A 60,948-nucleotide genomic window follows, 5' to 3' on the forward strand; every position below is an offset into this window, starting at 1 on the left:
TATAGATAGATAGAGAGAGATGATAGATGATAGAGAGATGATAGATAGATGATAGATATAGATAGATGATAGATAGATGGTAGATAGATGATAGATATAGATAGATAGATGATAGATAGATAGATGATAGTTATATATATATAGATGATAGATAGATGATAGATAGATAGATGATAGAGAGAGATGATAGATGATAGATAGACGATAGATAGATAGATAGATAGATAGGTGATAGATAGATGATAGATAGAGATGATAGATGATAGAGAGATGATAGATGATAGATAGATGATAGATAGATAAATAGATAGACAGATAGATAGATGATAGATAGATAAATAGATAAATAGACAGACAGATAGATGATAGATAGATAGATGATAGATAGATGATAGATACAGAGATGATAGATACAGAGATGACAGATAGATGGAGTGGTAACAATAGTATCAGCCTCAGTAGATTGCAATAAGGATTTAAAAGATGACATACCCCAAGGGGGTCTAATATGGCCATTTGTTGTTAGTGGCGCCGTGTGGTACCCTTGCAGTGGTGTTGAAAGAAGCTCTTTCTCACTAGCAGTTTGGGTCAGTGGATAGAGCATCAGCCTGGGGACTGAAGGGTCCCGAGTTTGATTCTGGCCAAGGGCACATGCCCCAGTTGCAGGCTCGATCCCCAGCAGGGGTTGTGCAGGAGACAGCCAATCAATGGTTCTCTCTCATCACGGCTGTTTCTCTCTCTCTCTCTCTCTCTCTCTCTCTCTCTCTCTCTCTCTCTCTTCCTCTCTGAAATCAATTTAAAAAAAAATCTATCACCCTGACTGGTTTGGCTCAGTGGATAGAGCGTTGGCCTTTGGACTGGGAGGTCCCAGGTTCAATTCCGGTCAAGAGCATGTACCTTGGTTGCGGGCACATCCTCAGTAAAGGTGTGCAGGAGGCAGCTGGTCGATGTTTCTCTTTCATCAATGTTTCTAACTCTCTGTCTCTCTCCCTTCCTCTCTGTAAAAAATCAATTAAAAATATTTTTTAAAAAATCTATCTATCCTACCTAATAAAAGGGTAATATGCAAATAACCATCACTCTGCTATGCCCACGATTGGGCCGGCATGAGGCTGGGAGGCGGGACTCGGGGTGGCCTATCCGGCCGTTGAGGGGCGCGGGGGACGGGCCTATTCGGTTGTTGAGAGGCGCAAGGGGCTTTTGGCCGGGTGCACGAGCGGACACCCAGCTCCCCAGCTATCGAAAGTCGAGTTTGATTGGATTCTTATTACTCAAGTTACTAAGAATATTACCAGTGGCTTCCGGTATGCCGCTGGTAATATTCTTAGTAACTTGGGTAATAAGAATCCAAAAAGGTGATCTAGGGTTTTTCCACCACACTTATGGAGAAAAAAACGAAGGTCCGCTGCTGGAGGGCTAAGAAATGTCATACCCTGCCCTAGCCAGTTTGACTCAGTGGATAGAGCCTCAGCCTGCAGACAGCAGGGTCTGGGTTCGATTCTGATCAAAGGCATGTACCTAGGTTGCAGGCTCCTCCCTGGCCATGGCCCAGATCAGGGCTCATGCAGGAGGCAACCAATCTGTTTCTCTCTGTCTTTCCCTTTCTCTTCCACATTCTCTAAAAGTCAATGGAAACATACCCTCAGGTGAGGATAAAAAATAAATAAAGAAATCCATCCTACCTAATAATAGACAAATATGCAAATTGACCATACCTCCGACACACCCACAAGCCACGCCCACCATCCAATCAGAGAGAGCATGCAAATTAACCCAAACCAAGATGGCTACAGCCACAGAGAGCAAGGTTTCCTAGGTAACAGAGGAAGCCAAGCTTTCCGCCTGCCCTTGCCAGGCCTAAGCCTCCACTCAAGCTACAAAGTTTCAATTATAGAAGGTAAACAAATTCAAACAAATGGCGGCAGAATGGAGCTTGAGAGAGCAGGCCAGGGTTGCCGCCGGCAACAGAGGAAGCAAAGCTTTCCGCAAACCCTGGCCAGGCCCACCCACTTAAGGCAACAAAGTTTCAATTATAACCCCAACAGAAATGGCTGCAGGCCTGGAGGGAGCCCCAGGCTTAGCTCCGCTCCAGGCTACAAAGTTTCAATTGTAGAAGGAAAATAAATTCCAGATACCAGGGCCTCCACTTGGGTTGCCAGGGGGCGTGGCCGGCCTGCAAACCACCACAGGCCCCTCACTCAGGCCACCGCACGCCCCAAGGGAACCCCCACCTGATCCGGGACACCCTTCAGGGCAAACCAGCTGGCCCCCACCCCTGTACCAGGCCTCTATCCTATCTAATAAAAGAGAAATATACAGATTGGTCATCACTGCAACACACAATATAGCTTCCCCCATGTGGTCAAAGATCCTGCCCCCATGTGGACACAAGATGGCCACCACAAGATGGCCAGCAGGAGAGGGCAGTTGGGAGGCACCCAGCCTGCAAGGGAGGGCAGTTGAGAAGGACAAGGCCTGCAAGGGAGGGCAGTTGGAGGTGATCAACCCTGCAGTTAGGGGTGACCAGGCCGGCAGAGGAGGGAAGTTGGGGGCAAACAGGCTGGCAGGCAGAAGCGGTTAGGGGCAATCAGGAAGGCAGGCAGGCAAACAGTTGGGAGCCAGCAGTCCTGGATTGTGAGAGGGATCAGGCCTAAACGGGCAGTCGGACATCCCTTGAGGGGTCCCATATTGGAGAGGGTACAGGCTGGGCTGAGGGACAACCCCCCTCCGTGCACAAATTTCGTGCACCGGGCCTCTACTATCTTATGAAAGACACATCTTGAAAATGCCTGAAGAAAGTTGTCATTTTTTCTTGGTGAAGGGACTGGAGTCCATGTTGATGAAAACACCTTGGTGGCTGTGGTGACTAGCAGTGGCTGCAGCAGTGGGGTGATGGGGCTGGTGCCTTCCCCTGACCAGCCCGGTTGCCTCCCACAAGGGAGGCCAGACTGCGGCTTAGGTACGCTCCCTGTGGGGCTCAGGCCTAAGGCGTCAGTAGGACATCCCCTGAGGGCTCCCAGTATGTGAGAGCGGGCATGTTGGGCTGAGGGACCCCCGACCCCCAGTGCACAGATTTCGTGCACCAGGCCCCTAGTCTATCCATAAAGAAAGAGGCTCTTTTTCATAGAGAACAAGGCTGTGGCCCGATCTAATACTTCATGGGATAATATACGTCTACTTTTATTTCTAGAGTTCTTTTCCTCTTGGGTGATCCCCAAGGGAACAGGCCAGCCTCATACTGAAACAGCAGATGGCAGCAAGGGCGAGGGTGGTGAATATGGAGAGTAAGAAATGGGAGGGTTTGGGCTTCAGGTCATAAGGAGCTGACAGTTTGCCCAGGACCCAACTCTCCTAACAAAAGAAATCTCCACTTAGAAACGTTGTTGCAGGCTTGTACTGTTTGTAGTGAATTATTCCTGGTTTATGGAGTGTTATGGAACTCTGAATTTGTGAGGTTTGTTTTTAAAGAGTCTAGGGAAAACACAGGGAATTATATCACTTCTCTTATGGGCTATACTAGAGGCCTGGTGCACGAAATTCGTGCTCGGGAGCGGGGGGGGGGGTGTTCCTCAGCCCAGCCTGCACCCTCTCACAATCCGCGACCCCTTGGGGGATGTCTAACTGCCAGTTTAGGCCCAATCCCGCAATCCGGGACCACTGGCTCCTAACCGCTCGCTTGCCTGCCTGATCACCCCTAACCACTTGCCTGCCTGCCTGATCACCCCTAACTGCCTCTGCCTTGGCCTCCGCCACTGCTGCGGCTTTGTCTGGAAGGATGTCCAGAATGACATTCAGAAGGTCGTTTGGCTGTCTGGTCTAATTAGCATATTACATTTTTATTATTATGGATAAGTCTAGGTCTATTTTTATTAGCATATGGGAAAATCCACAGACTTCATACTTCTTAAAGAAGGTAAGCGGGCTAAGGAATGGAGCCTATGACTCATTGAAGGAGCTTGAAAAGTCTCTGATCTGGGTCTGAGACTTTGTACAGGTCTTTATTAATGACCTTAAAAAAAATTTTTTTTTATTGACTTCAGAGAGGAAGGGAGAGGGAGAGAGGGATAGAAACATCAATGATGAGAGAGAATCATGGATCGGCTGCCTCCTGCACACCCCACACTGGGGATCGAGCCTGCAACCCGGGCACGTGCCCTGACTGGGGAAATGAACCGTGACCTCCTGGTTTATAGGTTGATGTTCAACCACTGAGCCACGCCAGCCGGGCTGTTAATGACCATTTTTAAATATATTTTATTGATTTTTTAGAGAGAGGAAAGGAGAGGGATAGAGAGTTAGAAACATCGATGAGAGAGAAACATCTATCAGCTGCCTCCTGCACACTCCCCACTGGGGATGTGCCTGCAACCAAGGTACATGCCCTTGACCGGAATCGAACCCGGGACCCTTGAGTCCGCAGGCCGACGCTCTATCCACTGAGCCAAACCGGTCAGGGCAAATGACCATTTTTACAGACAAAAGTGTTGAGGTTATGTGATTTCCTAGGGTCACATGAAAAATAACAGGAATGCCCCTAGAATTTGGGTTTCCTGCCTCCTAATGCAAATGCTCACCCTGTGTTTGATGATCAAGAAGACTCGTGGGCTGGAAGGTCTGCATGGCTGACCTAGGGTTTGAGGACTGAGAGGCTTGGGGAAGGCCCGCGGGCACCTGGGAAAGCCCTCGTTCCTGCCCATGGCTCTCCGCAGGCAGCGCGGCCTGATGCTGCTGGTCGAGGAGGGCTGGGCCGCAGCGCCATGTGCAGAAAGGCATCATTTTGGAGGGCTTGCTGGGTGGAAACTTGCCATGTGGTACGTTGGGGATGGAATCATCTCTCAGGCACATTCGTGTGGATTAAACTCGAAAACCGATGCAACGCCCCCCCCCCCCAACACTCAAACCTACTAATTTATACTGAGATGCTTATCCCCCCATCAACACATTCCCGCCCCCAGGATGGGTGTGGTGAGCTTGGGATGAGGGACCTGGCCGCGTGGGAAGACGGTAATGGATGAGGATGACGCAATGGCTGCTCCCATCATCCTCATCCACACGGGGAACTTGCAAAGCAGAGCAGTTCTGTCTCCGGCGGTGAAGGAGATTCGCCAGATCAGCTCCCGCCTCTCCTGCTCCAGAGCCACCCAGCTCCTCCCGCCGCCCGGAGCTGTGGTCACTGAGTGCGCTCTTCCTGCAGCCAATCGGCAGCTGCGTCTTGGCTTGGGACCTGCCTTTTTATTTTTATTTTTTATTTTTTTTAAAATTTCTTTATTGATTAAGGTGTCACATATTTGTCCTCATCCCCCCATTCCCATCCCACACCCCTCCCCACGGATTCCCCCACCCCCTCGTTGTCCTTAACCATTGGTTAGGCTCGTATGCATGCACACAAGTCCTTTGGTTGATCTCTTCCCCCTACCCCCACCTTCCCCTCCCCTCCCTCTGAGGCCCGATAGTCCGATCGATGCCTCCTTGTTTCTGGGTCTGTTCTTGTTCATCAGTCTATGTTGTTCATCATTTCCCCTAGATGAGTGAGATCATGTGTTACTAGAAATATACTTATAAGAACCGAATGTGAGACGAGCAATAATAGTTATGCTGACAGGCAAATGAATCAGTCTGTAGTGAGTTTCTTTCTGGACCAACAGTTCTTTTGAGACCCAATTTCAATGTCCACCAGTTCCTTATGTGTACATGTCAGCACTGACTTTTCAGTTCTGGATGGTGGACCAATGGTGGTAATGCAGGTCCGACTCCCTCTGGTTTGGTCTTGGCCGGACCCAGGACCCAGCATCACCTGGGCCCCGGGGCGCGTGGCCTCACCCGGACCCAGGTGTGCGCGGCCTCACCCGGACCCGGGATCCAGCCTCACCCGGACCCAGGGGCGCGCGGCCTCACCCGGATCCAGGGGCGCTCGGCCTCCCCTGGACCCGGGGGCATGCAGCCTCACCTGGGCCCGGGACCCAGCCTCATCCGGACCCAGGGGCGCGTGGCCTCTCCCAGACCCAGGGGCGCGGCCTCACCCGGACCCAGGACGGGACCTGCCTTTTTAAAGTGACTTTCCATCTCTTTGCTCTAATCCATTATATTCATGCTTTTTAAAAAGTGTGATTCTCAGACAGCAATTTTTCCTTATTTCCAGCATTTTTTATGGCAATTTTATGATCAACCCATGTACTGCCTATTATGTCATAAAGGCCTGACTTAATTTTTTTTTTCTTGAAACATTCTTAAACAGGCATGCCAAAATATACAATGTGCTCCTGAGCCTGGTGTCCACACAGATACAAGTTCTACCACGTGTGCGGCAGGTTACCCGGTGCCTGATGAACACGCCTGTGTGGGCCCCGCCGCTGACAGCACAACCACACAGACCTTCCGGCCCAGTCAGGCAGGTGCTCAGGGCTGAGTCCCCCCGCAGACTCACTCCCTGACTAATCGTGGCCAGCACATTGCAGAGTGGTGAGAATTACCTGCGAACCTGTCCCCTGTGAAAGCACAAACAGTGCATGTAGGTAACCGGCACCTTTCAGAATGGTCAGCTGGTGCTGGAAAGCAGCAAGTGGGCTCCGCGGTCACCTAGAGTCTGGGTTGTAGAGTGGCCTCTCCCTGAAGGGGGACTAGCCTGCTCCACCTTCACCAACACCAGCCGCAGCCCAGGGAGTCCCCGCCTCAGGCAGGGCAGGGCGGGGCGGGGGGGGGGGGGGGGGCTCCTTGGCTGAAGGAAAAAGCGGGGGAGGAGAGCTGCTCCCCGCCCCCCTGTCATATCTAACACTTTTTCCAAAGGCGCAGAGAAAGCTAATGGACTTCAACCTGCAGTCTCTCTGGTGGAGGCTCACTAGCTGTTTCCTGTTGACCCGGTCAGTTTGGAAGCAGGGGCGAGAGGGGCACCTGCAGGCTCTCTGCGGCTCCCCTGGCCCTGGCCCAGGCCCAGGCCGACCCGTGAGGATCTGTGCCTCAGTTCAGGGCAGAGCCCGGCGGAGTGTGACACGGACACACACTGGGGTGGCTGCAGCAGGCCGTCTCGGCCTTCGCCGGGCAGGGAGGCTCTGATTTGCAGGCTGGCTGGTCGCTCGGCTCCCCTCTTTCATAAGCTGCTCTTCCTCATTCTCAGGCCGCGGGCAGCTGTGCAAAAGCAAAACAGCGGCTCCCTGCGGCCAGCGGAGAGGGGGCCCTGTGGTCCGCTAACTCCTTCTTTAGGCAAAACAGCGGCTCCCTGCGGCCTCTCTGCTGACACCTTTAGGCCCACACATGTCCATGTACACACACACACACACACACATTGTGGCTACTATAAGGTATTTATATTTTAAGTCTTCAAAGCTTGCTCATGGTACCGGGCAATTTTTTCATGTATTTCATAGAAACCATAGTTTAAATGTTTTATAGTCACAAAATAAGAAGGCTTTATAATTTCAACACAAATATACGAAAGCACATTGGCATGATTTGTGGAGCGAGAAAGCAGCCATTCGTGACACCAAACCCACATCCACCAGGGACAACAATGAAGAGGGTTTGAAAATACACTTAAAGCAAGATGAAGGATTTCCTTCCTCAGTGATCTGACTCAGACCTGCCATCAGGGGATCCTGCTGAGTTGGAATATATATTTTTAAAAATCCATATATTCCTTTAAGTGGCTTTAACTATGGTATTTATTTTAGAGATCAGGGAAGCAGTTGTGTATAGGCACAACAGGAGCACACAGGCGGCTGCCTGGGTTTATGGGAAATGGAGGCACGGGTGGGGGATAAAGTGAAGTCACAGCTTTCCTAAGACAGTGCAGGGCACACCGGGTTAGGAGGGCGCTGCAGGGAGAGGAACTTGGGCAACTCGGAAGCTCGCCAGCGCAGCCAGGAGAGGTCCAAACGAGGCCGCAGAGCAGCCTTCCTCAGGGCAGCTTTCCCTGAGCGCCCCTTCACCCTCACCCACCCCACTTCAGCGGGTCTCCTCGGTCTAGTTCCCCTAACGACATGCATTCCTTCTAGCCCCCAGCAGGCCGCACTGCGTATTCATTCTGTGGCTGCTTGGAAGGTCTGCCTCCCCACTAGACGGGCAGCTGTGTGAGGCTGACTGCTGGGTTTATGTACTCTCCATTCCATCTAGTCGGATGGCTAGTGTGTACTCAGTAAGTCGTTACTGACTATGTGAAAGTGGTATTTCTTTGACTTTCTGCTGTTACTCTTGACAGAAACGGTAGCAGGTGTGAGTCTGCCATCGGAGCTACGCTGTGGGCTCAGAAGCTCCTGCGCAGGGGAGATACTGTGGCTGACAGAGGGACACGAAGGAGCCAGCTGGCCAGCGTTCTGTGCGCCAGAGGAGGGAGACTTTCCCACTAACCGGACAGGCATTCCTGACAAAGACAGGGCTTGAGTTTGCTGCTTGATTTTGTGATTTAGGTTTGAAAGTTTCATAGTTTTGTATTTTAGATTCCTTTCCTCCACTCCCATCCTCATTCCCTTAGTTCAAGACTCAGGAAAGGGTCTGGGAATAGATACATTATGAGGAGGGGGTAACCATTAGGGGCTCCAAGGGAATGTTCTATGGAAAAGAAACTCTGCAGAGACCACAGTCACATCAGGACTACCCTGATAACCTTGGCTGATGTTTTCACAGTTTATGTATGAAGCTTTCACATCCTCTGAGTCTCACAGACATATTGTATGTAAAGTAAGCAGCTCAGAATCATGGCAAATTAACATTTTTTGAGAGCTCATTCTCTGTTGAGGCACTACACTGAGCCCTTTATATTTAGAATATATTATTTAATCCTCACCACATCTCCATGATTATTATTCCCAATTTACGGATGAGGAGACTGAGACCTAGAGGTCAAGTTTGCGACAAATTGCATAACCAAGAAGCTTAGAGTCCGGCATCAAACCCAGGCAGTCTGTCTCCCCAGCTCAGAGGATAAACCGCTATGCTAATGAATAGCACTGGGGCATCTCCAATAGATACAGTGTTGCTACTATGGGTCTTCCAACCGCTGGTTCAATTCTGTTACTTTTTGTTGCCACTTTTAAAAACTAGATTACAGTTTCACTCTAGTTTAGAATTTATCAATCAGAGGCTATGGTGATGTAATTGTATATGATTAAAATTACATCAATCAAGTCTAGATAAGAATCCTCTACATTTACTAATTTAAAAATTGTTGAATACGTTTACTGATTTCCTTTTTTAGAGGTAGCCATTGCTTAATAACCATTGGACACATCTATTGAATATACTGAGGAAAACTTGCTCCTTTGTCTGGTACTCCACAACATTGTTAAGAAGCATAAAAACCTAGGTCAATGAAAACATGATTACATGAGTTCTTTTTAGATTGTTAATTCTCAGGGAGAGGACAATGACCAACAGTGCCTGGCATTTTTTTTTTTTTTTTTTTGTCTCTAGAGGTCCAAGTCTCTCTCCCTAGGGGTTCTCTTTACACTCTACTTTGTATTTGAAAAGAAAACATGAAAATGCCATAATTTGTAGCTGATAAGAACAATTACAACAAAATCTCCCTTGCCTAGAACTCTAGATGGAAAAGTGATCCAGTCAAGAGTTTGGGCCTGTGCAGTGCTGTGACTCAAGCGAGGCAGAGCTCAGCACAGAGGGCGTCATTGAGTCTTTTGAATATCACTGCCTGCACGCCAAAGCCGCATGGGGAAGGATATTGGCTCACCTTTGTTTGTGTGTGTTGTATGTGCCCCCTCCCCGCTCCATGCTGGATAATGAAGGTTTTACCATGCAGGAGTGGCATTCTAGTTCTAGTAGATGAAGGAAGGGGGCGGTTCCGGAGGGCAATCACAACTTCTGCTTAGCACGTTTACTTTGCTGCCTCCTTCCTCTTCACTTGTCATCCCGGAGGCTCTCTGAAGAGAGCCAGCGAGACTTCTCAGATGGAGCGAAAGACCACGGGCTGGGATATCAAGCGCTATGAAAAGGTCTGCTATTGAATTTGCTCGTTTGATCACACTGTGCTTTGGTTTCTTCTTGTGCTCGCTAAGTGTAAATTCACGTGTTTGAGTGTTTGTGATTATTACAGAGTATTATAACGGGTGAGCGGTTAATCCTCCAGGCCCGCTGCTCAGGTATAAAGTGAAAATCTGCTCCTTTGGAGATGCTAGGCTGTGGCAGCTGACGTCCAATCCTTCAGACGACAGCAGCCATCTGGTTGCTTCTTGTTCATGTGCCACGTCTCAGTCTCTGAGCTGCAGTTCATCAGGCTTATAGTTGGGGGACATACCTATTTGTCTCCTTTGTTTTCAGAAATGAAATATGTCATTTTATATACTCTTGCAATTTTGGCCCTCCCTGCAACCCACCTCCTTTAAAGGTTTTTGTTTTGTTTGGGGCACAAAGTTGCTTTATCTGACACTAATCCCAAGAGACAGGAGGGAGAAGTGACATGGTAAACAAACTGACTTATTTGGACTTCATACTATAGTTCCTTTTTAACATTTTTTTGATTTCAAAGAGAGAGGGAAAGATTTAAACATCAATGATGAGAATCATAGATCAGCTGCCTTCTGCATGCCCCCTTCTGGGGATCAAGCCTGCAACCTGGGCATGTGCCCTTGACCAGAATTGAACCTGGGACCCTTCAGTCCGCAGGCCAATGCTTTATCCCAGTGGTCGGCAAACTCATTAGTCAACAGAGCCAAATATCAACAGTACAACGATTGAAATTTCTTTTGAGAGCCAAATTTTTAAACTTAAACTATATAGGTAGGTACCTTGTTATTAACTTAATTCGGGTCCTCCTAAGCTGGCCTTTGCTAAAAACTCAAGGGGCCAAAGAGCCGCATGTGGCTCGCGAGCCGCAGTTTGCCGACCACTGCTCTATCCACTGGGCCAAACTGGCTAGGGCCACTATAGTTCCTTTTTGATGATTTGGGCTAGGACCACTAGAGGTTTGAGCTAGATTTAGTAAGATGCAGGTCTTTGGGGCTTGGCAGGAAGCACTCAGGGAGTGCACGGGAAAGAGAACCCAAAGCACCTTCCCCTTCCTGCCCCACCCCGGGACCTTTGGCAACAAGATGCCCGTTAGCGAAAGGTGCCAACCCGAGATTCTTAGAAGCGAACAAAAATGTTTGTGGGTAAAGAACAACTTTGTTTCATAAGTAACAGCCTTTGAAGTGCAACATTGGAGTTAACAGAAAGGCTGATTTCTTTTGAACTAGGATAAAATGCATGTACATTATTTCCAGTGAGGTTAAATTAAAAGCATTTTCTAAACAAATCTAGGAATGTGTTCAAGTGAGGGACTCCATGAACTGCCTTACCCCTTAGTTGCAGCTTGCTTGAACATAGTTGCAGCAGGAACTTCAGACACAGGAACACAGCGTAACCCTTCGTAACCCTCAGTTTTGAAACGTTGCTAGGGCTCCCGGAGATATAAATGACCAAAGAAACATCCGGGTAATGCTGCTCCCAGAGCTCAGTGCTCTGTAAGAGAGTTGTGCCATCTTCCTTCTGTTGGTTGCAGCCCCGGACTCTCATTTGGGGTTTTCATTCTTTTTACAATTTTTTCTATTACTGCATTTCTCCTTTTATTGAGATACAATTCACATTCTATTCCCATACTTTTAAAGTGTACCTTTCAGTGTTTGTGTTTTTTTTTACATTAAACATGTTTGACTTTTTAAAATTAAAATGACATTTTTTCAATTAGTTGACATTCAATATTATATTAGTTTTAGATATATAGCATAGACATCTATATAACTTATAAAGTGATCCCCTGATAATTCAATATTGTAATAATGTTATTACAATATTATTGACTATATTCCCTATGCTGTACTTTAAATCCCTATTTTGTAACTGCTGATTTGACTTAATCCTTTCACCGTTTTCCCCAGCTCCCCATCCCTCTTTCATCTGGCTACCAACAATTTGTTCTCTGTATCTATGAGTTTGTTTCTGTTTTGTTTGTTCATTTATTTTGTTTTTATATTTCTTCCTCCGCCCCCCCCCCCCGTATTTAAGCCCTCCAATGGCTTTTTTTCTTTATTTTTTTTTACAATATACAAAATAAATCTATTACCAGATTGTAGATACAAAATAATTAGCCATTTACATGCAATAAACATTATTTCAAGAAAAATGATTTGAAAGGTTACATGCAATAAACATTAATATTTCAAGAAAAGCGATTTTAAATATAATGTTACATGCAATAGACATTAATATTTCAAGAAAAATGATTTTAAATATAATAATGTTACATGGAATAAACATTAATATTTCAAGAAGAGATTTTAAATATAATATTACCAAAACTGTACTAACATAGTATACTAGTAATATCATAAAAGTTGTAGGAAATATTAAAAACCTGCAAATAACAGGATTACTCCTATTATATACTAAAACTAGAGGCCCGGTGCATGAAATTCATGTGTGTGTGTCCCTCAGCCCAGCCTGCACCCTCTCCAATCTGGGACCCCTTGAGGGATCCGGCCTAAGCAGGCAGTCAGATATCCCTCTCACAATCCAGGACTGCTGGCTCCCACCTCCTCGCCTGCCTGCCTGCCTGCCCCTAACCGCTTCTGCCTGCCAGCCTGATCATCCCCTAACCACGCCCCTGCCAGCCTGATCAATGCCTAACTGCTCCCCTGCTGGCCCTATTGCCCCTAACTGCCCTCCCCGGCCATCCTGGTCACCCCTAACTGCCCTCTCCTGCTGGCCTGGTCGCCCCTAACTGTCCTCCCCTGCAGGTCTGGTCGCTCCCAACTGCCCTCCCCTGCTGACCCGGTCACCCCTAACTGCCCTCTCTTGCCAGCCTGGTTGCCCCTAATGCCCTCCCCTGCCGGCCTGGTCACCCCCCAACTGCCCTGCCCTGCATGCCTGGTTGCCCCTAACTGCCCTCCCCCTGCTGGCCAGGTCACCCTGCAACTGCCCTCCCCTGCATGCCTGGTTGCCCCTAACTGCCCTCCCCTGCCAGCCTGATCACCCCCTAACCACTCCCCTGCCAGCCTGATCGATGCCTAACTGCTCCCCTGCTGGCCCTATTGCCCCTAACTGCCCTCCCCTGCAGGCCTGGTCACCCCCAACTGTCCTCCCCTGCCGGCCAGGTCACTCCTAACTGCCCTCCCCTGCCAGCCTGGTCCCCCCCAACTGCCCTCCCCTGCAGGCCTGGATCCCTCCCAACTGCCCTCCCCTGCAGGCCTGGTCACCCCCAACTGCCCTCCCCTGCAGGGCTGGTCCCCCCAACTGCCCTCCCCTGCAGGCCTGGGTCCCCCCAACTGCCCTCCCCTGCAGGCCTGGGTCCCCCCCACTGGTCACCTCTAACTTTCCTCCCCTGCTGGCCTGGTCCCTCCCAACTGCCCCCCCCCTTGCTGGCCTGATAGCCCTCAACTGCCCTCCCCTGCCGGCCATCTTGTGGTGGCCATCTTTGACCACATGGGGGCAGCCATCTTGTGTGTTGGAGTGATGGCCAATTTGCATATTACCTCTTTATTATGTAGGATAGTTTTTTTCCTCTGGCTTCTATTTTTGTTCATCAGTTTATGTTGCTCATTATATTCCACAAATGAGTGAGATCATGTGATAACTTATCTTTCTCGACGGGCTTATTTTGCTTAGCATAATGCTCTCCAGGTCCATCCATGCTGTTGCAAATGGTAGGAGTTCCTTCCTTTTTACAGCAGCATAGTATTCCATTGTGTAGATGTACCACAGTTTTCTAACCCACGCACCTGCTGATGGGCACTTAGGCTGTTTCCAAATCCTAGCTATTGTAAATTGTCATCAATACACCGAAACATGGCTTGCAGGTTGCCTCAGCTGCAGCAGCTTCCAACAAAGGCAGAGCTTTCATTGATGCCTCTTGGAAACCAGTTGCAACTAGCCTGGCTTGGGGGACCAGGCGAGGTGGTATCCTTTCTCCCCAAATTCCTGTCTGATGATTGGGCAGCCCCGGCAAAGGGTGGACGCCTGTGGTTGCGGGTCTAGCTCGTCCTCGGTTCTGAATGCAAATAGGAAGCCACGCAGCTGAGCCAGCAACAGCGAAGACCTGGCAGTGTCCGTGCCCAAGGCCTTGGTCTGAGTGTCCGGGGAGCTGAGACTCCTGCTTGGTTCCGGCCAATCTGCACACCCCGGTAAAATTCTGGCCGCGGGGGGCGCCGAGCGGCCCAGAGACAGCCACTACGGCGAGGGAAGACCAGGAATCCTGCGGCCACCACCTTGGCAGGGCCTGGAGGCTTCAGCTACCGCCTTGGGAAGGGATCGCACCTACCCTAAGGAATTAAAACCACCCCCGCCATTCCGAGGAGCACCGGCCCAGACGCGTGAGGGCGCGCTCCGGCCAAAGCGCGCTCCCGGCCCCGCCTCCCGGCCGCCTGGCCCGCTGATTGGGCGGAAGGAGCGCGCCTACTCGTTCGCGCTCCGACGGGGAACGCGTGCCGGCGGCAGTGGCGTTCCGCGGCGGAAAGGCGGGGGCGGCGGGAAGGCTGCGCGCGGCCCGCCCCTCCCACCCCGCCTCGGCCCTGCAGGGGCTGGATGGGCAAGTTGGGCTCGATGGCTCGAGCCCGGGCGGCGGCGGCGGCCGGAGGCGGCGGCGCGTCCTGCTCCTCGCCGCGGCGCCGGCGGTGATCGGAGCGAGCGCGCGGCCCCCGATGAGACTGCGGGCGGGCTGGCTGCTCCTGAGCCTGGCGGCCGTGTGGCTGGCGCGGAGGATGTGGACGCTGCGGAGCCCGCTCACCCGCTCGCTGTACGTGAACATGACGAGCGGCCCGGGCGGGCCGGCGGCGCCCGCGGGCGGCAGGAAGGAGGACCACCAGGTACGGCCGGCCGGCGGGCGGGGGCGTGGCGGCCCGGCCTTCGCGCGCTCCGCGGCCATTGTACGGGGCGGCGGCCTCGGCGCCTCGGAAAGTTTCCCCGCCGGGCCCTCGGCCGCGGCCCCGCGACGCCTTTTGTTACCTGCCCGGCTGCGGAGGCCTCCGGTAGCCCCGCCGAGGGCCCGAGCGCGGGCGCCCCGACCCTCCCCGGACCCGCATTGTTCCCGCGCCCGGCGGTGGCTGCCGACGCTCGGCCACCTCGGCGCCCGGCGGGGGCACCGCCTGGCCCGGGCCTGAGGTGGCGACCGCGGCCAAGCCCGTTGCACGCCGTACCCCGCCGAGCGCCCCTCTTTTTGTCTGGCTGAACCCCAGAGCATACAAAGGGCCATAGAGACACGTAACCGTGTGTCGCCAGCCGCTCACCTCTCCGGGACGGGCTTATCCGGGTGACATTTGCCTGAAGCACTGAGAATGGGTTTGACCGGCCCTCGCCCCCACCGCACCCAGCCCCCCCTCCACCTAAGCGACGTGTCCTCCAAACTTCGATGTGGGCGCCCGACCGGAAAGACGTGAGGACGGAGGGTGCTAAACCGGAGCCGGCCGGAGGGAATCAGAGTGTGGCCGCAGCGGGCCGGCCGGGCCGCCTCCTTAGCTCCGCTTTGTGCCACTCCCGGGAGTCCGTGCCCGTCAGCTGTAGGGTTAGGGTGAGCGGTCTCCTCTGTGACCGGAATGCCATTCAGTTTGCATTCATTGAAAACGGGCTTTTGAACTCTGCCAGATTGTTGGCTTGTGTAGCTAGCATTTATAGTACAGTTTGCCATTCCGGAAAGCAGAAACTATTATTCCCCATTTTGTGTCACATCATTTTCATAGACTTCTCATTTTCTTCTGTTGTTTTTCTTATTATGCCGGGGGTTCAGCGAGTTTACACTCAGGTCGATTTCATGCATTTTAACGAAAGTAAAGAGTTATCTAAGGAGGTAAAACAATTCATTTAGAAAAACAGCATTTAGTTCTTAATTAGCAAATAGGTATAGTGGTCCTTTTTCTACTTTTAAAAGAAATAATATATTTCCATTTTTTTTTTTGGGGGGGGGGTAATCCCACAGCGATTGCAATTTGTTAGGTGAAATAACTCCTATGATATTGTTAGGAGTGAACATGAAGCTATTAGGTGATCTTAAGTTGTAAAGCCACATTCTTTGCTGTGAATTAAGCAAAGAATGTGGCTTTACAGTCACATAGCTCGTCATTTTTAGATAACTCTGGTGTACTGTAGTGATAATGTAAACTTACCAAAATGTCACATCTCCATCTGGAACACAGGTAATGGTGTAAAATGATGAATTAGAAATGCCGTTTTCAGCAGCTGGTTGAAATGCTGCTCTGGATAGGGTACAAAGGCAGCTTATTTCCGATGCCATGCACTTATGGGTGAGTGAGTTCCTTAGCTGCAGGTGTTTGTTCTAACACTTGGCCTGTGACCTCTCCTGCACCATGCTTGATGCCTTCAATGCTCATAAAATTGGATGGAATGTAAAAAGCGAAAAACTGTTTCAGTTCTTTGATTTTTATGGAATCTGGGTACCATTATAGCCGAAGATACAGCCTCAGAATAGAGCCTTTTTAGTGGTGTACCTTTAAAAAGTTTTATTGTTGACAATATTACAGATGTTTCCCATTTCTTCCCTTTTGCCCCCCTCGACCCGGCCCTGGCCCCACCACAGTCCTCCACTGCATTATCATCTGTGTCCACGGGCTATACATACAAGTTTTTTTGGTTAATTTCTTTCTGCCCCCCACCTCCACGCCCCTCCCCTCTGAGATCTGTCAGTCTGTTCCATGTGTCCATATCTCTGGACTTATTCTGTTTATCAGTTTATTTTGTTCATTAGATTCCACATGTAGGTGAGATCATGTGATATTTGTCTTTCTCTGACTGGCTTATTTCACTCAGCGTACTATTCCCCAGGTCCCTCCATGCTGTCCAATGTGTCAGGTTCTAAGGAAAACGAATATTGGTTTCAGATACTTCATTTACTTCGTTATGCTTCGCAGATGCTCACGTGTGCATGTGTTTTTGTGTGTGTATGAGTGTGCATGTGTGTTTGTGTGCATGTGTGTGTGTTTGTTTTAACCAGTTCCACTAACAGTTTGGCAGCTAATTTCTCCAAGGTGAAGACTTGATTTGGTGCCTTCTGTATATTTAGGGGGAGATTAGCTCTTTTCCTTAGAATAATCAGTCTTGACATTATTTTGAAATGAGACAGCTACATTATGAAAATGTCCATGAATAAGGCTAAAATGAGCACAAGAAACGTAGATAGAGAAACCACATAAACAACTGTAAACTAACTCCCCCCCCCAACCCCCCCATATTTCGGGATCTTGGATTTACTTTATAAACTGTGTTGCTTGTGAAGTAACTCAGCTCTAGTGTTTTTTACCCCCTTCAAATTAATGGTTTAACACCAGGTCTTCCGGTGTTCATTTGTGTGTGTGGGTTCCATAGCCAGTCACCTCTGATTATTTTGGAGTTGCAGGAAAGTAGGGTTATAGATTTGATTGGACCATACTTAGACCGTTTTCCTTATGGTTACTTTTATTAAGAAATTATGATGGAGGATTCTATGGATAAAAGAATCCTCTTCCACTTGGGCAATGTTTAGTCATTAGCAGTTGCTATATTATTAGAGCTAGAGATGCCAGGCTCCTTTGAGCCACAGCAGCTCTGAAACTACAGTAGCAGCACCATTTTAGTAACTTGGGTTGGTGTGCTTGCTTCAAAACTGAGATCATGTTTCGCTTTGGGCAAGCGAGAAGCAAGGACTGACTTACCTTAGAGCAAGGCTATGGTTTGTGGGCCAAACTAGGCTCACTTACTTTTGTGTGAAGCAAATTATATTTTTTAGTGGTTGCAAAAAAGACAGTATTTTGTAACATGAAAATTTTTTATATGAAATTCAAATTTCAGTGTCCACAAATAAGGTTTTGTTGGAACAGAGCAACCACATTTATTTACCTGTTGTCTGTGAGTGCTTGCCGTCTGCAACAGCAGGGTAGTAATTGCTGCTTTGTGACCTGCAAGCCTAAAATATGTACTATTGGGTCCTTTACCGAAAAAAGAGTTTTCCCAGAGAAAAATTTCAGCTTCCTTAATCAGAACATTCTTAATTACAGGTTGCAAGGCAGATAGATTGACTTATTGGGGAAAAACTAGTTATATCACTTTTCTGTATTGGCAGACTTGGGACTTTAAAAGCAAATGACAACAGAAACTTTGGATCTAGTCTTTTCTATGTATTGCATCTGGTACTTTAAGTTAATGAAAATATTATAGACCTGTTGAAACTTGAAAGGACCCTTATGCCCCACCAACTAGGTTCCTGGAAATAACAGTCATTCAATAGCATATATATTGCAGAGAAGAAGGGAGAGGGAGAGAGACAGAAACGTCAATGATGAGAAAGAATTATTGATTGGCTGCCTTCTGCATGCCCACCCACAGGGGATCAAGCCCGCAACCTAGGCATGTGCCCTTGACCAGAATCCAACCTGGGACCCTTAGTCTGCAGGCTGATGCTCTATCCATGGAGCCAAACCAGCTAGGGCTCAATAGCTTCTTAATTGATGGAGTGAAAAGAGAATTACTATAGAACTCCCCAGAGCCAAAGCCAAGAGAATTTCTCCAGGTGACATGCTGTATGGTTTTTTACAAGCACAGACAACATTCAATATCTGCAATTATTAAGGTGTAACCTAAAATTGCAAGTATGTGTATGTTTGACTTTATGTTTTCACATAATAAAAGCTCAGAACTGTGCTATGCAAGTGATGATGGATTCAAGATAGAATTGATATGATTTGGGGGGTTTTCCTAAATGGAAAAATACTTGGACATTACAGCCAGAGATCAGAGGTTGTGCTAAAGGACAGATTTGGAAACCTAGCTCTCCGTTTACCTGTGGGGGTGGACTGAAGTCAGGCACAAGTTAGTGCTCAGGGCAGGCAGCCAGCTAGCCAGACAGCCGCTGGCGGACCCCTGTCCTCGGTGCTGCCTTCGAGAGCCTGGAGGCCTTTGCAGCTGGACACCAGAGACTTGAAAAGGGGTTATTTCCTTCCCAGTAACCTGTGCTGAAACCCTAAACAAGTGTTTGCTCCAGTTTCCTGGAACACTGGGATCTCTCTCCTGCTGGATATACCAGGGGCCATAAAGGGCATATAAAATGTCCTGAGACCTTCAAAGCCAGCTCTGTGTAGACCAGTGATGGCGAACCTATGACACGCGTGTCAGCACTGACACACATAGCCATTTCTGATGACATGCGGCCGCTGAGGCGGCCGCATGCCGAGGATGAAACATTTGCTGCTCCTGAGGATGAAACATTTGCTGCTCCCGAGGATGAAACATTTGCGAAATAATGTTTTTTCCTCAAAGTGACACACTACCCGAGTTATGCTCAGTTTTTTGGCGAAGTTTGACACACCAAGCTCAAAAGGCTGCCCATCACTGGTGTAGACACTGCCCTAAAACACCGGCTGAAGGTGGTGAGTTAAACAAGGATGGCAGCTTCCAGCAAAAGACTGTTCTTTAGACCCTCTGAAGCTTTGTTCACATCTGAGGATTATAAAATGCTAACACTGACTATCTGAAAGGAATAATTGACAATTATTTATGAAAGCAAAGCTGAAGCAACTTAATCTAATCGGTGTGAGTTGTTCCCCTGCATGAATGTGTGGGGGCCTTGGGTTGGTTTGTACCATTAGTAGAAAAATAATGAATGTTTGACTGTTTATGCCTGTGCTGTGTTTGTTTATTTTATTATGGTTTTATTGATTTTACAGAGAGAGGAAGGGAGAGAGAGAAACATCATTGTGAGAGAAAAACGCCTATCAGTTGTCCCCTGTACACACCCCGCCAGGGCACTGAACTCGAAACCTGGGCATGTACTTTGATGGGGAATCGAACCAGTGACCTCTTGGTGCACAGGACAATGCCCAGCCAACTGAGCCACACCGGCCGAGGGCTGCCTGTGCTGTGTTTAGATGCACGAAGGTGTCAATGATGAGATGTGTGCATTGGTTTGCATTGCAAAAATGTAGAATATGATTTTTGAGTCCTTAACTGTCAAGTCAATGTCATTGGACTTGATCTGGCTATCCTTGTAGTAGAAAAGATTTTGTGTTCAAGGACCCCATCAGTGGAGCCTTCCTGATGGTTTTTAGTGGCTTTGAATACCTCAGGTCTTTGGTTACTTATTGCTTTTGAGAATGGCTACATGCCCAGACCAATGACAGTGTGATTTTAGGTATCCCCTTGAACTTCAGTTCTCCTCTGACCGGATTTTGTGGACCTTGGACAGGAAAGGGAAGGACATCTACAGTTATTGCCTTCTGTTGTGTACCAGGCCCTTTACATGCTTTATCCCCTCTAATCCTCCTGACAACTCTGGGAGGTAGGTGGCACACCCATACTTTACAGACTTGCTCAAGAGCACAGTTCCGAGGACGGCGGAGTTGGGTTTTGAGCCCCGGTCTGTCTGCTTTTTCCATTGTTCATGATGCCCCGCCTAGGAAACCTGTGAAACGGGTTGCCTTCGCAATAGGAAATGGCCTGGCTTCTGTGGCCCTCCGTGTGGATGGGAAGTTATGCCGAGGTGTGCAGAAATACCAGCTGCAGTGTTTGCAGTTCATCAAACAAGGGTGGGACAACTGCTCTGAGTGCTGGCCTTCATCCAGTTTGTATGCTTTTCATCAAGTTTAATGTCAGGAAAAAATTCTTACCTGTGGTGCCTTTTTTTTCTGTCACCGACCAATTCTCCAGGTCTCTGACACCAACTGGATGTCCTGCAGGTGAGTCCTGTTCTGACATCAGTGACTGGAGCTCGCGTCCGCTCACAGATTGCCCTCACCTCGGGTGCTGCCCACGGTCATGGTTCACTCAATTACAAATTCTGGGGTCCCCCAGGTTAGGTAATTTGCTAGAAAGACTCCCATGGAGTTTAAAGAGAAACTTCACTTATGTTTACTGGTTTATTAAAAGGGTACAACTCAGGAACAGCCACACAGGAGACAGCTGGGGTGGGCGGGGGAAGGGCAGAGTCACCCCTCTCCCTGCACACCACCCTCCCAGTTCACCAGTGCGCTCAGCAGCACAAATTCCCAAACCCTGTTGCTGGGACTTTTGTGTAAGTTTGATAATTAGGTGTGATTTAAGTCATTGGCCTTTAGTGATTGAACTAGTCTCTAGCCCCTGCCCCTTCTTGGAGGTTGGGGGCTGGGCTGAAAGTTCCACACTCTATCTCATTAGCTTACAGAAGTTGCTCTTAGCACTCAAGGGTTTTAGGGGCTCTGCCTGGAACCAGGGATAAAGACCAAATACTTATTTTTTATTATACCACATTACCAAACATCAGGAAGTTGGTTTTTAAAAATAACTTTCTTTCTTATGTGCCCAAATCCTTTATATTTCGGAATAAAAGACCATCCTCTCTAATAAAATGGTAATATGCAAATTAACCATCACTCCGCTACATAAGCCACGCCCACCAGCCAAGCCACGCCCACCAGCCAATCAGGGCGAGTATGCAAATTAACCCAAACCAAGATGGCTACAGCCACAGAGAGCAAGGTTTCCCAGGTAACAGAGCAAGCCAAGCTTTCCGATAGCCGTTGCAGGCCTAAGCCTCCACTCAAGCTACAAAGTTTCAATTATAGAAGGTAAACAAATTCAAACAAATGGCGGCAGAATGGAGCTTGAGAGAGCAGGCCAGGGTTGCCGGCGGCAACAGGGGAAGCAAAGCTTTCCGCACACCCTGGCCGGGCTCAGGCCTCTGCTTAAGGCTACAAAGTTTCAATTATAGAAGGTGAATTAACTGCCACAGAAATGGCTGCCGCCCCGGAGGGAGCAGCAGGCTTGGCTCCGCTCCAGGCTACAAAGTTTCAATTGTAGAAGGAAAATAAATTCCAGATACCAGGGCCTCCACTTGGGTTGCCAGGGGGCGTGGCCGGCCTGCAAACCACCACAGGCCCCTCGCTCAGGCTGCCCCACACCCCAAGGGAACCCCACCCTGATCAGGGACACCCTTCAGGGCAAACCAGCTGGCCCCCACCCGTGCACCAGGCCTCTATCCTATCTAATAAAAGAGTAATATACAGATTGATCATCACTGCAACACACAATATAGCTGCCCCCATGTGGTCAAAGATCCTGCCCCCATGTGGACACAAGATGGCCACTACAAGATGGCCAGCAGGGGAGGGCAGTTGTGAGGGACCAGGCCTGCAAGGGAGGGCAGTTGGAGGTGATCAACCCTGCAGGAGAGGGCAGTTAGGGGTGACCAGGCCGGCAGAGGAGGGAAGTTGGGGGCAAACAGGCTGGCAGGGGAGCAGTTAAGCATCAACCAGGCTGGCAGCGGAGTGGTTAGGGGGTGATCAGGCTGGCAGGCAGAAGCGGTTAGGGGCAATCAGGAAGGCAGGCAGGCAAGCAGTTGGGAGCCAGCAGTCCTGGATTGTGAGAGGGATGTCCGACTGCCCGTTTAGGCCCGATCCTGGTGGGATCGGGCCTAAACGGGCAGTCGGACATCCCTTGAGGGGTCCCAGATTGGAGAGGGTACAGGCTGGGCTGAGGGACAACCCCCCGCCGTGCACGAATTTCGTGCACCGGGCTTCTAGTTATATCATACAGCTCATGTTTGACTAGTTGAGGAACTCCAAAAAATAATTTCGGAAAATTTTTTAACTATCACTCAGTCTGATAAGCAAATATCCTCCTATATAATAAAGAGCTAGTATGCAAATAGTTGTCACGCCCTCACACCCTCAAGCCGGAACTGCTCAGACACTCAACACTGGGGAGAGAGGAATGGGGACCAGCCAGGCACAAATGAGCTCGTGAGAGAGGAATGGGACCAGCCAGGCTGTGGCCCAGGAGAGGGACAAGCCGCCTGCCCCGTGATCCCGGGTGCCAGCGGCTGCGCCTGTGGCCCGGGGGAGGGACAAGCTGCCCGCCCCACAGTCCTGGACGCCAGCGGCTGCTCCTGTGCCTATGGCTGGGAGAGGGACAAACTGCCTGCCCCGCAGTCCCCTGTGGCTGCGGCCAGCCAGTGCGAAGCTGGCCCAGGTCCTAGGTGCCTGCGGCCGGCCAGAGGGAGGGAAACCTGGGTCCCGGGTGCCTGCAACCAGTCGGAGGAGGGAATCCTGGGTCCTGGGTGCGGGGCAAGGCAGGGTGGTTAGGGGCGATCAGGCCAGCAGGGGAGCAGTTAGGGGTGATCAGGCTGGTAGGGTAGCAGTTAGGGGTGATCAGGCAGGCAGGCAGGCAGGCAGGCAGAGGTGGTTAGGGGCGATCAGGCAGGCAGGCAGGTGAGCCGATAGCAGCCAGTGGTCCTGGATTGCGAAGGCAGTTGGACATCCCCCAAGGGGTCCCAGATTGGAGAGGGTGCAGGCCTAGCTGAGGGAACCACACCCCTGTGCATGAATTTTGTGCACCGGGCCTCTAATAGTTTTTAGGATAATTGCGTTTATACACTTTGAAGGAGTGATTCAGCAGGCAGTACTTCATTATTTTGATTTTTACCATCAGTACCTCCAGAACTATGTCATTTACCTGATCTGGCTGTTCATTGTTTGGCTAATTATTAGAGTCTTTGAAGTCTTGTTGAAAGTAGGGAGGACACTGCTAGTTGCTGTCATTTTTAGAAGATGTTATGTTTAGTTATCACATCCAACCCCACTTTATACTTGGCATCAGCAGATGACCGCATAGCATAACTCTGGGTTGATTAGAGTTTGTTATTTAAAAGATTTACTTATTTATTTAGATTGAACAAAGTTGGAGTGAGCTTTAAAGGAAGATGCCAAGATGAGGCTTTTTCAGATACTGTGGGTGTCCCCAGATGGGGAGTCCAACCTGGCACACGTTCCTTCCAGTGTGAAAATTTACAGGCATAATCTTTGTTCTTTTTTTTTTTAAATTTTATTTATTATTATTTTTTAAATGAATCTTTATTGTTCAGATTACAATTGTTTCTCCTTTTCCTCCCCATATCTTCCCACCATCCAGTTCCCACCCCCCCTCTGCCCTTACCTCCCCCCCACCGTCCTTATCCATAGGTGTATGATTTTTGTCCAGTCTCTTCCCATACCCCCCACACAGACACCCCTTTCCCCCTGAGAATTATCAATCCACTCCCATTCTATGCCTCTGATTCTATTAAGTTCACCAGTTTATTCTGTTCCTCAGATTTTTAATTCACTTGACTTTTAGATTCACTTGTTGATAGATATGTATTTGTTGTTCATAATTTTTATCTTTCTTCTTCTTTTTCCTCTTTTTAAAGAATACCTTTCAGCATTTCATATAATACTGGTTTGGTGGTGATGAACTCCTTTAGCTTTTTCTTATCTGTGAAGCTCTTTATCTGCCCTTCAATTCTGAATGATAACTTTGCTGGGTAGAGTAGTCTTGGTTGTAGGTTCCTGCTATTCATCACTTTGAATATTTCTTGCCACTCCCGTCTGGCCTGCATGGTTTCTGTTGAGAAATTAGCTGATAATCGTATGGGTGCTCCCTTGTAGGTAGCTAACTGTTTTTCTCTTGCTGCTTGTAAGATTCTCTCTTTGTCTTTTGCCCTTGGCATTTTAATTATGATGTGTCTTGGTGTGGTCCTCTTTGGATTCCTTTTGTTTGGGGTTCTGTGTGCTTCCTGGACTTGTAAGTCTATTTCTTTCATCAGGTGGGGGAAGTTTTCGTTCATTATTTCTTCAAATAGGTTTTCAGCATCTTTCTCTCTTCTTCTGGTACCCCCATAATTCTGATGTTGGTACGCTTTAAGTTGTCCCAGAGGCTTCTTACACTATCTTCAACTTTCTGAATTCTCTTCTCTTCATGCTTCTCTGGAGGAGTGTCCTTGGCCTCTTTGTATTCCAAATCTTTGAGTTGATTCTTGCGATCCTCTAGTCTGCTGTTGGGTCTCTGTATAATATTTTTTATCTCAGTCAGTGTATGTTTAATTTCTAGTTGGTCCTTTTTCATATCCTCGAAGGTCTCATTGAATTTATCGGCCTTTTCCATGAAATTCTTGAAAAACCTTATAACCGTGGTTTTGAACTCTTATGTCCAGTCGCTTGTTCTCCTCCATTTCTTTGGTTTGTGATCTGTTTCCGTGCCTCCTCATTTTCGCTGCTTCCCTGAGTTGGTAGGGTAGTTTGGTGTACTAGATGTCCTATTGGTTCAATGGGTCAGCCTCCCAGTTACCTGAGGTGGACACTCTTGGTGTACCCTTGTGTACTGTGTGTCCCCCAGCAGGAGCTACAGCAAGAACTAGTTTTCTCCTCCTTTGCTTGGGTGGTTTTGGAGCAGTCTGACTGGAGCTGCGTTAATTTGGTTAAGCTGCCACAGAACAGGCCATTTATATGCAAAAGCCGCTGTGTGGAGCCTGGGCGGGTTTGTAGAATGTGCGGGGCGGAGTCTCAGGGCGGGGCGGGGTCTCAGGGCGTCACTAGGCTAGGGCGTGGCCAACGGCGGTGGCTGGCGTCAGCCGTCTCTGCCTTTCCACGTTTCCAAGTCCCCGTGTCCCGCGCTCCAGCGCAGCAAACCCTGATTGCTGGGTGCACCTCTGCAGAAAAGTCACTCTCACTTTCCTACCGATGGCCGAGAGTCCAGCTTCTCCCCGTAGGTGTCTGGGTCCCCCGCGAGTCCCCAGAAACTGGATTTCAGAGCGATCGGGAGCTTGTCTCCCTTCGGTTTGAAGAAAAGCCCAGCGCCCAGTCGCGCGCCGCCAGCCCGCTTCGCGCGCCTCCCTACCTCAGCTTTTCAGCGTTTGTGCTCCTTTCTCCCCTTAGTTGTAAATCTACCACTCAGCCAGCTTTCCCGTGGTTCTGGGTGGTAGACGTTTTGTCTTTTAGTTGTAGTTTTGAAATTGTTGTGGAGGCAGCAGATTAGTTGTCTAACCATGCCGCCATCTTGGTTCCTCCTAATCTTTGTTCTTATCTGCGCACCTTTGTCTTTGTGGTCTTGGAGGAGCACGCATTCAAAGGACTCACCGGCTTGAAAGTGCCCAGGAATCTGCAGACAGGCCACCACGTGCTGCGAGCTCATTACAGCTGTTCATTGAAGCTGGTTGTCTCAGGCGGAACTCCAGGGGGACTGCCCAAGGTCGCAGGGGCTCCCACAATGATTTCTCTCTAGTCAGCATCTCGCCTTAAGGGCAAGGGGCCACTCATTTAAGCCTGGCCACCATCATAATCCCATTACTTGTTTCTTTTGGTTTCTGATTCCCCCTCCAGACCGTAAGTTCCCGAGGCCACTGTTAAGCTTAGATAGTTAGGAAACGCTGCTGGAAGTCAGAACGATGACATTTTCTGTGGAAGCCCACGTAGGGATCGCAAGCAGCGGGGATTCTGCCTCCTCGGGGACCTGTGGCAATGCCTGGGACATTTTGGCTGTCACAACGAGGGGCTGCTACTGGCGTCTGATGCGTAGAAACAGGGCTGCTGCTAAACCCCCTGCAGTGCCCAGGACGGCCTGGTGACAAGGGTTATCCGGCCCCGATGCCAGCAGTGTGAGTTGAGAAGCCCTGTCCTGTAATAACTTAGTTGCTGTGTAGATGAGACTACCTCTTCTCTAAGCTCATCCAGTCCAATTTAATTGGGCGGAATAGTCCTGCTTTTCTTCTCTGAAAGTGAGTCTCAAGCAGACAAACTGGGTGGAGGTGAAGGGAAGCTTCTGTGAAAGAAACTCCTTCTAAAGCATGCACCTTGACCAGGATCGGGAGCCCGCGGGAGCCAGCTGCCCCACACGGAAGCCAGGAGGTGCAGAGTGAAATGTGAAGTGCTTGGCTGGGGGCTGGTACAAGGTAGATGCCCAGCCAGTGTCCGTTGCTTGCTCATGGTAACACAGTTTTGTGGTGGGCGGGTGGATCCAGCCACTCCTTGCAGAACTGGATGTAAGCAAGGCTGTGCAAAACCCTTGGAGCTTTAGGAGTCGACAGAAGCCCAGTGACAGCTGCTGGTCCTTAGGTTCCCTCTAGGATTTTTCTAGAAAGTCCACATTCTATCTGTTGGACTGCCTGTGATTTTGAACAGTAATTCATGTGATGGACATTTCTGATTCATCTGTATCCGTGCCAGGCACTGAAGTCATTCATTGTCCCGATTTTTTGAAACTTTCTGTCTACCTGGGATGGTTGACACTGAACATGCCGGTAAGTAGTTTTTTTTTAGTTCAGCGGTCATAGATGTTACTGAGGAGAGGGTGTTAGAATGGGGTTCCCAACCTAGTATAGAAGTTCAAAGGAACCGTAGTTGAAATGTTTAGGCATGAATCGAATTAACCAGGTGAAGAGGAGGGGAGTAGGGGTGGTGAAAAGCGTAGGGAACAGAATAGGTGCCCTGTGAGACTGCAGGGCGAGGAGCCTCCCAGGTGTTAATGGGGTGATAGGGACTGTCCTGAGGGGAGGCTGTGGCAGAATGGGCTAATCATGCAGGGGTCCTCCAACTTTTTAAACAGGGGGCCAGTTCACTGTCCCTCAGACCGTTGGAAGGCCGGACTATAGTTTAAAAAAAACTATGAACAAATTCCTATGCACACTGCACATATCTTATTTTGAAGTAAAAAAACAAAACGGCAAAAACACCCGCATGTGGCCTGCGGGCCGTAGTTTGAGGACGCCTGATGTAGAGCTTCCTAAGCCAGATTGAGCTTTTTGGATTTTATCCGAAGACTTCTGGGAAGTGACATGATCAGATTTGGATGAAAAATTTGCATTTTTAAAGAAGTTTGCTTGGGCACTTCAAATTTCAAAATACTTTTAATTTCTGGAAATAAAAACCTAGATGTCTATATGTGTATTTTTTTAAATAGCAGCTTTATTGAGATATACTTCATATACCATAAGATCCATCCTTTTAAAATATACAGTTCTGTGCTGTTTAGTGCTGTACATTCACGGTGTTGTGCAGCCATCACCACTCCAATGTCAGAACATTTCCATCGCTCCAAAAAGAAGCCCCCTGCCCATTAGCAGGCACTCACACGGCCCCTCCCCCAGCCCTTGGCACTCAATTTTTTTCTTTTTAATCTTTGTTGTTGAAAGTATTACATTTGTCCCCTTTGACTAGTTCTGGCCCGCCCCAGGCCTATTGTATGTCCATGGGTTATGCATATATGCATACAAGTTCTTAGGTTGATCCCTTTCCCCCATGCTCCTACCCCCGCCCTCCCTCTGAGATTCAACAGTCTGTTTCAAGCTTCTATGTCTCTGGATCTATTTTGTTCATGAGTTTATTTTGTTCATTAGATTCCACATATGAGTGAGATCATGTGATACAATCTACTTTCTGTCTCGGGATTTGCCTATTCCTGATAACTTCAGTAAATGAAATCATATAACTTGTAGCCTTTTGTGATTGGATTATTTCACTTAGCGTAATGTTTTCGAAGTTCATCCGTGTTGTATGAATTGGCATTCCTTTCTTGTTATGGTTGAATTATATATATGGTCTTTTATGGATGAATCACATCTTGTGGATCATCAGTTGGTAAGCGTAAGAGTGCTGCAAAGGGTCTGGAGGGACATGCACTTCAACCCTTGTCTTTAAAGAGAGCTTTACTCCTGCAGCACATTTTGTTCAGGAAGCAGTTTCTCTTCTGAAAGATGCATGTAGCAGGAAAGGTTTAACCACATGTGCTAATGTTGATGAATTGAGAGAAATGCTGTTAAAAAGTCGAGTTTTCCTTTTGGCATTTGCAGTTAATGGTGCTACTTCTCGCTTAAGTTCTGGAAGTCAGAGTCTGTTCTAGTTTTCCATTTATAAGTGGATGCAAGGAATTGTTATCTTAGCCCCACAGTTCCATCTATTAATTCTTGTCCACATTAATAGAATGTCTCCTATTACCAAGGAGATGGCTTTCATCTTGATTAGTCATTTCAGAGAACAATAAGTAAATCAATGTCAGAGTGGCGTTAGTGTTACGGAGTTCAGAATGTGCACCAGGAGGCCATGAGAATAAAAGAAAACAGTTTATGACCTGCACTGGGCATCCCTTAAGGCACAGGGAATATTAAGAACTAGTTAGTGATTAAGGATGAACGTTTTAGACCAAGGAAAAGAGTGAATGTAAGTAGCTTCAGAGCTTGTCATATAGAATAGTAAAAACAAAACTCATCTTCAAGTGTAAGCAGTCTTGATAACTGTTTAAATGGTAAATTAACACAAATCAGTCAACAATTGGAAAGATTTGGGTTATCCAGTTCAGGTTACAGGATTTGTAAAAAGATTAGGTAGTCTTTGAAACCTTTGTGCCTATTTGTTTGTTTGTATTGATTTATAACTACCCAAGAGTTCATTCAATATTTAGCAAGATTAGGATAACTATAAAATTGGTCCACCAACTGTGCAAGCAGTTATGGAACATCTACAGCTGGTAAATAGTCATATTTGTCAGGGGAAATACATTATTTTTGGCTCTTTATTGAGAAAAATGGATTATCTTTTTTAGCTTATAATGGATTAATAGTAATGTGTTGTATCATTGTACTTAATGGGCTTACTGTTATTTATCAGGCCTTGTTAGAGGAATCTCATTGCTATTATTATTCAGGATTCTCTGTGTCTAGTCCTAGACTGAGGTTTTGTCTGTCCGCTCAGTACCAGGACAGATACTAGTAACATTTCTAGTCTTCGGATGAATGAATAGAGGCTCAGAGATTAAGTGAGTTGTCTGAGCTCATACAAAAATGGCAGACCCAGCCCTGGCCAGTGTTGGTTGGGTGTCGTCCTGTGGTGGCCAATTTGGATTCCCAGTCAGGGGCTCGATCCCAGGGAGGGGGCATGCAGGAGGCAGCAGGCGATCAATGTTTTGCTCTCACATCGATGTTTCTCTCTCCTTCCCTCTCACTTTCCCTTCTCTCCCTCAAAATCAATTAAAAAAAAAAAAAAAAAAAAAAAGAATGGCAGAGCCCGTCTATTCCCCCTTCTCTGGTTCACTAATTCTAAATGCAAATGGAAAACACTTATTATGGAAGATTAAATTTCAGACACAGTTAAAATTCTTGAATTTTGTTCTGAAAAGTATGTTCCTGGAAATCTGATTCTTAGCATGTGATTATGTTGTCTTCTTATTGATCACAGTGTGGCCTTGAGTAACTGCATAATCTTTCTCAAGCACATTTTGCCCTGTCTGTGAGAATGTCTTATGATCTGGTAAAGCACACTCAATATTTTAATGGTGTGTATATAGACCACAGGAAGAAAAGGCAGCACAATCTGGTCTCTAGAGGGTTAAATGTTGCTGCTTATTCTGCCACTGATTTGTTTGGTGGTTTTGAGTTAAATGAGTTAAATCCTTGCTTCATGTGACTGCTCTCTGACCTGAGAACCAGGTCCACAGTGCTGGGTATGGCTTCTGTGCTGCGTCCCAGGGCAGGAGAGGCCAGCAGAGTTTCCCTGACCTCAGAGTCCAGAGGGTACAGTTGTGTGTTTTCATTTTCTTCTTCCTTTTTTTTCAGTGGTACGTGTGCAACAGAGAGAAATTATGCGAATCACTCCAGGATGTGTTTGTTCAGAGTTACCTCGACCAAGGAACACAGATCTTCTTAAACAACAGCATTGAGAAATCGGGCTGGCTGTTTATCCAACTGTATCACTCCTTTGTGTCATCTGTTTTTAGTCTGTTTATGTCTAGAACATCTATCAATGGGTAAGTGAATCTTGGATGTTTTTTCTTTACCCTTGTGTTAAAAAAAAGAAAAAGAAAAGGGAAGGAGATCTTGTTTAGGACGTTGACCACCGCGGCAGTGAGTCAAAATCCTTGGCACTAAATCCAGTGTCTCAGCCTTGTTTTTCAAGTTCACCACAACTTGATAGACAGCCTCATTCGTCTTCGTCTGCGTTTCTCCTCTGGGAAGTACCGAGAGCAGTGCTTCCCAACTCTGAGGTGCGCAGGACTCACCTGGGATCTGGTTCAAATGCAAAACCAGAGTCAGCAGGTCTTGGGTGGGGCCTGAGAGTCTGCATTTCTAATGGGTGATGTTGTTGCTGCTGATGAAGGGGTGTAGCATGATGCTTGACCCCAAGCCCTTGTCATAGAAGGGCTGAGGAGTCAGATCTTGGCCTTAAGCACATGTCCCAGGAGCAAGTTCCTGGGGGCATCTGATCTACCCCAACCCATGGGTGATGGCTTCTTCCAAGTGAAGGTCCTGTATCTGTTCTTAGGTAATGTCTAGGCTCAGCAGACTTCTGTAAACTTACTATGGAAGTCTCTATTCCTAGAGTGGCTCTCTCATTTAAATTTATGGAAAAAGCTTAGGAATGTTTTTTATCCTCTCTCGGCCACATTTTTAAACAACCCAACGCCCAAGAACCCAGAACGCCAAGGAGAAAAGGCTGTGGGACCATTTAAAGCTACTGGTTTTTTATGGTTGTTTTTCCTCCACTGAAGGTTGGAGCCAGCTTCTACTGAATGTCTGCATCCCCGGTCTATCATCTGGTCCTTAAATATGTTTTTAGGCACCTTGAGTCATTTCTCAAGATTTCTTACTTAGTTTTCTTCATCGCTTATGTGAAATTGGCTGAAGTTTGCTTCAGCAAACACTTGTTATTTTTGTATTGGTAGTTGAATTTCTACAATGTGGTCTGACATTTTGTTTCTAAGATTGGCTGCATTGAATTTCTGTTCTATTCCATTTATCTTTTCATTGAAAAGCAGACAAGTCACTATAGCAGTGATTTTTAACCTTTTCGGGGTCCTGTACCTCTTTGAAAGCTATAAAAGGTAGGAATCCTCTTTTCATAGTCCTTACATTCAACATTTCGCATGTGATTTGGGGTAATTTCAAACTCTGAGCTGCTTCCCCCTCCCTCTACCCTATTGGACTCTGCTTAAAATTCCCTGCATGTGGAACTTCGCGGTTTGGTTACAGTGAGAGAGTGCAGTTAATAAATGCTTTTTGGCTTCCCTTATTTACAGCTCTTAGCCTTCTTTTTAACCCTCATCCCCTCCCTACTCAAAACAAATACCACTCTTGCCCTGTGTCCTTATTCTCAGCTGAAAGCTTACTTTTAGTCCCTTGGTACTTCCATCCATTATAGTGCTAGATTGTTACCATGAGTGGATCTCTCAGAAACAATTGCTATGGCACCTTCTTGAATTAAGAAGATGAGATGCTTATCAACCTTCCTTTGTGATGGAAGGGCAAGACCAGGTAAGGAGAGACTTGGTGGCTATGTTGGTGTTGATTTTATAAGGAAGATGCTTATAAGGAGGCCCACCTCCTCTGCAGATTCTGGAGTCTGGAAGGAACTTTGATTGTGACCAGAGAACCTAGGATGCTTATTCAACACTTTAAAAAAACACACACATAGATTAAAGGCAAAATAGAGAGCCAGACCTCTCCATGACATGTACTAGTATTTGCTGGAAACGTGGGTTGAGCTGCGTCAGTGTTGGGAAAATTGGAAAGGTCCATGCAAAAAAATGAAACTAGACCACCAACTTACACCATACACAAAGATAAACTCAAAATGGATAAAAGACTTAAATGTAAGATATGAGACCATAAAAGTCCTAGAAGAAACCATAGGCACCAAAATCTCAGACATCTCTCATAGCAATATGTTTACCGATACATACACCTCCTAGGACAATAGAAACTAAGGAGAAAATAAACAGATCGGACTACATTAAAATAAAAAGCTGCACAGTAAAAGAAGCCATCAACAAAATAACAAGAGAGACTACTACATGGGAGAACATATTTGCCAATGATACATCTGATAAGGAGTTACTCTCCCAAATATATAGGGAACTCATACCACTGAACAAAAGGAAGATAATCCAATTAAAAAATGGGCCAAGGACCTAAATAGACACTTCTCCAAAGTGGAATACAGAAGCCAAGAGACATGAAAAAATGCTCCAAGTCACTAATCATCCCAGAGATGCAAATCAAAACTACAATGAGGTATCACCTCACACTTTTCAGAATGGCTACTATCAACAAATCAACAAACTGTAAGTGTTTGCGAGGTTGTGGATAAAAGGGAACCCTAGTACACTGCTGGTGGGAATGCAGACTAGTGCAGCCATTATGGAAAACAGTATGGTGTTTCCTCAAAAAATTAAAAGTGGAACTCCCATTTGATCCAGTAATCCCACTTCCGGAAATATATCTTAAGAAACCTGAAACACTCAGAATATATGCACCCTTATGTTCATAGAAGCATAATTTACAATAGCTAAGATTTGGAAACAACCTAAGTGCCCATCAGCAGATGAGCGGATAAAAAAACTGTGGTACATCTACACAATGGAATGCTACACAGCAATAAAAGAAAAAGAACTCTTACCATTTGCAACAGCATGGATGGACCTGGAGAGCATTATGCTAAGCGAAATAAGCCAGTCAGAGAAAGATAAGTATCACATCATCTCATGTGGAATCTAATGAACCAAATAAGCTGATGAACAAAAATAAACCCAGAGACATAGAAGCATGTGCAGACGATTGACAAGAGGGAAGGCAGGGGAGGGTGGGTGCGAAGCGATTAACCAGTGAACTTGCATGCGTATATGCATAACCTGTGGACACAGACAATGGGATAGTGATGGTTTGGGGGCAGACAGGATCGGCCTTGGAGAGGTTAATGGGGGAAAAAGAGGGACCTGTGTAATACTTTCAATAATAAAGATTAACCTTTTGTACTCGGATGTCGAGTGCAAATTACTCTTTGAATGTATCAATAATTTGAAATATAAAAAAAAATCCAAATAAATAAATTTGTATGAAAAGAAACTCCAGTTTTTTATTCTACTGCCGCGCTTTGTAAAATCTGGGGTATTTAAAAAATTAAATCCCGAGTAGAATAAAGGAATTGAGAAATAAGCAAGCGAGTGCAAAGGGTTAAGAAAAAAGAAAGACAGAAAATAGTAAAAACAACTTGTCTTGCCCTGGCTGGTGGCTCATTTGGTTGGAGTGTTGTCCCTTACACCAAAAGGTTCTATTCCCGCACAGGCCACATTCCTAGTTTGTGGGTTTGATTCCCTGGTCCGGTCATGGACAGGAGGCAACTGATCAGTGTTTCTCTCTTACATCTCTTTCTTTCACTCTCAAAATAAATGGGAAAATAAAATTAGAATTTAAATTTAAAAACGTGTCTTTCCAGAATACTATTTTCTCTAGTGAGCAGTTTTTGTGAGCCGCGTTGTGTTTTCTCTCTGATCCCCCACCTCCTTTTTTAACATTTCTGTGGGGTAGGAGGTTTATTGGTCACACACTTTTAGATTTGGTTAAACTCCCCTATGGCCTTAGTAGGAAATGGGAGGGGGAGTTTGTTATATCCACTCCACAGGTAATATTTTCCCCTGAAACTGGTCTTACCAGGAGCACCAAGTTGCCTGCATCTTTCCAGTCTCGGTATGACAAATGTATTGTGCCTCATGGTGTTTCCAGAAAGTGCAGTGCAGGCAGAGTTCCCTGCTGCCTCCTAGCCCCGGGCTTTCAGACTGGTTCCCGGGCCGAGGGGAAGTGGCTCCGGAGCTGTTGGCCGCACAGAAAGGCCCTGGGGCACCCAGATCGCACTCCACCTCTCCAGGTGGCTCCCGATCGCCGTGCACTGTCTGTGGGTTCCACTGCATGTAAGAAAGTGAGTCCCTGCTCTAGACCAGCCATGGTTTGAGAGCCAGAAAACCAGTTCTGATTGGAGTGTGTTATTTCCACGAGGTTTCCAGGAGGCTTGGCGTAAGCTGTGCCTTCTTTACAGGGTTCTGTTGCCCCTTAACGCCTCAGTCTGTTTTCCAAAGGCATTGCTATGATTTTGAGAGTTTCTTTAGGGTCCTTAGAAATCATTGGCCCCACCAATTGTATATAAATTGACACAAGTATGAATCTACTTTCTTAATGCCAATGAACTGATATTACAAGGACCACTCTTCTTCTCTTTTGTCTTAAAAATAAATCATACTACAACTATTTTTTCTTACTATTTGTTTAGTTTCATAAAGGCTTCTTTTTCATATTTGGTGTTTTTGCTTTGTATTGTTGGCTAGTGCTATGGCCTGTTTCTGTTGGTCTGCCATCTTTTTAACCTGATAAACATGTTTTCTGTTACTCCTTCCTATTTTGATATAAATTTTTCACATTCATCTTTTCTTAGTCATTTTTCTCTTCCCTTCTTTTCCCCTCTCATTCTTTTCCCTTTCCATCTTTTTTTTAAAAAAGATATTTTTATTGATTTCAGAGAGGAAGCGAGAGGGAGAGATAGAAACATCAGTGATGAGAGAGAATCATTGATTGGCTGCCTCCTGCATGCCCCTACTGGGGATCGAGCCTGCAATCCAGGCATGTGCCCTTGACCGGAATCGAACGCAGGACCCTTCAGTCTGCAGGCTGACGCTCTATCCACTGAGCCAAACCAGCCAGGGCCTCTCTTTCACCTTTTATTCCTCTCCTTGCCCCACTCCTTTTGGGGTATTTGCAACCTCAAAGACAAATGATGCTACCTGGAGGTATTTCCTTATTTTACAAACATTGCTCTTTAACCATGATATAAATCATATAAAATATGATCTATATTTTAATCACATAATCATATAAACTAAACATTTTGTAAGTTCAAAGAGCTGTTGGTGCTGAGTCCCACGGCCGCTCTGTGTGTGTATGTGTATGGGTAGTGCTTACCTTGTGTTGACTCTTCCACGTTGTCCTTTTTTTCCAGGTTGCTCGGAAGAGGCTCAATGTTTGTGTTTTCCCCAGATCAGTTTCAGAGACTGCTTAGAATTAACCCAGACTGGAAAACCCATAGACTTCTCGACTTAGGTGCTGGAGATGGAGAAGTCACAAAAATCATGAGCCCGCATTTTGAAGAAATTTACGCCACTGAGCTGTCTGAAACGATGATATGGCAGCTTCAGAAGAAGAAATACAGGTATAACTTTTAGACATGATTTGGGCTGTTTTTCTTGATTGTAGGTGTCTTTCTTCTTGAGAACATATTATTTAATGATATGCATCAGAAACAATTTTCCATGATTAGGAACTAAAAAGAACAACTTTCCACATTACAGTGAAGTGGACTTGAGAGAGAAGTCCGCTTTCCTTGGCAGAGTTGGGACGACTGGGCGGAAGAGAGCAGGTGGGAGCCAGCCTGGAAAGAGATCAGATGTTCCCTGGTTAGAATCTGGCATTCTGGAATATTTTAATGAAAAAAAATTTCATTGTAATAATCTGTAATATGGAATTTACTGTTCTATTCATTCCTAAGTGTGTGGTTCAGTGGGGTTAAGCACATTCACATTGTTGTGTAACCATCAGAACCTTTTCATTTTCCCAAGCTGGCTTCATACCCATTAAACACTGAACTCCCACTCCTTCTCCCCAGCCCTTGGCAGCCACTGTTCTACTTTCTGTCTCTACACATTTGACTACTCTAGGTACCTCAAATGAAAGGAATCTTACCGTTTTTGTTCTTTTGTGACTGGCTTAGTTCACTTAAAATAGTACCTTCAGAGTTCATCCATGTGTAGCAGGTGTCAGAAACATCTCCTTTTGCACCCCTTCATCTGTCAGTGGACACCTGGGCTGTTCCCACCTTTCGGCTGTTGTGAGTAATGCTGCTGTGAACCTGGGTGTACCCATACCGGTTAGAGTCCCTGCTTTCACTTCTTTTGTGTGTATGCCCAGAGGAATTGTTGGGTCATATGGTAGTTCTATGTTTAACTTTTTTGAGAAAGACATGTTTTTCCTGATTTTTACAGAGAGGAAGGGAGGGGGGGGGGGAGAGAGAGAGAGAGAGAGAGAGAGAGAGAGAGAGAGAGAGAGAGATCGAGATCCATGTAAGAGAGAAACATCGATCCGTTGCCTCCTACATGTGCCCCAGCCAGCCTGGGATGGAGCCTGCAACCCTGGCATGTGCCCTGACTGGGAATCGAACCGTGACCTCCTGGTTCATCGGTCGACGCTCAACCACTGAGCCACACTGGTTGCTGTTTAACTTTCTAAGGAATTTTTCCCCATAGCAGCTACACCATTTTGCAGCAGTGTACAAGAGTTTCAGTTTCTCTGCATCTTCGCCAATACTTATTTTCTTTCTTTCCCTTCCTTTTCCCTCCCTCCCTCCCTCCCTCCCTCCCTCCCTCCCTCCCTCCCTCCCTCCCTCTCCCTCCCTTTCTTATAATAGCCATCCTAATGAATATGAAGTGTCAAATCTTGGTTTTAAGACCATCCATTGCTTGGGAGACTTAGGAAGAAGGCTCTTTGCTCAGTATGGCTTCTGTTGAATGGGAGAAAAGGGGGCTGAGTATAGAATGGGGAGGTGGGGAGTTGGGGGGACCTAAGGGAAGCTGGGCTTCACCTTAGAAGGGAGAAAGAATTACATACTCACTTTCCTATCCCCCTAAGTTTCTGCTTATACAGTGTGTCAGCGTCGCTCCCAGAGCAGGACAAAGCGGCTCTTAGAATATTGGCAAAACACAGAGATGTTTAGCCTGGGGCAGAGGAGACCACGTGGGAAAGGGGTGGAAGGGAAGGTTACTGCACACAGATCTCCAATGGGATTTTTCACGGAAGAAGGGAGCACGTGTGTGTATGATCCGGCACAACAATCAAGGAGATTGACCTTCCTCCCAGCTCCAGCATCCAAGTCCTTGTCATCCTCAGAGTTTAAAAAGCGGTTAGGGGTGTCACAGGACTGATTCATAAGACCTCCCTTAGCTCCAGCTATCTGTCGCCGATAAATCCTCCTAGGTCTGTGTGGTGATAATTAAACCGTATTCCTTCAGTTAGAAATTAATTTACCGTTTCACATGTCTGACCTTTGTTACAACAGTAGCTTAAGTCATGCTGAAATTCCTAATCTGACTCTCTGCCCACTTTAAAAAAATCTGTGTTTTGAAAGTAAGTGTGGGAAGCAAAGTGAGTTTTCCCCAAGCAGCCCTCAAGATATGTTTAGAATTTTCTAGGTTATCTCTGCTATATCTGCTCAGCATCATGAAAGACTTGTTTACCAGACTCCTTTTTCTTAAATCCTCACCCGTGGCCATGTTCATTGATCTTTAGAGAAAGATTGAGAGAAAAACATTGATTGGTTGCCTCCCGCACATGCTCCAACAGGGGATTGGACCTATATATGTGCCCTGACCGGGAGTTGAACCTGCAACCTTTGGTGTATGGGACGACGCTCCAACCAACTGAGCCACCCGGCCAGGGCTGAGGATCCTTTTCCTGTCTGTTGTAACAGGCATCGCCTACCACATTCTGATTGCTATAACCAAGCAGGAGGAGCGGAGAAGATATAAAATGCCGTGATGGTGTGGCTAAAAAGACTCTTGCTATAAGATCTCCCCCTTTCTATGGATAAAACATGGTAAAGCACTAGGAGTGTGCTTTGAGAAAAAGGGGGCAGAGGGGAGGGAGAGACTGAGGGCTGTGGTGGTGTGTGCACTGTGCTCTGCGTGAGCTCATGGCTTTAATGGGGTGTCCTGTGCTTTCTCTTCCGTAAAGGGATTTAGACGTGAAAATCTTAAAGTATGAAGTCGTATCTCTCTTCTGGGAACAGATATGCTCAATAGGTCATAGGTTGAAAATGGGAATTATCTGTACCACCCCCAGCCTTTCTTAAAATTAGGAGAGGGTGAAGACCTGGGTGGGGATAGTAACTGGGATGAAGGGATAAAGCGGGGAATGGAAGACATCTGTAATACTATCAACAATAAAAAACATTTTTTTAAATAGGAGGGACACTAGGAATAGAAGCCATAAATATGTATTTTATGATTAAATTCCAGTTTATGTAGAAAGTAGGACTCTTTCTTCATTAACTGATGTTCAAGGATTTGATGCTTTAGTTTTATAATCATTTTTATCATCATATTGTCATAATTATTAAATAATGATTAGCTCTTGAAAAGAAAATTTTATATGTTTTGAGATTTGGAAATAGGTGAAATGCTAAATTTAAGGAAATATGGTAGCTATTTTTTTCTTGCCCTGACCCTTTTATTTCTGCAAATACAGGTTATAAATGAAGATTTTGAATTCACTTTGAATTAGAAGACAAAGTTAGAGCCTTTACTGGCATCTCAGTTATTTTTAAAGGTGTCTCTAAGGGAGTTTTGTATCAATCCAGTTCTTTCTGATTTTTCCAGAGTGCTCGGTATAAATGAATGGCAGAATACAGGGTTCCAGTATGATGTCATCAGCTGCTTGAATTTGCTGGACCGCTGTGATCAGCCCCTGACTTTGTTAAAAGATATCAGAAGTGTCTTGGAGCCAACTAGAGGCAGGGTCATCCTTGCCCTGGTCTTGCCCTTCCATCCCTATGTGGAAAACGGTGAGTGTGGTCAGGCCGTGCTTCCCCAGCATAGGTGGTTATTGGTGTTTGTGATTCTGTTTCTTGGAATGGCCTGGAAAATACTTCCTTGATGAGTGTTCATCTCGATGTGGATTTTTTTTGTTTTGTTTTGTAGTGAATCCTCACCCGAGAATATTTTTTCCATTGATTTTTAGAGAGAGTGGAAGGGGGGGCAGGAGAGAAACATCTATGGGAGAGAGATACATTGATCGGTTGCCTCCTGCATGTGGCCCAGCTGGGGCCAAGGGTCGAACCTACAACCCAAGTACATGCCCTTGACTGGGAATCGAACCCATGACCCTTTGGTGAATGGGTCTGGTGATCTAACCACTTCGCTACCAGCCAGGGATTGATGTGGCTGTCATAGAACTCTAGTCCCTTTGCAGTGGTAATAATTAGTACTCAGTTGGGTCTGCCCACTCCAGATGGGAAGCCTACTATGGCCCATATTTTCTGCTTTTAAATGGAGCTTGCACCATATATTAGCTTATAAGCTGAGTCAAGCTATAAATGATGCCTTAAATCTTCCCATATATACTTGCAGAATGTTGTGGCTGTTTTGTATTTTAAATTTCTTGTCCCAGACTCTAAAAATGATAATTGCTGTCACCTGTTTTTCCCTTTTTGTGTTCCAGCTTGTATCATTTCTTTGTGTAACGTTGGTTTTTCCATTGTTGGTCTGTTCTTCAGCACTACTGAAGGGAGAGTAGATGAGAAGAAGTGGTTTGGTTCTGTTCGTTCAGATGCGCTGTGGCTAGTGGCAGCAGTTCACACTGACTCAGTTTTAGCTAGTGTGGTTTGTGTTTCAGGTCACGTTGAAAGTTATATGACTTGAAGACTCTCTTGCATTTTTGTAAGCTAATGTACAGTAATATAAAATTATCTATATATATAAAAGCCTAAGCGACTGTTATGACCAGTTGACCAAATGATCGGTTGACCAAACGACCGGTTGACCGGTCGCTATGACACGCACTGACCAAAAGGGGGAAGATGCTCAAGCAAAAGCTGCCCCCTGGTGGTCAGTGCGCTCCCACAGCCAACCTCCTGTGGCCGGCCAACCTCCCGCGGTCCCTCCCTCTGGCTGTCTGACCCTGATCACTGGCCAGGCCAAGGGACCCCACCCGTGCATGAATTCATGCACTGGGCCTCTAGTTTATTGTATAAGTAATACATTTTAATATTTTTAAATCTTTAGGTTATTTATTTATTTTTTACTGCCTAGCTCAGCCTGGGTTCAAAACCTCTAAGAGCTTGCAGACATTTTAAAGAAACCCATTATTTTGAAAGCATTGTGGTGAGTGGATGTCTGTGAAGATCTGTGGATCTGTGTTGCCGCTGACTAGCTCCTTAATTTCTTCTTGTCTTTATTTCCCCCCTCAGTTTTGACTCTGTTTATTTAATGCTTGTCTTAACATTTACCAAATGGTTTTAGATTTGTGTTGATGATAGACAAAATGGAGGGTGGGAAAGAAAACAGACATATGTTCCCTCCCCCATGTCTATTTTTACATCCCTGTTGTTGAACTGTTTGTCATGGTAAAGAAAAGCTGCTGTAGGCGTGAGTGCCCCTGTATCATACACGGGTGCTGTACAGTGAGTGTCCTCGGGGTGACTCTGTGCCACGCCTGTGACCGAGCCTCAGCCCGCCTCTGCGGCAGTCACGGTCATCAGGTGTAAGCCTGGCTTGCTGGGTCCTGTTGGGCAACCACTCGACAGAAACTTGAGTGCAACTTCCTGGCATAGGGGAGGTGGAAGCACAGGGGGAGAAATACCAGTTTGACCATGACTTTTATTTCCTTGTGCTTCCGACACTAAATATTGAGAGGAAGTCACGTTGGATAAGAGGGCGGTTTCCAGTAAGGACTAACGCAAGCTCCTTGATGGTGGCTACAAGGGATGCCCGCTGAATGCCAGGCGTCTGCGTGACACACAGCCCCTGAGATGAGAAGCATGGGTGCTGGGGGTGCTGGGGGTGCTGGAGGCGCTGTCAGTTTTGCAGACCGCTCCTCGCACTCTGGCGTGGCTTCCTTTCTCTAGGCCACTGAGTACTAGATCCTGATGCTCTCCAAGTGGCACTGAGGACTGGGAGGTGCGAGGTGATCTTGCTCTGTGAGGTCATGGATACTGGGCTGCTTTGCATACCTGGCTCAATTTATCTTTTAACAAAAAGCCATTGTATATTAAGTTATTCCTTGTGTGTAATTTTTATTTGACTCTAAATTGAACCGCAGTGATTTTGTTACTTAGGTTAATTGGGGAAAAATGCAAAATTGTGTCTTTCTAAGTAGTAATATAAAGTTTTCTAATTGTGTGTGTGTGTGTGTATGTGTGTGTGTGTGTGTGATATTTTAAATAGGAATTTTTCTTCTATCATATTTTTTATTTTTAAACTTTCCCCAGCTTTATTGAGGTATAGTTGATAAATAAAAATTGTATCTATTTCACAGACAACGGTGTGGTGATGGCCAGAGGGAGGGTGGGTGGGGCCTGTGTGGAGGTGGGCAAAAATGGAGGGAAGTGAGGATGTTTGTAATAGTGTCAACAATAAAAATAAAGTTTAAAAAAATTGTATATAAGGTACACAATGTGATGATTTAATATATGTATATTATGTAAGTGATTATCCACCTCCTCATATAGTTATATTTTGTATGTGTGAATATGAACACTTAGGACCCACTCTCTTAGCATGTCTCATATAGTATACTATACAGTATTATTAACTACTAGAGGCCCAGTGCATGAATTTGTGCATGGGTGGGGTTCGGCCAGCCTGCCCAGATGGGGGCCCAGACCCATCCCCGGGTGGTTGGTCAGCTAGCCCCGCCCCTGATAGGGGTGTTGGGGTTGATCGGGGGCTGGGCCGGCTTGGTCGGGGCGGGGGGGCGCCAATCAGGGCCCGGATCAGGCTGGTTGGCTGCTGTAGTGCGCGTCATAGCCACCGGTCATTCTGGTCATTCCGCCGTTCAGGTTGCTGGGCTTTTATATATATAGACTAGCTGGCCTGGGGAGGGGCTGTGGGAGGTTGGCTGCCGTCTCTGTCCCAGATCGGGGTGGGGGAGCTGATTGGGGTTGGGGCCAGCCGGGGGGAGGGGCTGCGGGAAGTTGGCCAGCCATCTCTGCCCTCGATGGGGGTGCGGGGGGCCAATCAGGGGCTGGGCCAGTTTGGGGGGGAGGGGCTGCGGGAAGTTGGCTGGCTGACCCTGCCCCTGATCAGGCCGGTTGGCCGGCCGCAGTGCACTTCATAGTGATCGATCGTTCCAGTTGCTTGGCTTTTATATACATACATATAGACTAGAGGCCTGGTGCACGAAATTTGTGTATGGGGGGTCCCCTCAGCCCAGCCTGCACCCTCTCCAATCTGGGACATCCTTCTCATAATCCGGGACTGCTGGCTCCTAACTGCTCACCTGCCTGCCTGCCTGATTGCCCCTAACCACCTCTGCCTGCCGCCTGGTCATCCCCAACTGCCCCCCCCCCCCCCGCCACCCCACCGGCCTGGTCGCCCCCAACTACCCTCTCTGCTGGCCTGTTTGCCCCTAACTGCCCCCCCCTGCCGGCCTGGTCGCCCCTCACTGCTCCCCCTGCTAGCCTGGTTGCCCACAACTGCCCCCCTGCCAGCCTGGTTGCCCCACACAGCCTGCTGTTCAGTCATTTGGTCGTCCCTCACTAACCCTCCTGCCAGCCTGGTCACCCACGCAGCCTGCTGTTCGGTCGTCTGTCTGGTTGTTTCAGTCGTGACAGCCCCTGGCTTTTTATATATTAGGATAGTCACTTGCTGTACACCACATCTCCAAGACCTAGTCATCACCTGGCAGTTTGACTAGCATCTCCCCACTTTTCCCACACCCCTGCCCCTGCCAACTATTGTCCTCTCTGGTCTAGGAGTTTAGCTCGTTTAGTTCCCACACATGAGTGAGATCATACAGCATCTACCCACTTCACTGAGCACCAGTACTCCAGGTTTGTTCCTGTTGTTGCAAGAGGCTCTTCCATTCTGTTTTAGAAGGAATAATACCATGTATACGTAGGGAGTTGATATTTTTATCTTTATCTTACTGAATTCTCTTAGTGTTTCCAACAATTTTTTTTATAGATTCTCTTGTGTTTTGTTGATACACAGTTACAGCATTTGCAAATAATTTTGCTACTTTTCATTTTCAGATTTTTTAATTTTGGTCCAAGTGAATTGGTAGTTAATTCCAGAAAATGTTAATAAAAAACAGTGGACATTTTTGTCTTCATTTTGAGTTTAATGAAATGTTTCCACTTTAAATATGATACTGTCTTTTGCCTTGAGGTTGATGTTGTTTGCCTTGAGCTACATATTTTTTAAATCCTATTTTATTAAGAGTTTAAAAAATCGGGAATCACTATTGAATATTTCACTGGTGTTTTCAACATTGATGGAGGTGTGGTTATGCTGCCGTTTCTCCTTTGACTTCATAAACTAAAAGCACTTTTCTTATATATATATCCAGCCTTGCAGTTCTGGGTTTAGACTGGATAGACTTGTAACGCATTACTGGATTGTTTTTTGAAAATTCTAAGTAAAATGTGAGTGTTAACGCTGGTGAATGATGTTTGGTCTGTATTTATTTGGTGGGTGTTATCTGTGTTATGTTTTGGTATCAGTGTTCTGCTGGCTTTGTAAAAACTAATTTGGAAGGTTTTTATGCTCTCCGACAGTTTAAATGGCACGTGGTTATCTAGTGAAGTTTAGTAGTTTTCTCCGGTGACAGCAGCCAGGCCTGTGCTGTTTGAAAAGTAGCCTTTGGCAACTTTCTCACTTTTTTCCATGCTAATTGTTCTAGTTAAATTAGACACATTTAGTCTAAGAGTTCCCATCTGTCTAAATCAGGGGTCCTCAAACTACGGCCCACCGAGGACATTTATCCGGCCCGCCGAGTGTTTTTGCCGCCGCTGCCTGTCCTGCTTAGCAGCCGACTTAGCAGTGTGCATAGGAATTTGTTCATAGTTTTTTTTTTTTAAACTATAGTCCGGCCCTCCAACGGTCTGAGGGACAGTGAACTGGCCCCCTGTTTAAAAAGTTTGAGGACCCCTGGGCTAAATAGACAAAGCAAGACTGTTTCCTGGGAAGAACTTGGGCTTTGAGGGCAGCCTGTGTTAGAAATGTGGGTAGCCCTTACTACCTGGGCCTGTCATTAAGCTTCATCTGTAAAATGGGCTAATACTTACCTGGAGGTATGCTGTGAGGATTAAATAATCTGATGTAGAGGGTAGTGCTCAGCGGTGTCTGTTTTAGCACTGGCATTTGCCATGCCAGATTTATGTTATCCCATCCCATTGTTACTTGGTTTTTATTTGTGGCTTTATTGATCATATTTGTTCACAGTTCTTCAGTCTGAAATATTTGTCAATGTCCTTTAGATCTGCCTGACAAGCGCCTTTACCAATAATGATCATAACCTGACGTCTTTATTCTGCTTTCTGATTTCAGCTCAGAGTTGGCACTTGGCATGGGTTTATGTGACTTGCTCCACGGAGACTCAAGTGCATTCCTATTGGCCGGAGGTGCAGTTCTCCTCTTTCACAGCAGGGGGAGTGGGCTCATTCTGAAAGCCCACCACCATCTTTCCCTGTGTGGCTTAAGTGCCCTTGTAGGGTGTGTAGACACTAGAACCACGGCTCTGTCTGTTTCCCTCTTTAGTTCTTTCAGTATCATTCTGTTTCCATTGTCATGGGAAACTTAATCTAACAGAAAGCTGTCACGTAATCCTTTCCAGTGCCTATTCTGGGTGCTCAGATAGTAGCAGTCTTTATGGAGGGGTGTGAGGGTCGATGGCTAAGCAGTGAATGTGCGTCATAGCTCACTGAAGTGCAGAAAAAGTATTTTTCTATAGAAACATTGTTCAGTTGCATTCATATAATGACATCTGAGAGCCTACTACATACCAGGCATTGCCTAGACAGTGGAAATACAAAGATATAATGAAAACATGCTTCTAGCCTTAAAACACTCACAGAATAGTACCGAAAGCTGCCTAAACCAGCTTGGCTCAGTGGATAGAGCGTCGGCCTGCGGACTCAAGGGTCCCAGGTTCGACTCCGGTCAAGGGCATGTACCTTGGTTGCGGGCACATCCCCGGTAGGGGGTGTGCAAGAGGCAGCTGATCGATGTTTCTCTCTCATCGATGTTTCTAACTCTCTATCCCTCTCCCTTCCTCTGTGTAAAAAAATCAATAAAATATATATATAAAAAAAGTAGTATTGAAGGCAGATGTAAATGGACAGTGCAGGGTAGTCTGATAGGAAATGTGACAAGGTACTGTGGGTTTCCGTGGGAGGTGACACGGGAGCTGTGTTGGTTTCTGTGAAGCTTTTTGCTCGGCAGAGGGAACAGCATGAGAAGAAGCATGAGAGCGTGGACGGGGGCTGGGAAGGGCATGCTCGGCAGGACCCAGGGCAGTGCGCAGAGGCCTTGAGCTTGCACTCATAAAGTGCTCAGTAAGTATTGTTGGCTAGATGGATGAATAAAGGAATACACATTAGCCTGGCCGGCGGGGCTCAGTGGTTGAGCATCGACCTGTGAACCGAGAGGTTACAGTTCGATTCCCGGTCGGGGCACATGCCTGGGAATCGACCCCCAGTGTGGGGTGTGCAGGAGGCAGCCGATCGATGATTCTCTCTCATCATTGATATCTCTATCTTTCTCTCCCTCTCCCTTCCTCTCTGAAATCAGTAAAAATACATATTAAAAAAAAGAATGCACATTATACATATACCAGGCACTCTGAATAACATTTTATCTAGCTTATTTTGTTGTAAGGACATAGTATATAATATATATAACATACAAAATATGTGTTGGCTGTTTATGTAAGGCTTTTGGTCAATAGTAGGCTGTTAGTAGTTAAGTTTTGGGGAATCAAAAGTTATAAGTGTATTTTTTACTGCTCAGGGGGAGAGGAAGTTGGTGTCCCTAACTCCTGCATTGTTTAAGAGTCAACTGTATATTACTTTTTATGCCAATTGTTTAAGTTCTATTTCGATGTCTAAGATACACACATACATGCTCACACATACACTGTACTTAATAAAGCATACATATACAACATATGTATACACACAAATAAAATGTGTTTACATGCTCCCCTCCTCTTTCCATTTTTTCTGGCATGTGTAACTAGAAAGATTGAAGATTATGGATTTAAGTAATCATGCCAAATGTTTTCAAAGGGATCTTAAAATATTTAAATTCTACCTGGGTTTTAAAAATAAGAGTACACTTATTTAATGCCATTTTAAAAGAAACACTTTAATGAAGTAAAAACAATAGGCTGTAACTCATATTTAGTAGTGAGTGTACACTTGCAGGCACTTTAAATAAATTTTTTTGCACTGAAGTAGCCTTCAAAGAACAATCCATAACCTATTTTCTTGGCACAATGTAGACATGCAGAGTTGTCTGGGATGATCAGTTCTGAGGTTTTCTCTGTTCAACCTTCTGCGTTGGATTTTCTATATTCTAGCTACCATGTTCTTACTCTGTATTCTATGCTAGTCTCACTTTTTGTTGGTAGCATTTTGCATACCTGGCCGAGAATGTGTACTATGCTATTCCTGAGGCAGTACTAAAGGAGATGATTTTTGCTCCAAGGTACTTTGTGAGATGATTTTTCTCCAGCTCAGATTTTGACCCCTCCCTCCCTCCCCCCCCCCTCTCTCTCTCCCTCCCTCCCTCCCTCCCTCCCTCCCTTCCTCCCACCCTCCCTCCCTCCCTCCCTTCGTCCCTCCAGCTTAATCTCATTGGGCCACCACTTGTACAACCCATAGACGGTTCCTCCACTCAAGACTGAGGCATATGGTATGACTTCAGATCTTCTTCCGGGTAATCGTCATCACGCACTTCATGTTGAATGAAGCACATATGGGATGCATGGTATAAAACGAGCTTTCTGGAAAGTGTTAGAATGCTTGGAATTCTTTTAGCGAGTTAGGCAAGGGTGTGCAGTTTCGTTGAGTTTGAGTGTTCGGTAGTTACTGTGGTTGTAGTTTCTTGTACCCAGCATCCTTCCTTGTGCCCAGTTGTCTTTTCCATTCATCTTCGTTTATGTTTTTAAAGCCTGCTGGGTATATGTCCATTAAAACTACCATAACTTCTGAATTTTCAGTGACGTAATTGAAGGTTAAATAATTCCTATGGTCGTTCATAGTTGTCCAGTGCTGTCCTGTTTTCATAAGTGTTGTCTTTCTCCTGCAATAGTCAGTAAGCCATATTTAAGGTTACATAACCAATGATGCACACTGAACGCAACATATATGCCATCTTGCATTCTGGGTCCTGAGTGCCCTTCCCGTACTTTAAAGGTCAAGTATTTAGCAAAGTTGTGGGAACTGAACGTTACTTTTCTTGTTCAGATGCCATTGCCACAGCCCTGGCTTAAACGTGTTGCAGGTCCGATTCCCACTTTGCCCCTTTGCTGGGCCAGATGCGGCCTCACTAAGAAAAGAGTGAACGGGCGTTAGCATTATTCGGAGCGGGCGGCACCTCTGGCGGGCACTCCACTTCTTAGTGTACCTCTGCAGATACACCAGAATGAAATGATTCCTTAGACCAGGGGTCCTCAAACTTTTTAAACAGGGGCCAGTTCACTGTCCCTCACACCGTTGGAGGGCCGGACTATAGTTTAAAAAAAAAACTATGAACAAATTCCTATGCACACTGCACATATCTTATTTTGAAGTGAAAAAACAAAACGGCAAAAACACCCGCATGTGGCCCGCGGGCCGTAGTTTGAGGACGCCTGCGATATTATCTCCTGCATGAAAATTCTTTTTAAAAGTGATTTTTAAAAAACACCTCTTTCAGAAACCTGTTACATTTGCCCTTTAGCTGCTGTTTAGGAGGAAAACATCCTTAGTAGTACATAAGCTCAGTATTTCTTTAATTTTAACTCAAATCTGAACGTCTGGTCGTGTGTCAGGGACCTGAGTATCGCTCTGCGGGCTGTGCAGCAGCGTCTTGTTGGAAACCTGTTCACACCGGGCTCTGGAGAGTCGCTGGCCGAGGTGGCCGGGCATTCTTCCTGCCGCCCAGCCCCGGAGACTGAAGACACAGCCAGCTTTTAGTCCCGTTAGCTGTGTCTTTTCAGCTGTGAATTTCTGTCTGCCTTATTGGCAACAAATAATGTTTACTATATAGCTCGATCCACAAGTGTGTCTCCTGCATACTGTACAAAGGAGCCCTGGCCCCACGCACCCTCGTCTGCATGGAAAGCATTGCCGGTAGCCACTGTGCTTCCCAGAGCCCGTCACTGAGGTGCCGCTGGTCTCTGCTGTGCCGGGCGGCGTTGGGCGGCGTTGACCCGGACAGGCCCCGTATGAGAACTCCCTGCATGTGGAAGCTCGGAGGAAACCATCCTATCGATGGCGTGTTGGCAGCTCAGTGCTCAGTCAAGCACGCTGCATCATGGCATGACATCTTTCTCATACTTTATACTTACAGGTTGTTGGCTTGTTCCCACATGTCTCTTATTGTAAAGTTCTTGAGCAATTTCCTGAAAAATACGCCTGGCACTCTTTTTCTGTAAATGCAAACGAGAAAAAGTGCCTCCGTCTTAGGACCGGAAGTGCTGGATGTGCCCCCGCCCCCAGCATACCTATTCCTACCATTAACTCTGATATTTTTAGTATATTAAGTAGAATTTATGGCCGAGAACTATCAAGTTTCAATCTCAGCTTATCATTTGAGATTATCATTGAGTTTCTCAACAATAGGAGACAGTAACTGTGGTTGAAAGTTGCCATGACTCTGTGTCTCTTAAACTGTTTCGGATTTGAAATAGTTACAACCAGCCAGAGTGTAAAAGATACTTTACAAGCATTGGTCTGTACCTTTTGTGAATCTTCTTTTTCTTTGTTTCTTAGAGTGTTAGATTTTGACTGTCAGAAAGAAAAGGAAAATGTTAAGAGATATTTTATGTACTCAAAACAATTGCGGCGGGCACCTCCCATAAGATTGAGCTAACTTAATATTTAATGCTGTACAGTAAGAGTTAGTCATTTTCATGCCGTTTCTGAGATGCTTTTATTATATTAATAAAATAACTCAGACTTATATCACACACGTAGATCCCCTCTTATAGCAGCATATGAGCAGCCAGGAGACAGGTACTTTCTCAAAAACCTTAGGCTTTTAAAAAATATTTTAGGCAACTCCTAATTTTTTTGTTAACTCTTTTTTGCTCATTCTTTTTTTAAAAAAATATATTTTTATTGATTTCAGAGAGGAAGGGAGGGGGAAAGATGGAAACATCAGTGATGAGAGAGAAGCACTGATTGGCTGCCTCCCATACCCCCCCCTGGGGAGCGAGCCTAGTCATGTGTCCCAGTCTCCTGGCTCATTGGCCAACACTTAACTGCTGAGCCACACTGGCCAGACCCTTTTTGCTCATTCTTAACTCCCCCCTTCCCCCCGCAGCAGACAGTTAACATATAAGATGGTTTTGAAGAAGGGTCCTTATCCAATATTATAGGTTTTAAAGAGAAAACATCGGGCCCTCTGGTCAGTGACGATTGCTGGGATGAAAATGTGCTTGCTTCTCCGACGCCCCAGCAGGCGGTATTTCCTGCCGCCGCTCAGGGAGACTCGGCGTGGGGAGGGGGGAGTCATTTCCTTGTGGTGATAGTCAAGGCTTTGGGGTCCAGTGCAAGGCAATTGGACTTACCCTGGTGAGGAGGACGAAGATCCCGAGCACGGCGACCACGTAGAGGGAGAGCAGAGCCAGCAGAGCCGCCAGGAGCCCCCGCAGGGCCTTGCCCGGGCCTCGCGCTCCTGGTTAACGGCAGAGCAGAGAAGCCCGTCAGTGGGGACTTACTGCTGTGGTACACATTTAAGGCTCAGCTGAAGCTGCATGTAGAGGTAAAACACACTCCGCTTGGCAATTCATAAAAATGTATTTATGGTCTCTTGATTTTAAAGACATTCAAGTATATGATATAGTTAAAGCCTGTTCATCAGTCTTTTAAAATGTATTATACTGAAAATGGTACTTGTTTTTAAAACTAAGAAGTTTTAAAATTCAATTGTCATAAAGGTAAGACTCACATTTTATATAAAGCGTTGCTTAAAGTTAGGTGGCTATTTCAAGACAGTTAGTTCACGGGCATGCAGGATGCCCTTGGTGGAGATGGGTGCAGTGCCTGGGAGTCTGTCTGTGGGTGGAGATGTGTCCCTGTGCCTGTCAGCGCTGCTGTTCAGAACGCCACTGACTGGTGCCATCTGGCGTGGGCCTCAGTGCTCGCACACACTGAAAAGACAGCTGCTGCTCCGGGCCCCTTCTTGCTCATGAGTTCTTGGAAGGAGGATTACTGAGTCCAGTTTCACGTTCTGAACTCTCCCTCCCTGCAGGAGGTGTGCTGGGCTCTCCGTGGGGGTGAGGGGTGGGGGTGGGTAACACGCTGTCTTCAAGTACTTGATTATTTGAAGTACAAAATACAATTTGATTTGTAATCATTATCTGAATAACCTGTACTTTTCAATTACATACCTGTAGATGCTTATCCTGTGAACTCGGTTTATATAATGTATATATTTTTTCTGAAACTAACAAATTAACTATAGTGGGAAAACTTTTAAAAAATGTTTCAAGTGCCAAATTAGGCGTTCTACGGAAAAGGCAGGAATTTTCCATGTCTGTCCACACGGAATGGCAGGGTCAGGGCCACCCTTTGGCTTCTCCCCAGACTAGTGTTTATTCCCCATGATGCATGTTTTCTCTGGGCCCAGGTTATCGGTCACGATGCGCCCCGCAGTGCTTTGTTCTCGATGGTGTGATACAGGCCAGTTCCTGAGGACGGGGCGGTTAGCAAGGCATGGGCGCTCCGCCCCTCACTGCCACACAAGGGTCACCCTCACTAGTGACGTCGGGGCGTGGGGAGAGGTCGGGCACCGACATACCGCCGACTGTGGCGGCTGGAGGGGCGCTCCCAGGGGTTTTCCAGCCACACCGTGCGCTGGCCTGTGCTCGGGCCAGGGCCTTCCCCGGCCAGGGCACTGAGGCGCAGGGCTGTGGCGCCCCGAGTGTAGGGGGCAGCGTGTTTAAAGGCCGCCAGCGTGCGGTGTGCTGGAGCACAGCCGTGACCACTGACCTCTCACCACCAGCACGGTCCCCGCTCCGGCCTGCTTGGCCCTCGGGTCCTCTGAGCTGGGCGAGGCGAGTCCGCAGACGTAGATGGCGCTGTCGTTGGGCGTCAGCCGGTTGACCGTGAGGGAGACCTGGTTCTGTGCCAGGGCCTTCCGCACTGTGAACTTGTCGGCCTCACTTGTGCACCCGTCCGCGCACAGGGTCTCCGTCCGGTGAGCCCCGTAGCGGAACCACAGGCTGCTGGGCGGCTCGGCAGGGCAGCCCGCTGTGGAGAAGGAGCAGGGCACGGTCACAGCCCCTTGCGCGTCGTCTACTTCGAGGACAGGCGGCTGCGAGACAGAGACGGTGCAGCCGCCCGCGGCACCTGGAGGAAGACAGCTGCTGCTTTGACCTCCTGGCATTGGTGGGCCTGGGAACCCAGCTTCCTTCTTACCTGAGCTCGCTCGGCACAAAAAGACTGCAGCCAGACACAGTGCCCTCACTCCCTAACGCCTCATGTTTCCCGGCCTGGCCGGCGGCTCCTTGGGAACAGCCCCAGAGAAGTTCCAGGGGGTCGGCCTGCCCGAGCAGAAGGTCGGGGTCCCCGCGATCACGCTCTCGGACTGGCTGACACGCTTCCCTGGGACCCCGGAGCCTGCTTCCTCCCCGGACCCACCTCACAGGGCTCGGGTCCAGTGCGGTCTGGGGTCAGAGCCCTCAGGCAGGCGTCGCTGCCGTGCTGGAGCCACGTGAGCAGGGGGCATTTGGGGTTTGCCTTGTGGGGTGGGATTGCTAGGAATTCAGGGGCCTTCACAATTGCCCCTTTGTGAGCTGGGTTGTCTCTGTGGGCAGCATTGTGCAAGGCAAGAAGTGCACCGGGGGAATGCCGCCCGGCTCCTGCCTGGCCCAGCAAATTTGGTTCCCCCGGCCACGGTCGCTGCCTGGATGGAAATTTGGGACGACAGGCACCGGCCTGAGGTGGGGTCCTGGCTCTGCCTGCTCTGGGGTGTGTGGCCCAGCGTCCTCACTAGCAGAACAGGGGTAGCATCCTGCCCCTCGTGCGGCTGCTGAGACCACTGATGCAGAAGGATGTTCCAGAAAAGGTAGATATCGCTGCTTTCCTGCTTCCACAGTGCCCCGCGCCATTGAGAGATACTTGCGGGCGTCCCAGCGGGTGTTAGCAGGCTGGGACTGGACACCCAGGCCATGCCGTCCACCGTGTCGTGCTGCTTCCCGTCATGCAGGTTGACCCTACCCTGACCTTACCCGGCGTGTGACGCTGGGAAGCCACCCAGGTGTTTATAAGTGGAGACTCTGCCACAGCCCGTGGGGGTGAGCTCGACCTGGAGTAGCATTGGCCGAGACACATTAGAGTGACTTTGGCCCCTGTTAGTCTGACTTCCGCCTGGTTGTATGTTTCTGAGTGGCCTGTGTCCGCAAATGAAATGGAAGAGAGACCAGCTGGTCTGGTGCTCGAGTTCCGGACGGGCCTTGTTCCCTTGCACTTTCTTACAGGCCCGGTTGTGAGGCAGAGCTGTTCTCGCCGCGTTTTAAGTTCAGCATTTGTACAATGTGAGGCGAGCTGGGAGCTTTTAAGTGACCTCATAAACGTGAGCCGTGGGAGAGGGTCCGGTCACCCGGAGCACCCGCGGGCACGGGCAGGCTGCACAGGCTCAGCAGCAGCACACGCCTCCTGCCCACACGTCACCTTGGACGCTAGCGAACACTGACTTTCAGCGAGTGATCATTTTATTTGGATGCTTTGACTTGGACTTGGGCCAGTTGGAATGTAACAGATTAACCAAGTGTTTTAGTTACAAGTCCTCTGTGGGAAGGAATTCTTAAAAGAGAAGCTGGCTTTTTTTTGGTTTGTAAATCCTAACCCACCCTAGCTGGTTTGGCTCAGTGGATAGAGCATCAGCCTGCGCGGACTGAAGGGTCCTGGGTTCAATTCCAGTCAAGGGCACATGTCCGGGTTTCTGCCTCAATCCCCAGTAGGGGGTGTGCAGGAGACAGCTGATCAGTGATTCTCATCATTGATATCTCTCTCTCTCTCCTTCCTCTCTGAAATCAATAAAAATACATTTAAAAAAATCCTAACCTGAGGGTATTTTTGCCATTGAGTTTTAGAGAAAGTGAAAGGGAGGGAAAGGGGTGGGGGGAGAGGGAGGAAAGGAGGGAAAGAGGAAGGAGGAGAGAGAAAGAAAGAGAGAGAGGCAGAGAGAACCATCAGTGTGAGAGAGAGAGACATAGATCGCTTGCCTCCCACACACGCCCGACAGGGTCAGGGATCGAACCTGCAACTCAGGTACATGCCCTTGACCAGGCATTGACCCCGAGGCCCTTCTGTGCACAGGCCGACACTCTAAGCACTGACCAGCAACCAGGGCAAGAGAAGCTGACTTTTAGCACTTTCCTTGGAGAACTAATGCCCAGGATAAAAGAAATATTTGCAATTCTGGAGTTTTATATCTCCGCCTATTTCCAGTTCTGCAAAATGAGTCTGAGTGGGAGCAAATCAGTGGTAGGGTTTCCTGTTGTGAGAGCAGACTTGTGAGGAAACCTCTGTTTCTTCCCGCCCAGTTAAGCAACATCTCCAGAAAAAGAGAAGTTGGGATGCTGTGCACACAGCCTGCTCCTGTGGAAAGCTGATATGTAAGCTTCATGTTCTGGAGGATTTTTCAAAGGCAGTGCTCTCTGAAAAGGCTGAAAGTTTATCTCCTTGGTGGGGGGAATTTAAAAAGGTTATTTTACTGTTTCGAAAAACAAAACTAGAAGATAAGTTAAAAGCGAACTTCTGACCCTGAGAAAGCCTCGGGTGCAGTCTGAGCGTGCGGGAGCAGCTGGCCCAGTGCGCTCCCCAGCCGCGGCGCCCCCACCTGCGCCCTGCGCCCCACGCCCGCCTTCGGGGAGCATCTTTAAAAGAGCAGGGTTCTACTTTAAAATTACACCAGTGACAAGCTTACAAACATAAGGTGCACCTAACAGAAAAAATAGAATATTGAGAGTACAAGTGAGAAATCACCCATATAGGTCTTTCACCCAAAATAACCACTGTTAACATTTTTATATTTAACAGGTAAAAAGTTAATTTTAAGAGCTTTTGCTGCCTTCTGTGCCCTACGACTCAAACTTTGTGGGAAAAACTGAGATCATTAGATTTATCAGAACTCTGATGAGATTGTTAGAACTGCGGGGTGGGAACCACTTTCATGGATGAAAACAGAAGCAGCAGAATTTAAACCCAGGTCTGTGAGAGGGCGGTTATTCTTGGGAAAGGAGCTGAAGCAGCCCCCTCCCCCCCACCCCCCCCCCCCCCGCCCTGCCCGGAGGCTCTCTCTCATTTACAGACGCAGCTTCTCAGAAGCTGCTCTGTCCCTCTGTGCGGGGTGGGAGCTCCGTCCCTGATGGCCGGCACCTGGAACTCCAAAGGGTGAGCGTCCTCTCTGTAGAGCAGCGAACAGCAAAGGGGATGTTTCAGTGCTAACACGAAACCTCCTCAGCTGCTCTTTTATCACCTATTTCCCCGGGGAAAGGAAACTTACCACTTTAGACAATTTCCATCATGTTACACGTTTGAAAATTATTTTGTAGGGGCTTAAAATATAAATGCATTTGGCAAAAAAAGAGCAATTGATTTAAGTCAAGTGGAGGAGAAAAAGCAGCTTACCGACACAGCACAGAATCAGACCGACTTCCAGGCCGAGGAGGGCCCTGGCCGCGTGCACAGCCTCCATGTCTGTGTGTGGGGTGGGGAGCGCGTATTTGGAGAGCGCTGCCCGTCTTTTCCTCTTTTTAGAGAGGAAGAACTGAAGAGAGGAACTCTTATTAAGGAACCATAACCAGGAACTTTTTGAAATTGTGTAAATATTGTTTGTAATGCAGTTTTGCCATCTGAAGTTGAGACTTGAGCCTGGAGCACATTTCTAGGTGTTCACATGATTCATTTGCCTCGGCTTTTTACAAAGCCTCTCAGTGCTAGATGGCCTGAGTGAGCCTGGATTTGTGCGTGTCCCGGGAAGGAGTATTACTTCAATGTCCAGCGCAGTTCCTTCCGGTCCTGGGAGTCACTGCTGGGTCTAGCGGAGCGAGGTTAGTGAACAGTGACATGTCACAGTGTAATGAACAATGCGCTGTGTGCCGTAAGTGGCCGTGCCAGTTTTGTGTGACCCCTTTTTCCTGTGTCGGTGAAGCAGGTGTGTGGAACCTGTCATCCATACCTCCCAACCCTGCTCCCGCCCCCCTCCTGCTCAGGTTCTTTCTAAGCAGCAGAAACGGACTCTGCTGACCTAAGCAAAGGGAATTTAAGGAAAGGATGGAGGGTCACAGCCGCTGGGAAGACGGGAGAATCGCATGTGGGCTGCAGCCAAGAAGAACGCCCCGGTCACTCCATCGAGCTGGTCTGAAGCCCATGCTACCGCCCAGCACCTGGCCAGTGCTGCCCCAGCCTGGGCGCCCCGCCCTGCTCCACCCCCGGGGCGGGAGGGGGAGGCTCCGTCCTCACTCCCGGGGCACCAGCTCTTCATGCCAGGGCCGAGCGCGTGTGCCTGAGCTCGGGCCACGTGCTGGCGCTGGTGGCAGGAGAGGCAGGAGAGTGCGTCCTGTGACACCTTCCCACTCAGTGCCTGTGCTCTGGGCACTGACAGTGACAGTGTCCCAGTACAGAACGCTGTCCCCAGTCTGCATTTGTGACACTTAGTTTTTGTGTGTTTATTGTACATCACCATGGTACCGACAAGCACCCTGCATTTACAGTATGTGTGTGTCTCGAGTCGATGCTTGGTATGTATGTGAACTTGAGTGATGCTCAGGTGTGGAGGAGGCTGACACGGCTTCAGTGCAGGGAATGCGGGACACTCCCGTTCTCACTCTGTCTCTGGTCCTTCATACTTTTATGAAGTTGTTTTGAAAAGTTAGGGAGTGGCCCTAGCTGGTTTGGCTCAGTGGATAGAGCATCGGCCTGCAGACTGAAGGGTCCCAGGTTCAATTCCGGTCAAGGGCACATGCCTGGGTTGTGGGCTCCATCCCCAGTTGGGAGTGTGCAGGAGGCAGCCAATCAATGATTCTCTCTCATCATTGATGTTTCTATCGCTCTCTCCCTCTCTGAAATCAATAATATATATAATCTATAATAATAAAAGTGTAATATGCTAAGTAGATCGGACAGCTGAACGACCTTCTCGATGACCTTCCGGACGAAGCTGGTGCTATGATGGCCGAGCCCCTTGCACAAATTTTGTGCACCGGGCCTCTAGTGTGTGTGTATGTGTGTGTGTATATATATATATTCTTTTAAAGAAGTTAGGGAGTGGATCAACTTCTCTTGAAAAGCACACTGATTATCTATTTTTATACATTAAAATCCTGTATTAACCTAGTTTTATTTTCGGCCTAATAAACCTCTCTAATTAATATGTTGCATAAGTTTACTACAGCAGTGGTGTTTCCTTGTATTTATCCAAAACCCTCTTTCCAGTATCACGTGTTGCTCCTGCCTCAGTTTTCCAGTCCTTAGTGAGCTTTGGGCGGAGCCCGACGCTCCTGCTGCTCTGTCCCCCACTGGCCTGCTCCGTCTGCTCCTTGTCTCTGTCCCCGACCTCAGGGCCTGGGAGGGAGTCAGCAGAGCACCCAGCGCTTGGCACCCTCTTCCCTCCCTCCCTCTTCAAACAACTTGTTTGTTCAAGAATTTAACTTAATGTTTTATTTGTTTTAGTAGGTGGCAAGTGGGAGAAGCCATCAGAAATTTTGGAAATCAAGGGACAGAACTGGGAAGAGCAAGTGAACAGTCTGCCTGAAGTTTTCGGGAAAGCGGGCTTTGTTATCGAGGCTTTCACCAGACTGCCGTACCTGTGCGAAGGGGACATGTACAATGACTACTACGTCCTGGACGACGCTGTCTTTGTTCTCAAACCCGTGTAACCCGGAGAGTCTGCGCTCTCCATTACGCAGGGGAGGAGCTGGGGACTGTCGGGCTAAAGATCATGTAGGAATTTAAAAAGCCAAAATACTAATTATTTCTTTGTAGTGTGTAAAAGGAATGTTTTTTAAAAAAACAACCCAACTCTTTGGTGATTTTATCCGCTTTTACTCAGTATGCAGGTCTCACTCAGTTACAGGAGGTATTTTTATACTCAGTTGCAGTGGGGACTCCTTCCCGTTCAGGCAATAGTCATGACTTCTCATGGAACAGCAGATGCGGGTTGTTTCTGACGAGCGAGGACTGGCGGTGAAGGGGTCCTTCAGTTGCAAACACTGGTTGTAAGGTGTAGCCACGGGCACTCTTTCCTGTTTAGACATCTTTCTGTCCTTCTTCAAGAAAATGTTTTAATCATGCTAATAAACGCTTTTGGCGATGGCTTCGGTATCAGGTTTGAGTTCATGAAAGGCTCCCAGGACCTTGCACTGCTTTGACTTCAGGGACACCCCACTAGTCACGTTATGTGGAAGATGCGGCTGCAGGAAGGACTGAGGCGGGGGGAGGGGTGGTGGTGCTGTGAATTGTGAACACTGAGGCAGTCAGACCAGCCGTCAAGAGAACCACCTCACTTGGATACAGTACTTCAGGGACTACCACCCACTCCCCAGTTCATGCTGCTTTGGGGAATGCACAACACTGCGCCTGCCTCTGTGGTAGCTAACGTCCTACACTCAGAACTTCGTGTTTCTGGACAATCTCAGGTGCTCAGAACTGAAACGTTCAGTTACGTCTACCAAAAAAACGGAGCCTAAAGATGTTTTAACCCCAGTTCTTCCCCTACACTTGTATACCTCTTTCCCAGAACTTGGTTCATCCTGAAATCCTTCCCTGAATTTATTAGTTGCCAAGCATATGGGTTGATGAAGACTGTGTCGGACTTGTGCATTCTAGAATCTGTGAGTGCCTCCACCATATACCCAGAAATGTTGCAATGCAGGAACTCCTTAGCTGGTCAGTAACCGTTGTGGATATTCCAAAGAGCAGAGCACTAACCCAGAATCTAAAATCTCGTAACCACAGAGATGCCGATTTGAGATTGCTGTTTATAAACAATATGTTATTGTTACAACTTTATTTCTTTTCCCAGCCAGGTGTTTCACTAAATATCCCCATTTATATGCTCATAGAAGTCATCAAATCAACATGTTCACTGCAACACCTGGGTGTAAAGGCGCGCTGAGCCCTTGAGAAGAAAGGCTTCATTATTCATTAGGAGCGGCACTCCCACATCCTCACGCCCGTGTCTCCCGCTGTCATGGTGTAGTCATAATAAGAGTTGGGTTATGTGATTTATACAAAATTGTTGGTACGTTCTAAAGCTTTTTTCCAGGTATTCAAATAAGTGAAGTGCAAATACTTAGCACCATAGACTGTAAGAATAGAAGGCGGAAATGAGTAAACAATGTAGTTCTTGTACAGTTGAGTTTTGCTTCTTTATGAACTGTCTGTCATTACCAGGGTTGCTATTAGACTGTTGAACGAGAGAGTGCAAGAGTGGTAGATGTTCAAAGAGGCGGGTTGCCCCAGTGTTTCATAACTTTGAAATCGAGACTTAATTTGATGGTCTGTTCAAAACAAAACTCATTTGTTACTTAAAAAGCAGAGAAAGCACATACATTTATGCATTTCGAAGATAAAAATCGTTTCTTGAAATTACATTCTCTGAAGACCTAATTATCTTTGATGTTTTGTGGTGAAAATTTACACTAGCAAATCTCACCGTTCCTAGCTGGTCTCCGAAGCCTGGTGGTGATCACCACCATTTCACTAGATGGCGCTGTTGCTCACTCAGTGTCAATGGCTTTTTTTTTCCTTCCCTAAATGGAATCATGTTTTCCCTCCCAAAGTACAATAAAGCTGCCTTCTTGTCTGCACCATTCTTTGTGTAAGTGCTTCGTATCAAGTTCAGGTTGTGCTAGAGAAATTAAGAGCTCTATTTGTGGTCAAAGCAGGCTAACTATCTGACCTTAGGTCGTGGAGGAGGGAAATGCAAGCCGCACCTGCAGCTGTAGCTCCTGGCACCTGCGGCTGCAGCCCCTCGGTGCTCAGACAACTGGCTTGGAGAGGGGAGGGAAGGAGAGACAATGCCCCTAGTGCTTTCTCCCTTGGGCAGAGTAGTTAAAAGCGACAGTGTATTTCCTCGGCTTCTGTGAGTCGGATCAGCTTTTACATAGTTGGCCTGTCACAAAAGAGGCCGGCTGGGAAAGAGAACCCCCGTGTTTCACGGCGTCTTTCTGAGGAAAGCTTTTTTTCCTCTTCGTTCTGAGCCTGGGATTCAAATAGACGCAGAATAAAGCAAGACGTTTCTACCAGTTGCTTCCCACCACTCGGTGACTGATGAAGCTTCATGGTCTTTTCCCTCTGACAGCAACAGCACATTGAACGTGGCTTCCAGTGGCTGAAGTGACCCCCACATGTGTGCAGGTGCCCGTGTGCTTCCAAACAAACTTACATTCTATGCACCGTGTGAACGCCGGAAGACGGACCACCCGCCAAGGCCGTCTGGTCTGAGCGGTACGCCTAGGTTCATTATTGACTCCAAAGAGGATGCTCACAAACGTACAACCAGCTTACCAGAGATATAAAAGCACGAGTTGGCAGGAGGTTTACACTGTATCTACAATAAGAAACGCGTGTGACCTAAGTGGAAAAAGGCACCCAGGTCGTTAAGGAACCAGTACTGCCATATGAAATTCAGCAGCCTGCCTTTTGCAATTAGTGGGTTCTGAGATAATAGCTAGGCAACAGTGGACAGTACAATAAAATTCCACACCCACTGTAGCTATCTGTATAGGTGTTCATATTTGGGGGCTTGCTTAGTCAATTCTAATATATTTGTGTTGTCTTTGTCTTCTATGTAGGAATTCTAACTTTAAAGTTCTTGCTTGCTTTTTAAAACTCATTTTAAAATAAACTTTTATTTTGGAATAATGTTAGATTTAGAGAAATTTTGCAAAGATAGTACAACCAGTTCCTGTATACCCTTTATGTAGTTTCCCTAATGTTAACATCTTAGTAGTCATGGTATATATGTCAAAACTAAGAAATTAACTTTGGTACATTAATATTAAGTACACTACAAGCTATTGGCCCATTTTTTTGCTAATAAACTTTTCTGTTTTAGGAGGGGATTCAGGATACCATATTTAATTGCTTACTTTAAAAATTTTATTATTATTATCACTGATTTTAGAGAGGAAGGAGGAGAGAGAAATGTCGATGTGGGAGGGTAACATCAATTGGCTGCCTCTTGCATGACCCCTACTGGGGATTGAGCCTGCCACCTGGGCATGGGCCCTGACTAGAAATCGAACTGTGACCTCTCGGAGCATAGAATTGTTAGTTTACTGAAACAGTACCATGATTTGTTTTTCTTCCAATTTTTTATTCAAGTAAAATACACATAAAAATTACCATCTTAACCATTTCCAGGTGTATAGTTCAGTGGTATTTAGGACATTCAGTGTATAGCCATCACCATTTCATCTCAAAGACCTGAAACTCCCCACTAAAAACAAATCCCATTCCTTCTTTCTTTATTTTTTTGTTAATCCTCACTGGAGGATATTTTTTCCATGATTTTAGAGAAAGTGGAAGGAAGTAGGAGAGACAGACAGAAACATCAATGTGAGAGAGACATTGATTGATTGCCTCCTACATGTGCCCCAGCTGGGCTGGGGATCGAGCCTGAAACCCAGGTACTTGCCCTTGACCAGAGTCAAATTCGGGACCCTTCAGTCCATGGGCTGATGCT

At 47.1% G+C, this 60,948-nt stretch overlaps 2 protein-coding genes across 4 annotated transcripts; one reads left to right on the forward strand and one right to left on the reverse strand.

The window, feature by feature from the left end:
• The first annotated feature begins 14,409 nt into the window (after positions 1 to 14,409).
• METTL9 (methyltransferase 9, His-X-His N1(pi)-histidine) lies at positions 14,410 to 58,225 on the forward strand. Of its 3 annotated transcripts, none has more exons than XM_079792588.1 (5): positions 14,411 to 14,780; positions 30,287 to 30,477; positions 35,493 to 35,702; positions 38,920 to 39,104; positions 56,931 to 58,225. In XM_079792588.1, the coding sequence occupies exons 1-5, from the start codon at positions 14,616 to 14,618 to the stop codon at positions 57,134 to 57,136; spliced, it is 957 nt and encodes a 318-aa protein (XP_079648714.1). In that variant the 5' UTR covers positions 14,411 to 14,615; the 3' UTR covers positions 57,137 to 58,225. The 3 variants fall into 3 exon arrangements, with proteins under 3 accessions (XP_079648716.1, XP_079648714.1, XP_079648715.1); XM_079792589.1 differs by having other exon boundaries at positions 56,934 to 58,225; XM_079792590.1 differs by lacking the exon at positions 38,920 to 39,104 and having other exon boundaries at positions 14,410 to 14,780; positions 56,931 to 57,154.
• IGSF6 (immunoglobulin superfamily member 6) lies at positions 46,876 to 56,904 on the reverse strand. The gene is made up of 6 exons (XM_079792668.1): positions 54,888 to 56,904; positions 51,243 to 51,602; positions 49,820 to 49,926; positions 48,987 to 49,034; positions 48,596 to 48,676; positions 46,876 to 47,346 (listed from the first exon to the last, which is right to left on the reverse strand). The coding sequence occupies exons 1-6, from the start codon at positions 54,952 to 54,954 to the stop codon at positions 47,290 to 47,292; spliced, it is 720 nt and encodes a 239-aa protein (XP_079648794.1). The 5' UTR covers positions 54,955 to 56,904; the 3' UTR covers positions 46,876 to 47,289.
• Positions 58,226 to 60,948: the final 2,723 nt, after the last annotated feature.

Source organism: Cnephaeus nilssonii, assembly GCF_951640355.1.
Source record: "Cnephaeus nilssonii genome assembly, chromosome: 2".
In the NCBI taxonomy this organism is placed as follows: domain Eukaryota; kingdom Metazoa; phylum Chordata; class Mammalia; order Chiroptera; family Vespertilionidae; genus Cnephaeus; species Cnephaeus nilssonii.

What these genes read in the sequence shown, in the direction of transcription:
- METTL9 (XM_079792588.1), top strand. Translation starts at nt 14,616, where the DNA reads ATGAGACTGCGGGCGGGCTGGCTGCTCCTGAGCCTGGCGGCCGTGTGG. An exon ending in GCAGGAAGGAGGACCACCAG is followed by an intron (nt 14,781 to 30,286) that starts GTACGGCCGGCC and finishes CTTTTTTTTCAG; the next exon opens with TGGTACGTGTGCAACAGAGA. An exon ending in TCTAGAACATCTATCAATGG is followed by an intron (nt 30,478 to 35,492) that starts GTAAGTGAATCT and finishes CTTTTTTTCCAG; the next exon opens with GTTGCTCGGAAGAGGCTCAA.
- IGSF6 (XM_079792668.1), bottom strand. Translation starts at nt 54,954, where the DNA reads ATGGAGGCTGTGCACGCGGCCAGGGCCCTCCTCGGCCTGGAAGTCGGT. An exon ending in TCTGATTCTGTGCTGTGTCG is followed by an intron (nt 51,603 to 54,887) that starts GTAAGCTGCTTT and finishes GTCTTCCTCCAG; the next exon opens with GTGCCGCGGGCGGCTGCACC. An exon ending in TCTTCGTCCTCCTCACCAGG is followed by an intron (nt 49,035 to 49,819) that starts GTAAGTCCAATT and finishes TCTTTCTGACAG; the next exon opens with TCAAAATCTAACACTCTAAG.